This window comes from Nelumbo lutea, chromosome 6 (assembly GCF_056320005.1).
Source record: "Nelumbo lutea isolate HS-2025 chromosome 6, American lotus-T2T, whole genome shotgun sequence".
Taxonomy (NCBI): Eukaryota; Viridiplantae; Streptophyta; class Magnoliopsida; order Proteales; family Nelumbonaceae; genus Nelumbo; species Nelumbo lutea.
In genome coordinates, this window is record NC_142689.1 from 2,260,840 (window position 1) to 2,322,713 (window position 61,874).

The following is a 61,874-nucleotide window of genomic DNA, read 5'->3' on the forward strand; positions in this document are numbered from 1 at the left end:
TCCTCGTGAAAATGTATGGGAGTGCAAATAGGCTGAGTGTAAATTATGGTTTACTTTTGCTTTAGATTTGGCTTTCTATTGTTTGTTTATGAGAAATAAAATGAAGTGGCCCCCACTTTATGACAGAAAACGGAGGTAGTAAGAGGGTTATTTGTTTGGAGGTGAGGTAGGAAGCAAAATGCTATGGTCCCCACTTCATTTGAGAGATAATTGGGTAGAAAGAAGATGCTGCAAATTTTGCATCAGTTTTGAGATAAAAAACTAATGCAAATGAAACTATGAAAGTAGAAATTTTGCATCAGGTAGGAGTGCAAATCATAGTTACAAGCAGATGCATAACCAAACCAGGTGCAAAATTTGTATCTGGTTTAGATTTGCATTGCAAACAAACAGAGTGGAAGGAACGAATAATGTTCCATTTTCAGAAGAGATCCAAAAGCTTTCCTTTGGTCTCATTAGAAGTCGATCTATCCATTTTCAGAGAGAATCCACACAACATATTCAAGAGGTCCAACTTTGGAGTTAGATCTCAATGGATACCAAAAATTCAGCAAGCCAGCTGAAGAAGTTTTAATTTCTAAAAACATTCTATATATAACAAGTGAAACTCCCTTCGTTTTTCCCAGCCTCAAAATAGAAAAACAAACATGTAGGTTATTAACAAGTGAAATTCTCCTTGTACGCCGCCTCACAATGTAGGCTTCTCTAATCATGTAAATACTTGCATCTGTCTCCATAACGACACCTCCCTTGAGGATAGAACCAGCATGGCTGCAGTTGCACACAACCTTGCCTCTGCAATGTCCTCTGGGGAAAATAAGAATTCAAGCTTGCCAATGGCTGCCTGTGATGGAACCTCTCTGATGGTTGCTCATTTGCATGTGGGTGCTGCCTGCTGGCAATAGGAAATCCTTTACTCTGCTGATTCTGGATGTCAGGAATGTTGGTAGTCCGCTGGTCTCTAATATGTCTGTTCTGGAGGCCCATTGGTTCAGTAGGAGTGGCTTGAGGTTGACGTTGGAAGATCCCAGTGAAACTTTGGGGGATGGCACACTGATGTTGGATGACCTCAATGAAGTCAGATTTTGGAGGTTGCTCTTGGGGACTAATTTTTCCCATGTGGGGCTGCTGCTGCTGTTCTCGAGACTGTATACTCTGGATGGTGCCGGTCTCCTTTCTTGCAATGCTGTGGATTTAAAATAGACAACTTTAGCAGCTAATAATCAATTAACCATAATGTAAAATAGCTTGGACTGGATGAAGTAGGGAAATTTTGATAGAAACAATAAATTTCTGGCAATCTAAATTAAATCCATTAATTGAAACAATTGACACCTTTTAAAATTAAATAACAGGTAGAAACATTTTGGGGCAAAAGCCAACGACAAACAATTGGGGTTAATGCTTTATAGAGTTGAGTTGAGCTGCATACAGTGGGTTTTATAGCTGTTTCATTTTCCACAGAGAAAAGAGTAACTTGAACAGAGGCCATCCAAGGATGTATCTTTACTAAACTAGGTACATATTTTCAATCTAGCAAGCTAATGGCTTAGATTCTCAAGAAACGGAAAAAGTATAAAAAACAAAGCTCACAAAAATCACCTTTGACCCTCTCGAATTTTCTTCCTTGTTTCCTTCTCTTGAATCCTAGCCTCTCTCTTGGATCTAGCAATAGAACCTCTTGAATGCTTTTCAAGCAAAACTTTCCTTCTTTCCTCTTCATTGCTCCATACCTAAATTTTTGCAGGATGATCAGCATTATTAACATAGAAGAGTTATGCAACTGGGAAAAAAAGTTGAAAGAGAGGGATGCAAGTAAACACGTATTTTTGTTTTGGATCCAACCAACCTGCCTCATTGTCTTGAGCTTATAGAGATTCCTTCCCTTGATGAGAAGGGGATGAAGTAGTGGGAGTGGTTTGACCCCTTTGCTCCATAGCACTTCAATCTGATCGTAGAAATCAAACACAGCAATTTATACACAGTAAAATGAAATTTTAAAATTTCTATACATGATATAATAACATAAGGTAACCCTCCATAACAGAAGTTCAACTTCAACCTATTTTTCATCTAACCAATGTTTTAAAACATGGAGGCGTGATGCGAGGCGTTCCACTACCTAGAGGCGTGAGGCATAATTCAGAACGCAAGAGGCGTAAGCCTTTTTAAGAGGAGGGGGGTTAGGAGGAGGATGAAGAGGAAAGGGGGATCTCATTTTTTCTTTATCTTTAATATAAATCTTTTATATTAAGAAGAATAAAGATGCATAATAGTAGTTCAAAGGGGGGGTCTTGTCGAAGCAAAGGCGAGCGAGCGAAGTGGGGGGCGAAGCCCCCCAGCCGAAGGGGCAGGGGGCAAACCATTTTCTTTCCCCTTGTCTTTTCTTCCCTTCCCTTTCCTTTTCTTTTCTTTCCTTTTCTCTTTTTTTTCTTCTCTTTCCTTTCCTTTTCTTTCCCTTTCTTTTCTTTTTCCTTTCCTTTCCTTTCCTTTTTTTATTTTTCTTTTTTTTAAGTATTTTCATATCAGGTGTGCATGAGGTGCAAGAGGCATACGCCTCTGGCATGCCTCATGAAAAAAATGCAAGAGGTGTACGCCTCAGGGCGTTTTGGGCGCACCTCCAGGCGTACGCCTTTTAAAACACTGTATCTAACTGGAGTATTATTTATCTAATTGATTGAGATACTTCAATCTTCAATAAACATGAAAAAGGAACTCTTAAAATCTTCATTTGAAACATGAATGGGAAAACATCAATCTAACCGTGAAGGTGTGTTGTTGCTTGGCAGCACCATAGCTTTCTTTCACGATACGGCCGACAACAGTCCTAGTACCAATAGAAGGACCTGTGGCACTCCTAGATGCTATATTATACCTGGACAAACCAAAATACAGAAAGAGAAGGGGAACTTTAAGAAAACCAGACAAAGAAGAAATTAGGCAACAATGTGAAGTCATATTTTTCAGACATGAATTCTTTACTGAAACGCACATCTCTTTTCTACAGGACCAATCTACTGAATCCAAACCACATATACTGAAAATTACTTAATCAGATTATATAAATCTGTCAAATATGGTTTTATGGACCACTGCCCAAAAACAAAAACATATCCGATCAAATTCAATTAGTTAAAGACATTAAGGTGAAGAGAGCATTATACTTGTGACAATTGAGTTTTTAGCTGCATACAATCATCCTGAACAATACCAAAATCTGTTGAAAAGAAGAATGCCATGGTAGGTTTAAAAAATACGGATGGAGAAAGCATTTAGTTTGTGATCACTGATATGAACTTGAAGCTTGATCTCTAGTTTAAGCATTCAGGACCAAACTCAATGGTGATATGCAAGAACCTATCAATTTAGGGGATCAAACTCAATAGAGATATCAAATTTGTGTTTGGTAGAGACACAAAGAACCATTACCTGATGTTCACCCCTGTAATTTAGAGTCTTGGGAGGGGCGGACTTGAACCCATGTTCTCATACTTGTGAGCCCGGGACTTTAACATTACACCAAGCAATGTCCCCCTTGTTTAGTAGAGACTCAAGAATATTAAAACATCATTCATAATGTGGACAATGCAACATTGGTACGGGTCATTGCTATTTGCTGTGGGAAAAACTCAGGAGGCTGACAAGAGTGAGAAGAGTATGAACAGCTTTGAGCTTGAGATTGGCCATTTTGTGTAAAAAATGCAAAAAGGTTAGGTTCAAATCCAATTAAACCCTCCCAAGGCCCTGATAGACAGGGCTAAAATTGGGAAATGACACTCTAGTGGTGAAATATTTGTAATGTCGAGAAAGGTAATGTGTTTTAAATTCCATTTTAGCTAATGGTACAGCATTAATTAAGGGCACTGAATTTCAAGTTTCATCAGCTAATGGTGCAAAAGCTTACATTTCATAAACATTTTGCTCAAACATTACCACATCTCCAGTGCATGCGTCTCCTGTATAAAAGCACAACATTATTAAAAGAAAGACAAAAGCAAGAAAAAGATAAAGTAAAAGAAATTTAGAGCTATAACAGATCATGTACTTGTAACTTTTTTTTTTTTTTTTGAGGATGAAATAACATGATGCAGAAATAACAAATAGAGCTAACATTTCCCCCATTGATCATTTTGACTTCTTCCCCCAGTCAGGTCTGTACCTCATGGATGAGACATAACTTAAAATTAGAGTATAACTAATTTTAATTTAATAATTGAATACGAAAAAGGAATCATAAGACATGCTCCTTTAATTTAATAATTGAAGGATAAAAATTATGTACCAGATGGTCCAGATTAATACCTTTACAGTTCAACACAAAGCTAGATAATGGGTACTTCTTCTCACCACCCCCATCCATTATCCTGAAATTCATTATTGGAGAAAGCAAATGGAAAATCAGTGGAAAATAAAAATTGTCAAGGTGATCTCTGATGGGCAGGATAATTATAACTGGTCATAATTAAAACAATGAAGAAAAAAATATTACTCAAGGTGCTCTCTGATGCGCTGGATAAGAAGATCCTTTTTGCCGGTTAATCTGAGCCCATTCTTCCTCAAATACACCTTACAATCTTCAACTTTTAATTTCTCCAGTTTACCAGCTGCTAGCATCAATTAAAAGGAAATAAACAAAAAATGTGAACAAAATAAAAATTGTTTATTTGAGAATTCCAGTGGAAACTGGAAACCTCCTTATATGAACTCAGTTTTTTTTTTTTCCTTTTCTAATCCAATGATCATTACGTTGAACAAATTCCAATGAAATTGATCAAAACATTATAATTGAACTTTTCTTCATCCTTTGCTGCATAAGCACAAACTGCTAAAAGAAAAACGTTCAAATATCATTTCCCATCAATTGATAGGCATCTAAACCCTAATTTAACAACGGATATGGCATTAAACATAACAGAATGACTAAAGAGGGTTCATGTAGCCGACCCCCATATGGTTGCATTAAGGCTTGGATGATGATGAGGCATGTAATCTCATAGACACGTTTCTCTACTTCCACCCAATCAAACAGTAAACTCTCTGAAATCCCAAGAACCCTAGTAAATCCCAACAGAAACATCAAATGGGCTTAACAACTTCCATAGTGCCACCTTTGGTGTACTTGTCATGATAAGCACATAAAAGTGACAAGGAATACAGAGTTGATTGTATCTAAATACTGGTGAAATAAATGAAAAAGAAGGAAATGAGAACTTCTGTTTTTTCGCTATGACAGAAGAAATAATTTGACTAACCTTGGATGAGTTTTTGGACCTTTTCAAAGCTTTTCTCGTCTTTCTCTTCAAGTTCGGGCACCTTTATTTCAGCATCATCCAGTTCATCCTCACTGCCCAAATCCATCTTCTTCTGGACAGTACTGCACACATTATTAAAAAAATAAAAATCAATTTGGTTTCAGCTCATGATAAGACTTTTATAACGATGTAGTATAGTCAATACTAACCGAGACTTTGTCTTGTTGATCGAAAACCTTGAGAAACTTGAGCGAGTTTCTTCGATAATGTCGTAAGTTGGATCTTCTTCCGAGTCATCTGAATCATAATTCTCAGTTTCAGATCCTCCATTTTTACTGTGATCTTCTTCAACTGCTTGCAGCTCTCGGTCAGAAACTTCCATTGATCAGCTTCTTCTGATAGGGTATCAATGAATTAGATAGATAAAATCGATCTAACGCTGGTCGACGTTGGGGTTTCGTCTTGTCGTCGATAGGGTTTCGTAAGAGTTATGACTTGAACGCTAAAATCTTGGGTTCTTGTTGGGGGTGGGGGGTGGGGGGTGGGGGGTCGGGGGGAGGGGGAATGAATGGAGTAACGTTCAAGATTTTCAAATTTGAAAAGTAATTGCGAGCTAGGGCTATCAACGAGTCGGGTATATCCACCCGAAAGAAGGGAACTGACCGATCGGTTTTATCCCAACTCCAGTTGGAGTCCGAATCTCCTGCCCACACAAACTCTCCCTATGTCTACCCACACAATGTAGCAGCGACACATGGCTCCTATTTATCATATAACAGGGGAGATGTTCCTAATTCACGGGGTAATGTGTTGTGGGTAGATATGGGCAGAATTCTCGTAGGCAAGAGATGGAGTCTAATAATTGAGTCGGAACGGGTTCTAGTTCTTCTCAAGACTCAAGCCCCTGAATCTTAATTCTCTACTGGAAGTCTGAAATTAGGGCGTGTGGCTTCTAGTTTCAATGGTGAGCTTATTTCGTCTGGCGATCTGTTCTTATTATGAAATCTGCTCCAGTGAACTTCTATAGAGTTTTATTATCAATAAAAATAATTTTTTTTAAATAATTTTTAGAATTGGATAATTTTTTTAAAATATAGAAAAAAATGGATAAAAACACTGTTGATCTTCTTTATCCTTCAGACTATCGAACAATTTCTATCTTTCTCTTTTCTCCTCTTCCTCCTTCCTCTTCTTTCTTTCTTTCTTTCTTTCTTCTTCTTCTCTACATCTGAGTTTGGAGCAGACTGTTATGAGTTCTTTTGAAATAATCCAGACAATTTTCTCTGCTTGTAGAACCAGCTTGCGATTAAAGCTTCGACGGAATCCGAAGCCTTTTGCTTCCGGTATAGACTATGCGCTCAATACGTGAAAAGATACCACTTTGAAAAAAAAACGAATATCACTCTGACGAATTCCCCCACGGCAGCGTACTCCCCCAGCACCCCAACGTCGGCACCGCACCTCAGGAATTGCTGAAAGAAGAGCCTGAAGCTGGTGCCCATAACGAATGCAATTGTCAATGGGCCCGAAACAGCCCGATGTAACCGCCACTAGCTCACCAAAGCGTTTTTCGCCGGGATCTCCAATGTTAAGTAGAACCCATGGAGGATGAAGAACCACGTGATCTCACATGTGGGCTCTAAACGCCCCAAATAAAAGACGATGAGTTCGTGTATCAGCCCCGACACCACGAACGTTGCCAGTATGGCAGGTAGTGAGGCCCACTTCCTTCCCGTTATTCGAGTGGCGAGGCTTCACGTAGGCTCGTATACGGTGGAGCGCAAGATATTGGAGGCCATGATGTTCCCGTCTTCGTCCCCAGAAATCCTGTAGTGAGTTGGAGAGGTAGGGATCTTTGAACTGTGCTTCCAGCTCCATACCAAGCAGGGCACGAGCCAGGTATGCGACAATGGCGAGAATGATTTCCAGGAGAAAGTAAATGTGGAGGCAGCAAAGTGCCAAGATGACCTTGGGATGCAGATACGGATGTAGGGAGATTTTGTTCGGTGGTGCAAGGAGGAAAGAGATGAACAGTTTTTACCCTTTTTTTATATATTTAAAAAAAGGTTACTCCATTTTAGAAATTATTTAAAAAAAAATTATTTTTACTGATATTAAAACCTAAAAGTTGCTGCTCTTATCAGCTATGATCCCTTATTTAAACAACGATTCAATCTCCAACCATGCTTTGAAAAGGGGTTTACATAAATAATAACTCATAAATATTTAGCAATAAAGGCAAAATATAAAAACCTCCCCTAAATTTTTTGATAGTCATAAAAACCTCCCCTGTGTTTTAGCTGTATCAAAAACCTCTCCAGTAGTTCATACCTCCCTTTCATTATTTTTCAAACAAAAAAACGCTCACGTAATGTATTACTTTTTCTAAAATGCCAGTTTTACCCTTAGGTATATTTACTAAAATACCCTAATCCGCATATAGCTTGGGACCCTAAAGAACATTTATCCTCTTCTCTTTGTTTCACTTTTCCAACCTTCCGATTAGGGCTGTTCATAAGAAGACCCAACCCGACCAAATCGACCAACCTGAATCGGTCGGGTTTTCTTTAGCACTGATCGGTTTCGGGTTGTAAAAAATCATAAACCGATGGTTCGGGTCGGTTTTGGTTTTCATATGTGAAAATCGAAACTGACTCGAACCGAACCAATTTAGTAGTTAGTAGTTAGTTCCTAGTTAGTATTTACAACCTACTTAGTTCCTACTTAACTAAGTTGACTCTATCATAGTTACAATCTAACTTAATTTCTAATCTTCTAGTTAGGAATGACATTAATGGCAAGTATTGTAAGAGAACTAGACAATTAATTTTTTTGGAAAAATTTAAAGAAAAGAATCTAAGGATCTTAGTTTTTATGGTCTTTTACACCAAATAGGCAACCAATTACAATTAGAATTAGGTGTCATTTTTTACTTAGATTATTAGGTTTCTTGAAATATACAAATTTCAATCTTCTTTCTCTAATACAGTTTGATTTTCTATTTTCTTGATAACTTATATTCTAACTTGGTCCGCCCCCTGCCAATTTCAGTCTTCTTTCTCTAATAGAATTAGGTGTCATTTTTTACATCAAATTTCAGTCTTCTTTCTCCAATATATCAATTTATTACCATGGTTGAACTTAGAGCCGAAACCAACCCAAACCAACCCAACCTGACTCAAACCGACCAGGTCGGTTTTGCTTAACATAAGATTGGTTTCGGTTTCAATTTCAGGTAACCCGACCAGGTCGGGTCGGTTGAAAAAATCTCAATAAACCGACCCAACCCGACCCGTGAACAGCCCTACTTCCAATTAGGGATGGCAATTTTTCCCATCCCCAATGGGTACTTGATTTCCCTAACCCAAGTGAGTCAAGGATGGGGAATGAGGTCGCCACTCCACCCCGACCCCGATTATATATTAAATATATATTATGATACTATTTTATATTATTTTATATATATATATATATATATATATATATATATATATATCAAAATATATTTAAAATATTATTTATATTTTAAATAGATTTATTTTTCAAAAAATATTGCTAACTAAAAAATTTTGGGGATTTGGGTCCCCCATCGAGGATGGGGTGAAAAACAATTTTTATTCCCAATAGGGATTGGGGTCGGGGTGAGAAAGAAAAAGTTTGCCACCGAATAAAACTATTAAAAATAATAAAACAGACAATTTGAATTTGAACTTCGAAGCAATCCAGTGTTGAATAAACCCACCCTGAAACTTCCAAAAACAAAAATTTATTGGAGTCAAAAACACGAGGGAAGAAAGATGGTTCCGATTTGAAGCAAGTTATTAATGCAGTTTTGTTTCAACCAAAATGACATTTCTCATATTCAATGATAGAGAAAAGAATGGGAAGAATTCATGAATCACCAACCAAGTGTAACAAGGATCCCATAGACCTCAAAAAGAAAGAAATTAATTCCTATTTGCAAGAGAGATTAAAAATTCACGTACAAACTAAAGACTAAGGACCCCATAGATCACAGACTATGATGCCCATATAGAATGCATACGAATAAACCAATGGAATGTGCGTTGTGCCATCTCTAAGAAAGTTGTAGAATGTTATGGACTCCATCTCCCTAACACAACTTGTTTATTTATTTTAGGTCCTGTTTGGTTTGTGGGAATAGAGGTCTGGAATCGAAATCAGAATGGGCTATTTCGGTTCTAACTGTTTGACTGGGCAAAATCGAAATTCCATTCCCATTCCTACTGGAATGGCATTCTCCCATTTGAGGGAATTGCCATTCACTGCCTCTCCCTTGGAAATGAAATCCCATTCCTACTGATTTTAATTCCCATTCCCATTTCTATCTGAACCAAACAGATTATGGGAATGGATCATTCTGATTCTGATTCCGATTTCGATTCTGACTATGAACCAAACGGACCCCTAATTTGGATTGGAAACCTTTAGAGACCTGCTTAACAAGAGGTTTGGAATAGGATTACAATTTTTTCCTACAATTTTTTCTCATCAATATGTTGCATTTTCATGGATGGGATTACAATTTTTTTTCTAATTTCCTACCATTTACCACCCTTACAAACCATAAAAAAAAAGGAATAGGGAAATATATATAGTAGTCAGATTATCTATTTTGTGGACAATAGACTCAACCAAAGATCTCAATCAACTTCACATTGTGTTTCTTCACCTCATCCTTTGGCATGATTATACAGTCAACATTCCATCTTCCATCGCCTCTCTCGCTTGATCAACCTTTGCAATTTCTGATAACAAGAGGTTTGGAATCTCCTTAGGAACTTGCCACTACTCCATTAGATGCAATCCTAATGTTGTTCTTCACCTCATTCTCACAGCTCCTCACATTGTTGATCTAGGCGATCCTTCCATCCTCAACCAACACTTAACCTCTTTCGTCTTCATCTTAGGCAAGTTTGCCTTGAACATGTGAGTTGCCAAGATAGTGCGATAAAAATTTGTTGGGAAAGGGATCAAAGATGTTGGATTCATGTTGAAGATGCTCAAAATGATTGACAATTTTAAAAGGAAACAAAGGCAAATTTGAGACTAGGAAGGTAAAGGAACAGATATGGAGAAATGAAATGGGGAAGATTTGGAGAAAAAAAAAGGGAAAATTCTCGATTAGTACCTATACTTTGGGCCTACTACCACTTTGGTCCCCAAATTTTAAAGCGCGACAATTCAGTATCCAAACTTTCAAAACTTGCCAATTTAGTATCTACTGTTAATCCGTTAAGTGGCATTTGAAAAAATGCAAATGCCCTTTGAGTGTCATTTAATTCTCTTTATCAATCATCCAAATGTTGACAAAAAATGAATAGTCCCAAATCCTTGCATCTTCTATTCAAAAAAGTTTAGGTCATGTCTTAGTATGCATTCTGGTGACTCCAACTTTCTTAAGTAGAAGAGGTGCGTTCATAGTGAGCAGAGGGCGGTTAGGGTTCTACACAACAGGGATGCTTGGTAAGGTCAAGGGCACAATGAACTGCCCAATAGTGATAGAGGGGACCTCAATGTGCATGGCATGTTAGTCTTGTCCCTTGTGGCTGCTCCATCAACATGTGTGTTGTTATTGACGTTGTTGACATGGGCCTTGTTGGAAGATGCCATCGAAGGTGTAGTTAAAAGGAGAGTGTGGCAACAGGGCTTTTGTGTAGCGTATCCCATAAATGGCGCTAATTGATGATGCACGATCTAATAACTCCCAATTGGAGGACAGCTCAGATGTCGAGCTGGTGAGTTCATTGGGTCGAGCTGCAAGAAGAGCAAATCAGGGTGTTTAGATTGCTTGATTCGGGGTGGGCACTTTGATGCTTAAGTCAACGAAGAGTTTTGAGAGATCTAAAAAGTGAGAGAACTAGAGAGCTAGTGAACTGTGAGAGCTAAATCGCATGTACCTTTTATTTGAATGGAGATACCTTTATATAAGCAAGCTACCATAGGGCTTACAAAACACATTTGAGATCTTTGACCCATCTGGTTTGGAGGCAGTTTCACGCCCGGAGATGGGCTCTGCATAAGCGGGTAGCGTTTATCTAGTTGTGCCCTAAGCAGGTGGGGTGATAATCGACTCTTCCGACATGGCGTCGTGATCCTAGGACATTCAAAGACAACAACTTGCTCATGGGGGAGGCCACCCAGCATGTCGGGCAGGTCGCTAGGTGAACTCGGTTTAGGTCGACAGAAACAAGTCGCCTCTTGCGCCGACCTGATGTCTTGCCGGGTCGTTCGCAGTCCAGCCTGCCGAGGTTGTCAAGGCAAGAACAAAGTGTCTGAGGTGATCTTGAGGTTTACTTACGTGGTGCTAAGATGTTGTCTGACTACTTTGAGGTGCCAACACCATCATGTCATTGGAGGGCCAAATCACCTCTCATCACTTTTATGGTTGGAGTTGCCTAGTAAGGGGGTAATGCACGGCATGTAAGCATTCCATGTATTGTGGTCACGTAAGGGGATATGAAGGGGCTTTGGCCGATGACGACTCCATGTCACTAATCAAAGACTAAATGCACCTAGCATGTGCGTCCACATTAAGTGCTCGATGAACCATTAAGGGCAGGAATTACTCAAGTGCCCTTAATAAAAACTTGCTAATCGATAATACCCCTGATCGATACCACGTATCAGGATCCAACGAACCGACCATATATATCCACATCAACATACATGAATACATGTAAATAAGATTAAAGATAAAAAGGATAGAAACATACAACCTTATATCAATGCCAATACTTTGATTAACTTTTATAGTCTAGACGTCAATTGGCACCAAAGAGCTAATGTTCCATCCATTCCCAATCAACAATCATTAATATAGTGGTCCAAATACTAATAAAAGATTAGTTCCCACGTCACCCAAGCAGTGTCTGTTCATTAATTACACTGCCCCAGGCCTCAAACCACATCTTACTATGCATTGAGAATATTTCCCGTACTTATGTGTTATTATTTATGGAAAATGCTTCCAATGCATGATGGGTTGTGCTTGTGAGGTCGATGTGTGGCTCCTGTGTGAGAAATAGATCACACCTCTACTGGGTGCTGATTATAGAAGAAAAAAAGAAGATTTGATATTGTTTTTGCATGTGGGAACACAACAGTACTTGTAAATCTGCGATGGGGTTTGAGGCCCCATGGTCCATAACTTGCCATTTGGTAATCGGGACTCTGGTTAAAAGTTGTCATGCCCAAAATCAGCATAATCATTAGACGATATTTAACTAGAACATTTGTTAGACTTGTATTGCTAAGTTCATTATTTATGAGTTATGTCGATGAATGAATATTGGCATTAACGGCCTTTCCAACTCAAAAAGATGATATTTATCCTTCTCATTTAGGATTTATTGTTCAATTAAATTCAACAAACTTAAAAAAATGATATATGAGATAGGGCACATCTAGGGGTGATCATTTCAGCCCGGCCTGGCCCCTGGTCCACATTAGACCCGCAAATTTTAGGGCCGGGCTTGGGCTTAAGACTTCAATCCCGGCCCGGGCTACTTGCATATATTTAAACTTACACATTTTGTGTATAATGTATACATATGTAAACATGTTATTTTACATTATATTATATATTTTATATATAAATATTATTACATGACATATATAATTTATATTATATGTAATATTTTATATTATGCAGTGTATAAAATAAGTTTATATGCATATTATGTCATTTAATATATAAATATGTAATGTTTTATATATGAGTGACATTGGCTTGGAATCAGGCCCAACCCGACCCGAGCTCGTATAGACTTGGGCTAGGGCTTATGTTTCAGGCCCGACCCATGATCACCCCTAGGCACATCCCAGTATCCCACATTCATCTAGGGTGTGATCATTTCGGGCTTAAGCCTATGTTTTATGTTCAGTCTTGGCCCGGGCCCAGGCCCACAAATTTTAGGGCTGGGACTTGGCCTAATACTTTAAGCTGCCGGCCTGCATATATATATATATATATATATATATATATATATATATATATATATATATATATACACACACACACACACACACACACATTTAAGTTAAATTCTATTAAATTAAAATTACAATGATGAGGGTAAAATTATAAAAATACTCATGGTTTGATTCTCTATTTTTTATCATTGTTTGTTTTTTTACATTTAAAGTTTTGGCCCAGTTTGAAAAAAAAAAAGTATAAATACAAATATGTACAATATAAATATATATGAAATAATATAAATATATGCAAAATAATATAAAATACAAGATTTTGTATTCTACATATTTACATTTGCATTTGTACTCCTTCCAAACGGAGCCATAGATGCAAACCATCCATGAAAAAGTAAGCATGGGAAAGTGAGAGCCCCAATGAACAATGAACATACTAGATGAGATTACTTTGATGTTCCAGGTTTGTAACTTTGTATCCGAAGTCAAAGGTAGAGAGTAGAGCTGAAAGTTGGGCTGGGTTAGGTTAGGTTGAGGCCAACCCTATCCCAACCCTAAGTTCTAAACCCCTAACCCTAATCCAACTTGACCAACCCAAATCTAACCCTAACCCTAACTAAATTCCTTCAACCATAATCCAACCTAAGGTCAATTTCGGGTTTGGTTGGGCCCAACCTTCTTCCCATCCCTTAAAACTTCATAGAATTTATTGATTTTTAGATCTTAACTCAACTTTCACTACACATGTTAATCCTATGTTTCATTAGTATTTGTTTGTTGACATTTTTCTTGTTCATTTGGTACAAATTTTAGAAAAACAAGTGTTATAGTTTATTATGAGTTATGATAGATCTTTTATGGGTGGCAAACAACAAAGAGGCGATGAAAAATAAAATTTTCAAAAAATATAAAATAATGATATCAAGGTTTTAGTCTTTCTTATTAGGATTAAGTGAAGTGATTATTTTAAAAGAAATACATAATACTATGTGGTGGGGGCTATACAAATATCATGCATCTAAACAGATGAGTGTATGTTATATATTACATATAACATATATTTATATATGACATATACTATAGAGTTGTGTTCGAGTAGGGTCGAATTGCCTAAGGGGTCAACTTTAACCCAACCCAAAGTAAAATTGGGTTCATAAATTTCAACCTTAACCTTACCCATAACCCGAGCATCAACCCAATCCAATCAAACTCATTTTTTTCGGGTCGGATTGGGGCCAACCCAGCCCAAGTTGCAGTCTTAATTGAGGGAGATGAATAATAGTAGTGAAAAAAAAGATAATGAAAAGAGGGTTTTTTACTAATTTTACCACTCAGTCTTTTTTCATAATATTTGGTACCAAGTATATGCGTAGAAGTTCAGGAATTTACCCTAAAATAATCTACATTGATTTCATTTTTTTTTTCTGGTCATAGGTCCCTCTCAGTCCTTTTTACTTGGATCATCACTTGCTCACTGAGCACTTGTAGTTCTTCTTCTAGCACGGCTCAGATTCACCAATGCCGGGCATTTGAGATGGCTTCAAATCGATGAGAACTTCTATTTCTCTTCTACTTCTGGTTTTCCGTCAGAGTGAACATTACTAGCTTATTCGTCTCGAGAAGCCCAGAAAAACGCATCCCTTCTCATCAATGGAGGCGGCGTTTTTCTTAGCCTAGATTGGATTTCCTCGAGTACTGGGTTCCGAGTTTCTTCTTTGATCAATCTGGGTTTTGGTTTGATCTTCTGGGTTGGTATCTGCTTCTCCAATGGCAGCCTCCTCTGTTGCTTCTCCTCTTTGTACGTGGCTCGTCGCTGCTTGCATGTCGGTTGCTTACGAGAAAGAATACTCTCTGAAGCCTTCTTCCTTTCAGTCTTCGAAGAGATTGAGCAGGTGGGCTATGAGAAGGAAACTTGTCTCGAAATGTAGTGCTGGTGGCTATGATTTTCCAGGAAACTTGATTTCGGCCTTCTGTGGATCGAGTATTCAAGGTCTAATGAGTTCTTGTTTGGCGTTCGAGCCGTGCGAGGAGTATTATAGTTCCAAAGGTCTGTCTTCTTTGTCATTCTTTGGTGACAATGGGTTCTCGCTGTTTGGGTCTAGGAACGGGTCACTGACTCGTAGGCAAAGGCGAATGAACCGAAGCGCTCACTCTGGTAATCGGTTGTTTATTTTATTCTCTGTGCCGCTGTACTTTAATTAATTTTCATTTGTTTTGGACCGTTTGGTTGAATTAGAGGTCATGTTTGAGCTTTTAATAATTGATCTATTCCGTTACCAGACCCTAATCCAATATATATGAAGCTTGTTTTATGTAATTCAGTCTTTATATATTTTGCCTATTTTTATATAAATGGAGTAGTCTAATATGCCTTTTCAACTCCTTTCGGTGGTATTTGGTTTAATGGTTTATCAAGTCTTAACATCTGCTGTTCAGTGAAATTTGGCATTGTTTTCAGAGAGATGTCTGGATGCAATTATTGAGATGTAACTCCTGAGGACGTTTTCATCCGATTTACTAGTGTTTCCATATCTTAAAGGTTCCTGGATTATTCATTAAAGTAAGGTTATCAAAAGAGGTTTGGAATGGTGACCTTAGTGCTGAGATTTTTTTTCATCGCCCTTAGTTTTTATTCCCGCTCCCCTTGTTTCCCATCAATTGGGCAAGGTTGTATTACTGAAGGAGAACGGGGAATTCATGACACTATTACTAGTTCCTCGAATAGGCTCCCTACATGGAGCAAACTCCCACAAGAGAAATAACTAATAAAGCATTATCTTTATTCATCAACTCAACATGCTTTCTCTAATACAAAAGAGGCCTTATTCATAAACTCAGTTCACTTTGGCTCCTTTTAGAAAGGAGGAAATCCTTCTTTTCATGGTGAACACCAGAACCACAAGAAAGTACATAAAGCAAGCAAGAATGAAAATAGAATAAACTTGAATCTCATCACCAATTGAATCAAGCCCAGTAGATATGTTATCCCTTGGATAGATAACTGAAACCCTTTCTATTAAATCAAGCCCAGTAGATATGTTATTAATTTTGACTCCTATTAGGATTGACATACAACTCCAGTGCTCTGTAATAGGATTCTAAAACCAACTAAAACTAAATTCTAACTGACAAATCTATTGTGTAATTATGAAGAACAATATTGGGTTCCTATGAGATCCATATAACCGAATATAGCTATCTTGTAGTTTGATATCAACAATACCAAGAACCAACCATGTTAAGAAATCAAAGTTATATTTTTTTTGAGAAAAGTTAACAATTTTAGTGAAGAAAGGAGAGGTACACAAGAGTGTGTACAAATACAAGAGAGGGGCGAGTCCCCTGAGAATTACACAGGAGGGCAGGAATCACAGTACAGAGACTCTAGAATAACTCCTAATATTGCTAGACGATCTGCCATTACATTTAGTTCCCTTGGGATCCAGGTTAGAGAAACATTCAAAGGAGCCAGGAGGTCCCTTGCCTCTGATAGGAAGTGACTAAGTTTCCAAGGTCCAGTTTCCTGTTGTTCCAACCATCTTATAGTATTGGCTGAGTCACATTCAATCGAGAAGCTTTGGATACCCAGTTTGCTGACTAGGCGAATCCCTGTTAGAGCTGCTAACACTTCTGCCTTTGTTGAGTCAGCTATCCCAACCGGACCACTATAAACCCAGCATGTGTGGCCATTCTCATCTCTTAGAATTCCTCCAATGCCGGCAGCTCCGGGGTTACCATAAGCACTTCCATCAAAGTTGAGAGTCCAGATTGCTTCCCTTCTAACTAAAGGAGCTCTGGTAGAGAGTGGGGTAGGAGGGGAAGAAACCAGGAAGTTATATGTGTTTCTGCTGAGATCATTGAGACTAACTCCTATAAACTCCTCTGAACTAGAGGCCCACAAGTTGCAGTAGTGGTTGATGTGGCTGATCAGTTCACCTTTAGATTTGGACCTATTTTCAAACAGACGATTGTTTCTTTCCTCCCAAATTCCCCAAAGAACAGTGTGCAGTATTATCAACCAATAGGTCTTACCTCTCTTGCTCAGACCTATTCCTTGCCACTGAGAAATCAGATCCTGCAGATGCTTAGGAGCCACCCAACTGAAGCCGACTAACTGGAGAAAGAAGTTCTAGATGCTGCTAGCTACCTGGCAGTGTATGAAGAGGTGGTCTGTTGTCTTTCCTTCACATAAGCATAGTGTACAGACGTGAGGGGAGAAATGAAAGTTATCTGGAGTTCATAGGATTTGTCATGACTTTTTATTTTTGCCCAAGGAATATTGGAACTGTGTGGATGCTCCATCATCAGAAATTACAAGACAACAGATTAACATTTGAGGGGTTACAATTCTTTTTTCAGCTAACGAGATGATGAACCAACCAAATATTGACAAGGACGCCTATATGCACTAAGAAAATGGAGTGCCCCTTGAAAGGAGAATTTGATCCTTATTGGCTCAGACCAACTTTGCCTAAAAGGGTGGGATTTGCATGAGCTCTTTTAGCACACCTCTTGACCTCCCAAGTACGCATCAGAATCACATTCTCACATCCTAGTTGTTAAAATGAAAATTCTCAGGCATTTAAGTATCTTCTAAATAAGACCATATCTTCTTAGTTTTACTGACATTGAAATTTCTTACTGATGCATCTCTTTTTGTGTGTTGAAATAAATGTCCTTAGAGAATTCAAAGCCTCACATACTACCTCTCCTAACACTATCTATATAGTTAGTTGAGAGAATATATCTAAAAATTCCCAAACTTTGTAACCATATGCTTGTTGTCTCAACAAGCTTTCTGCCTCTTCCCAATTCTCACAACCACTTGCAAGTGAGTGTGTTTATTAATTGTTTTCATTGTTTGAAGGCCTGGACTTCGTGATTCCTTGAGGCTAATCACCTTGCTCCACTCCAAGTTCTTTCTATCCTGCTTTCACATGTCCAAAGAAGCAGGACCTGGAGTTGAATTGAATTGTTGTTGGAGTGTCAAAGTTGAAAAGCTCCAAAATTTGGTCAACTAACATCCTTGGGGACTCTCTTGCAAGGTGAATGGATCAGGCTCAGTTGTACACGGGTTCTGTCCTGGTCAATGTTTTAAAAGGTGTGGGAGGCGTGCTTCTAGGCAAGGTGCTCTCAAAACGTCTCAAGGCCCATGCTGGAAGTGTTTATGCTTTTGAGGTGTACACCTCAGGTGCATGAGGCTTGCCAGAGGTGCATGCCTCATGTGACTCATGCACACTTCATACATACAGAAAAGAAAGGAGGGATAAAAGAAAGAAAAAACAAGAAAAGGAAAAACATCTTTCAAGAAAGATGTTTTGTGTATTTTCCTCCAGGTAGTGGAATGCTTGCGTCATGCCTCCCTACTTTGAATTGGTCCCGGTGGGTACTGGGTAGATATTTTGTGTATTTTCCTCTTGTTTTTTGTTATGTTTGGGATAGCCTTCTTCTTTGAAGTTGTCTGATTGGATGCCTCTTTCTAGGGGAAGTCTTTTCTTATCCACCTTCTATCAAATCTGCTTCAGATTTAGTTTCTGAACTAATATTACATCTGATTCTTTAGGAAGCATATATAATTATGTTGCTAATGATGGTGGATTAGATTGTGATATCCCAGCTTGAAATAGCTAAGTTGTCCACATGAAGGAATGGAACAGAAAAATAAACTGGCTATCTCTTTAACATTTGATACTATACGTTGCCAATCGTGGCCTTTCCTACTGGTCAGGTTTGGTGGTTAACTACTTGTTGTTGCAGGAAAAACCATGGCTGTAGCTGTACAACCTGCAAAGGAAGTCACAACAAAGAAGAAGCTTCCTACCAATAAAAGGAAAGTTGTTGTAACAGGGATGGGTGTGGTGACTCCAGTTGGTCATAATCCAGATGTCTTCTACAATAATCTGCTTGAAGGAATTAGTGGCATAAGTGAGATAGAGGCATTTGACTGTGCCCATTTTCCAACGGTATATTGTCATAACTAATCTTTCTTCTACTGAAATAAGTGGCTCATTTTGATCTTGATGCTAGTTCTTGTTATAGAGAATTGCTGGGGAAATCAAGTTTTTCTCAACAGATGGATGGGTTGCACCTAAACTTTCTAAAAGGGCCGATAAATTCATGCTGTACATGCTCACAGCTGGCAAGAAAGCCTTGGCAGATGGTGGAATTACAGAAGATGTCATGGCTGAATTAGATAAATCTAGATGTGGGGTTTTAATTGGCTCTGCAATGGGTGGCATGAAGGTAAACAGCCTTTCTTTCTTTCTTTTTTTTGATAAAAAACAGCTTTTCTGAAGATAGGTGAATTGTAATACTTGAAAATGAATAATAAAAAAAAAAGATTCTTGCAGGCCGAAGATGCATCTAAGCATATCAGTTCTGATTTTCTCTCTCTCTCTCTCAATTCTACATGACTTCATAAGGGCCTCAGTTATGTTTCATGTTTGAAGTGATGCAACAAGGAACAACATGAAACTGAGGCTTCCTTTCCAAATCATGTGGCTATTTGATCATTTTGATGGCATACCTCTATTTTTTTTTTTGAAAAAGATGGTAACTTTATTAATGAAATAGAGGGTACATAAGAAGATGTACACAGAAATTACAACTCAAGAGTTAAGTAGGAAGAGAACTATCACTAAACAAGACACCCCTGTGAGCACCAGCTTTTTCTAGACCATCCACATCAGTGTTTAGCTCCCTAGGGATCCAACCCAGCTGTGCATTTAGGTTGAGAAGGATATCCCTTGCTTCAGCCAAGAAATGAGCTAAAGCCCATGGACCACTGCCAGAGTCAGCTAGCCATTTGATGGTATTTGCTGAATCTCCTTTTATGGTGATGTTCTGAAAACCCAGATCTCTTGCAATCCTGATTCCAGTTAGTGCTGCCATAATTTCAGCCTTTGTTGAAGAGGCTATCCCAGATCTCTTGCAATCCTGAATCTCCTCTATGTTAAGGCACTTCTGACAGTAAGCTGCATCTTATTTTAAATTGCATCATGTGCAGTGTTGCATGGACATGGGCATTGCCCAAGAGTCTGACTTGGCAAGATGAGAAAACATGGACTCATGCCTCATGGACATGTCCATTGAAAAGTATATAATATTAAAATAACTAATTCCTTTTTGAATTCTAACATTAGATACCTACAAAAAAATGTTGCCTTTGTCACTAAGTGATAGTTAATACGAAAAATAGATTCATATTGTAGATTAGCTGTTCGTTTTTGTAAAATTAGCTAGGAGATAAAAAGGAAATGCCATGTAGAAGTGAATCCAAGAAATGCCGGACTCAGATGCATGTCTGACACTGACACATCCATTTAGGAGAGTCCATGAAACACTGTTCATGTGGTAATTATATTGTTCCTTTGACTTGTAAAAAATAACATGGGCTAATTACTAATCTACCACAGAAATCTTCTAGAAAAGAAATGATCCAGAGCTCCCTAAATGTGTCCCATATTAGCCACTGATATGTAGATTTTGAAATTCATTTTCTATGTTTGTCTGGAAATGCTACCACATCAAAACTTTCGCTGAGCAAGAAAATATTTCTTCAAAATTTGCCAATACTTATCCTTTTTGGGCCACTGGTTTTTCTTTGTCCAGGTCTTTAATGATGCAATAGAAGCTCTAAGAGTTTCATATAAGAAGATGAATCCCTTTTGCGTACCTTTTGCTACTACAAATATGGGCTCTGCAATGCTTGCTATGGATTTGGTAATCTTGAAGTTAATACTGCAGGAACACGTCCATGATGGATATTTAAATTATGGATGCAATCCTTTTAGTTGTTTATTTAACTACACAACTGCAGGGATGGATGGGCCCAAATTATTCAATCTCAACTGCTTGTGCAACAAGCAATTTTTGTATACTAAATGCGGCAAACCACATTATCAGAGGTGAAGCTGTAAGTACCCATTGTAATTTATCTCATTTAGTAGAGGCCATGTGCTAGCTTTCTCTGTTCCGAGTTCTGACTATACTGTTAGACCTGTTTATCATCATCATCATCATCCAAACCTTATCCCATTGGCTACATGAATCCTGTTTTGCCATTTAGTTCTGTTTAATGCCATACCCATCGTTAAATTATGAGTGCTTAAATCATTTCTTGTTACTAAAATCTATGTCCTTTTTGGTCTACCCTAGCTCTTTTAGCCCCTTAAACTTGCAACAGATCACTTCTTACTGCTTAGACCTGTTATTTCTTCATTTTCCTTATTCAAATAAAAAATAATTATAAGCTAGAGTGAAAAAAATAATTTTATCATTTGTTGATAGACTAGCCAGATGGGGTGTTTGTGGTATGTTTACACTGGGGCAATTAATTGATGAAGGTGTCAGTCTTGTAAATTTTCCCTTCCTGTCTGAGGGTATCCTTCCTTTTTGTGCTCATCTCTCATTATGATCACTTTTCTTTTGTTGATAAAAATTTACATTTTCTCTAATCTCTATCTCTGCCTAAATTTGTTTGGAGCCTGCAGGACATGATGCTTTGTGGTGGTTCTGATGCAGCAATTATACCTATTGGTATTTATTTCTTCTTTCTCTTTGTTGATGTGTGTAAGACGTATTCAATTTTAGTAACCATAGTGTCATTGTTTTCATTATGTTTTTTTTTTTTTTTTTTTTTTTTTCTGCAGGCTTGGGAGGTTTTGTTGCATGCAGAGCACTCTCACAGAGAAACAATGATCCAACTAAAGCTTCGTGCCCTTGGGATATTGTAACAATAAGTCAACTTTATTCTTTTTCCTTTTCAAGACATATACAAATAAATTCATGAAGTTCTGATTCTATATATATATTTGAAAAGAGTTCTGATTCAAAATATGGATCAGTCAATATGCAAAATATGAAGTTCTGATGGGCATATATCGTAAATTATCTAGTAAACATAGTAGTGGGTTTCTAATAAATTATCCAATGATTTTTTGGTTGAGAGACAAAAAAGACTTCATAGAAATGGGTGAATTTTGAAACTATTCTGTAGTTAAACTTTTGCTTGTTGGATCTATCAATTCCCAGCACAGTTGGTGTACTAATTATAACTCAGAAAAGAGTCTTGGGCGGAGGGGCATGAAGCCTCAATAGTTGCCGCATGGGCTTCTTGTGGGGAAGCAGTGTCTTGGGTGGAGAAAGGGTTCATGGAAAAGTCGTGGGCTGGTTTGAACTCTGAGGAGACCTTTAAAGAGTGCGAGAACAGGAGAACCCGTTTGCTTATTGGGGAGGTAAGTATTGATCTTCATGCTTTGCTTGTGAGGGGGAGGTTGTTGAGATAGGGTCTTTGCTGGTCTTGAATTATAAGAAAACGGTAATGCATTGACAGAAGATTTCATTCTGTTAGGCACTGAAGGAGTGGGTATTGTTGGTCAAAATGGTGATGGTTTGGTGGAGGTCTGAGAGGAGAAATGTGAAGTGAGTTTGTTGGCAAGAAATGCATGTTCTGTTTCCTCTTTGAATGGTTCTTTGAAGGCTGAAGCGCGGATTGGGGATGAGACAGAGAGGATGTTGAGGCTGCAATCAGATGGTGTTGCTAGAGACTTGGAAGATGTTGGTCCAGTTAATGTTGCAGAAGTTGTTTTTGGTAGACTGGGTAAAGATCTGGGTAGGAAAAGAAAAGAGGATGGGAAGTGCTTGCTTTTAAAAAGGGGATAAAGAGGGTTGCAAGATTTTGATAAACCCAAAAAAGATGAAGAGTTCAAAAAATAGTCAGTTGGTGCATGTGAATGTGATGAAGGTGTTTTCTCAGTTGAAGGAAGGTGTTTGTGGCGCTGGCCTGTCTAATAAATTTAAAAGGGGGTATAAGAGAAAGAAATGTAAATGAAAGGGTAAAATGGGGGTGCCAAAGGAGTCTCGGTTTAATCAAACTCGTGATTTAGGTTTGGAGGAGTCTGAAGCTGTTCTTGAATGCCAAGTCAACAATAGTGATCAATCTTTGGATCAAGAGGCAGGGGAAGATGGTTCTAAAGCTAGAGTGGGGATCGAGGATATCACCGTTCAGGCATTTGGGGTAAGAAAATATAAAAGTCAACTTTTTGAAGATGATAAAGAAGAAGATATGGGTTCAGCTGATTCACCACAAGAGAGGGAAGTGGAATTTGACAAAACTTATGCTGTTCAGAGAAGGATAGAGTTGGAAGAAGTTGTTAATAAGGAGGTGGAGGTGTGCAAAATCTTGGGTTTACGTTTTATAGGAGGTGATGATTTTGCAAGGAAAGTTTTTATAGAAATGGAAGAAAATGGAGGACAAGGTTGGGGAAAGAAGAAATCAGATAAAGAAGGGGAAGGGAGTGACATTTGAAGAATGATCCTTTTTGTGTTTTGTCTGGGAATGGGAGGAGTTGTTGTTGGGTGGGTGGAGTCTTTTTTCATTGTGTAGGGGAGCTTGTGGAATTTGTTTTTGTATGAGTGTCTTTAGGGGTGCTCTTTTCTTTTTCCTTGGGGTGATTTCTTATCACCAATTGTTTTTTTGGATAATTAACATAATTTTATTAATGATAGCATAAAGTACAATAGAAAGGAGGGAGGGGTAAAATCTTTTAACCCTCCCTGAGAATGATATTCATGTTACAACAGTGCCCAAAAAAGACTCTCTCTTCCCACCCCTTGTTTGGCAAGTGGGTCAGCAAAGGAGTTTGCACTTCTCTTAATCCATTGAAACTTAATTTCCATGCCTTGAGTCAGCTGTTTAAATTTCTTTTATTTTCATTTAAAAATTTCCAGAATCCCATCTCTTCATTCTGCAACCATTCTATTGTTGTATCTCTTTCTTTTTCCTTAATGAATTTTCTTTTTTATTTATCTTGTAAAAAACTCAGAAAAGAGTCATAACCAACAAGCATCACATTTATTTCTCTGGACTGGATCTATCACACTACTGGTGCAGCTTGAACTCATCAAGGGAAGCAGTCTGTTAGTCTGATAGAGGCTTGTGAGGTCACAAGTCACAACCTAAAATTGAATGCTTGTAGTCCACCCTTTTATAAAGTACTAGTGTCTAGTGATAGTATTTTATAGTTTGCTTGTTCTTATATGTTTACTAAAACACGGGAAGGGGTTTGTGATTGACAGAATCGTGATGGATTTGTCATGGGAGAGGGAGCTGGTGTCCTGCTTTTGGAAGAGTTAGAACATGCCAAGGTTCAGTTCCACTTAGTGTTTTCATAAAAGACTACATTAGAGATGATCACTTGAATATCTTATTTTGTCATGAATATTTTTCCATTTTAAGTTCTTTTTCTCTGGTTCTACAGAAAAGAGGTGCAAGTGTATATGCAGAATTTCTTGGTGGAAGTTTCACATGCGATGCTTATCACATGACTGAACCTCATCCTGATGGTATTTAATCAAATATTTTTTACCATGATAAGCTATCTTTATAGAAAGTTGCAGTATTCTGAAAATGCAGGGACAGCTATATTTTCATCTTTCTTTTTTATTGCCTTGTTTTTACCTATTATTTGTATTTTACTTGTTTCATATAATGTAATTCTATTTATTTATGTATGCTCTTTTTTATACAATATCTTTATATGAAATTGTGAACTAAGAATTATGTAACTATGTATAAGACTAGTCCATTGGGTTTCGTGGGGGGGGGGAGGCGGGTACTTTGTTTTGTATTTGTACTTGATATCTAGAGGAAGGCATATTCAATGATGGTTATTACCTTCTTCCATTTGTAAAAACAGGGGCAGGTGTTGTTCTGTGTATAGAAAAAGCCTTAGCTCAATCTGGGGTGGCCAGGGAAGACATCAATTATGTAAATGCACATGCTACATCAACACAATCTGGTGACCTAAAAGAGTACCAAGCACTTATTCGCTGTTTTGGTCAGAATCCTGAGGTAATAAGCTTGTTTTTGTTTTCTAGTTTTTTATTCCATAATGCAATTATATTCAGAGTCACTGTATTCTATGTTTGAGCATACTTTGCAGTTGAGAGTGAACTCCACAAAATCCATGACTGGTCACCTACTAGGAGCAGCAGGTGCTGTTGAAGCCGTTGCAACGGTGCAGGTAAAGAAGTTTTAAAATTGGTGAATACTTGTACTTCCAATTTGTACGTGTCATGGAATGCTGCAATTTTGTATATTTAATTCATGAGATGGCTAAATAATATGTGGTTATCAGATGCTTGTGAGTAATTACCACTAAACCATAATGTTAAATTTCCTAGGCTACAAGGAGCAATAATATTTTATCATCAGATGCTTGTTGTGGAATACTTCCAAATTTGTACATCTCATGGAATGCTACAATTTTGTGTATTCAATTCATGAGATGGCTAAATAATATTTGATTATTAGATCTTTGTTGTGAGTAATTACCACTAAACTATAATGTTAAATTTCCTGGGCCACAAGGGGCAATAATTCTTGATCATGAGATGCTTGTCATGGAATACTTCTACTTTCTGAAGTTGTACAAGTTATGGAATGCTACAAATTTGTGTATTTAACTTTAAGATGGCTAAATAATATTTAATCTGTTATCAGTGTAGTGATGGAAGAGAAAAGAAAAGGAGAAGAGAGAAGAGAGAGAGCAGAAGAGAGGAGAAAAGATTGAGAGTCAAAAAGCTTGTTGGCGGCGCCAACTATTTTGTTATATATACTAGGGCGGCAACAACTAAAATAATAAAAGGGTAAAAGTACAATAGTACCCCTACGATACTATACTTGGGAAAATAAAAGCTTTCAACACTCCCCCTCAAGTTGGGACATAGATGTCAATCATGCCCAACTTGTCACATAAATCATGATGCCGTGAGTGGTGTAGCCCTTTTTTAAAGATGCTTGCAAGTTGATCCTCAGAGCTGACATAAGGAGTACACACTTCCCCTGTGACAACTTTCTCTCTAATGAAGTGTTTTTCGACTTCGATATGTTTAGTTCTATCATGCAGCACGGGATTAGCAGCAATGTTTATGGTTACTTTGTTATCACAAAATAGGGTCATAGGTATGTTCATTGGAAAACCCAACTCACTCAACAAATTCTTTAGCCACATAATTTCAGCCACTTCATGAGCCATTGCCTGATATTCAGCTTCAACACTAGATCTAGGTACCACATTCTACTTTGTGCTTCTCCAGGTAACTAGATTTCTTCCTATGAAGGTACAATAGCCACTAGTTGACTTTCTGTCATTTAGGGATCCTACCCCATCTGCATCAGTGTACATTTCAACTTTCAAATGTCTGTGCTTTTGAAACAACAAACCAACACCTAGGAACTTCTTAAGATATCTGAGAACCCTTTCTGCTGCTTCAAGGTAAGTGGTCTTGGGAGAATGCATGAATTGGCTAAGAACACCAACTACATAAGCAATGTTGGGGCGGGTCATAGAAAGATATAACAATCTTCCTGTAAGTCTCTGAAACTGTTTCACATCCTTGATAGGTTCACCTTGACAGTCACCTAATTTGTGGTTAGGATCAATAGGGGAATCAACTGGCTTCACTCCCAATTTTCCTGTATCATGGAGTAGATCTAGGACATATTTCTTTTAGGAAATGAAGATACCCTTTTGTGAGCGGGCAACTTCAATTCCAAGGAAGTATCTTAGAGGACCTAGATCCTTTACTTCAAACTGTGTAGCAAGAAAAATCTTCAACTTTTGGATTTTATCATTCCAATCGTCAGTGATAATTATATCATCAAGATATACTATAAGAGCAGCAATTTTTCCTTCCCCTCTTTTCACAAACAATGTGTGATCAGATTGACATTGCCTGTATCCTTTATGCTTAACCGCTGCATGGAACTTGCTGAACTAGGCTCTCGGTGATTGTTTCAGCCCGTATAATGACTTCTTCAACCTGCACACTTTCTGTTCATTGCCTTGAGCCCGAAAACCAGGGGGTTGTACCATGTAAACTTCCTCTTCAAGGTCACCATTTAGGAATGCATTCTTGATATCAAGTTGATGTAGATCTCAATCAAGATTAGCAGCAAGGGAGAACAGGACTCTAATGAAGTTCATCTTGGCAACGGGTGCAAAAGTCTTTGCATAATCAACTCCATACACTTGTGTAAACCCCTTTGCCACTAAATGAGCTTTATACCTCTCTACCGTGCCATCAACCCTATGTTTGACTGTGAACATCCATTTACATCCAACTTGATCCTTTCCCTTAGGAAGATCTACTAGTTCCCATGTGCCATTTTTATGTAGAGCATTAATTTCTTCCTTCATAGCATCTGTCCATTCAGGTGCTAAAAGAGCTTTTGCCACATTCTTGGGGATAGGAACACTGTCAATGGAAGTGAGAAAGGCCCGAAAAGAGGGTGAAATGTTTTCATAGGAAACAAAGTGGGAAATGAGTGTTTCATAGGAAACAAAGTGGGAAATGTTTTCATAGGAAACAGAGGTATCAATAGCAATAGGGTCAGGGACATCGATAGGAACCAAGATACCTGAGTGAGTATGATTCGCCCCCGGAGAGTTTGATGGCATTGGAGGTACAACTTCTAGGTTCTCCACAACTTTTGCACTTGCTTGGCCTTTGTGACGACGAAAGAAGGCATGAAAAGGAGGAGGGAGTTGAACCAGTTTCTTCTCATTCCTACACTCCCCCTGAGGAGAAACAGGGAAAAAAGGCTCACTCTCAAAGAAAGAGGCGTCCATGGAAACATAAAACTTCCGAGAAACAAGATAAAAACAACGGTATCCCTTCTGAGTGAAAGAATACCCCAGGAAGATGCAAGGAATAGCGTGAGGGTCTAATTTTCCATGAGTGGGTGACAGATTTTGGACAAAACAACGACAACCAAACACACGAGGAGGAACGGAAAGAAGGGGAGCCTTAGGAAAAAGAAGCTGATATGGGGCTTTGCACTCTAACCAATGAGAGGGCATACGGTTGATGAGATAGGTAGCACAAAGGACAACCTTAGGCCAAAATTGTTTTGGGACATTCATATGGATTAGTGAACCCCGGGCCACTTCAAGGAGGTGTCGGTTCATTCTTTCGGCAACACCATTTTGTTGTGGTGTTTGGGCACAAGAGCTATGGTGAAGTGAACCACGTGAAACAAAAAATTCTGTGAGATCACTATGAAAATACTCTTTGGCATTATCTGATTGAAAAAATTGGATTTCAGTTTGAAATTGGGTGAAGATCCGCTGAAAATCTTGGATAATTTTTGGTACTTCATTCCTTGTCCGCGTGGGATATACCCATGTATATCTAGAATAATCATCAATAATGGTAATAAAATACTTGTAGCCACTCTCAAATGGTAAAGTAGCAGGACCCCACACATCAGAATGAACAATGTGAAAAGGAAATTAAGATTTATTATTCTTTGAAGAAAAATGAGTTCTACACTGCTAACTCAATTGACAAGTTTGACAAGAAAAATCTGAAATTGACACCGACTTAAACAATTCTGGAAACACCACTTTTAAAGATTCAAAAGATAAATGACCAAGACGACAATGCCATAAATAAACTTGACTCTTATAGGACTAACTCTTAGACTCTATGACTTGAAGACCAGTCTTATTCTCCAGCATGTAAAGTCCATCCACCATACATCCTCTACCAATCGTCTTCCTTGAGGCAAGATCCTGGATCACACAATAATAAGGGAAAAAAGTAATTGAGAAGTTTAAGAAATTACTAATACTACTAAAAAACAAGAAATTAATGGAAAATTTCAGGGCATGTAAAACATCCGAGAGTGTAAGGCCAAAAGGAAGAGAAATGGTTTCTTGACCAGCTATGGTAGTGTATGATCCATCAGCTAGTCTCACCTTGTCTCTTCTAGAAAGGAGGTGATAGGTTTGAAAGTAAGAGGACATACTAGTCATGTGTTTAGACGCTCCAGAATCAATGATCCAGGGAATGTCAGGGGGATGAGATGCAAGATGGAAGGTTGTGGCAGAGTTACCTGATGTAGATGCAAATGAAGTTGAAGGAGGAGCATCCATTTGACGAATTGCTCTACCATAGATCTCTAAATGATCATGGAAGGAATTAATAATATCGTCCCTTGGGTCAAATCTAGAGACGTGAGTTGGTGTCACAGTAGTAGTGGGGGGCTGATTTTCTTGAAAGGCCATGTTTGCCATGGTGTTCTTTCTTGTACTTTGCTGTCCTGACTTTTTATTCAAATCTGAACCTTGCTTCTTATTCAAATCTTGAGCCCATTTTGGTTTCCCATGGAATCCCAACATGTATCTTGGGTGTGTTGGGGTTTTTGGCAATGAGTACACCACAGTTTGTCTTTGTCATCCGCCATTTCTTGAGAGTAAAGGTGTTCCCACCACCTGTAATCACACTTCCTTTTGCTGCCAATCGAACTGCATACCCTCCAGAACTGTTCATCAAATTCCTTCTACTTTCTTCTGATTGTACAAGAGCATAAACTTCCTAGATGGAGGGAAGATCCTTGCTACCTAGGATTTGAGCTTTGATGGATTCATATGCCGGATTCAAGCCATGTATAAAAGCAAACACTCTCTGCTGAGATGCAAGTTTCTTGTATAATTTTGCATCTTCATCACGCTTCTAGTCCACACTCTGATAATGATCTAACTCCTTACAGACAGAGGTCAGGTCTGAGTAGTACACAAAAAGACACCTCTCCCCCTGTTTATAAGTGGATGATTCTGCCTGTAACTGATAAATCTTTGCATAGTAACGCAGCTCAAAATATGTTGATTTTTCCTATTCCCAGATTTCATTTGTCGTTTCAGCCCACATAAAGTTCCTTCTTATTTGGGGTTGCATAGACACTAAAAGTTAGGACATAACCATGCTGTTCTCCTGGTTCCATCTGTCATATTCAGCACTCCCAGAATTGGGTTCTTTGATTCTCCCATTTATATAACCTATCTTTTCCCTTGCGGTAATGTACAGCTTGATTCCTCTTAACCATTCCAAATAATTTAAACTGTCAAGAGGAATAACAGTCACGGGAAAGGATAGATCCGCATCCCCACTCATTCTATTCGACATTGAGGAAACACTGGATGTAGCAGAATCTTCACCACTCATGATTTCAGATTCAATAAAACACTCTTAAAGGGGGTACACAGCCTTAAAAAAATCCTAACACTAAGGGATAAAGGAAAACCCCTCTTTTCTTTGGAAACACCTCATTTCTGTAAAACACAGGTGTTGTTACAGCACTAACAGGTCATCCTTTGACCTACAGAATTAACACGTGTCGCCACAGTGCATACAGGTCATCTCTTGACCAATGCATCAACAGGAAGGCTGTTACAGCAAGTACAGATCACTTTCTGACCTTCAGTTCACCATAGAAGCTGCTGTTGCAGCACACAAAATCTGTTACAGCAAAAGTCACTTTCTGACCTCCAGTTCACCACAAAAGCTTCTGTTGCAGTACACAAAAGGTCCTCACAACCTATAGTTTTACAGGGATCAGCCGACCCCACAAAAAAGGAAAGAAAAAGGTGCGGATCACCTCACATTTAATCAGCAGATCTAGTACACACTACCAGAAAAAAGGAGAGGGGGAAAAGTTACTTCAGTTCATGAGATCTTCAATCAGCCAAACAATAGTTGAGGGCGGCAGATCTGGAAATCTGGTGCAAAGAAAACTGTTCACTCGATTTCTCCTTTCAGATCTGATAGCCCTGCTCTGATACTATGTTATCAGTGCAGTGATGGAAGAGAAAAGAAGAGGAGAAGAGAGAAGAGAGAGAGCAGAAGAGAGGAGAAAAGATTGAGTCAAAAAGCTTGCTGGCAGCGCCAGCTATTTTGTTATATATACTAGGGCAACAGCAACTAAAATAAAAAAGGGTAAAAGTACAATAGCACCCCTGCGGTACTATACTTAGGAAAATAAAAGCTTTCAACATGATCATTAGATGCTTGTTATGAGTAATTACATTAAACCATAATGTTAAACTTCCTTTGCTACAACGGTCAATAATACCATTGCTTGTGATTTGAATGTATTACTTCTAACACAAGACTGCTTATGGGCCATTGGTTGTAATCCATTACCCACATGTACGTGAGTCCAACATGTGTGGTCTTCCTTCCATACATTTTCTTATTTGTATTGTCTGATCAAATAAAGTTGGCTGTAATGATTGCTAGACTGTATCAGGTTGCAAAGAGGCTTTTTGTAGATGACAGCTCTAGGCATGCTATTATCTTGGGCTTATTAGAGTGCTTTTTATTCTTCTCTTTTTTCTTATGCAATGTTTTCTCACTTCTTTTAATTAATATATACACATCTAGTCATCTTCTCAGAAAAAATGTTAGATGCCGCCAGTGTTAATCAAATCCTGGTAGAATTCTGGCCTCTTATATCCTAAAAGTTCTGTAATGAGCTGAATATTTTAACTTGTCAACAAGTGCTTGTAGGAGTCTGAGCTAGACTGTTGTACCACAATACATAAATAGGGGTGCAAACTTAGGTTGGGATTTTGTCAAATTTTTACTGGGCCTGAACCCTAACCTGAGCCCGATGTAGTTGCAGTTCAAGTCAGGAATCTGATTTGCAGTCCTATATGTAAACATGCTCAGCATGTCCAAGGGAGCAGTGGAGCCACCCCCTCCACCCCTAAAAAAATGAAGGAAAAACTTATGGGTTTCCTTTTGCATATGCAATGAAACCAATTCCAAATGAAGGAAAAATTTCTTTTTAACATTAAATAATGGGTAAATTACAAAGATCCCCCTGTACTGTGGGGTCTGTGACAAAGATCCCCCTGTACTATGACTGTGAGACAAAGACCCCCTTCTGTTAACTTTCCCTTGAAATCCACCGTTATAATATTTTTTAATCCTTATACTATCCTTGTAACTATTCATCTTCCCCAACCTCACGACACGAACAACAGCGGCCGTAATCCCTTCTACCTCATATTCCTTCACATTTCTCTCTCCATTTCTCTCCTCTGGTTTCTCTTCTTCTCCCTTCCCCTTTTTCTCCTCCCCTTTTTTCTTGCTTTCCTCTGTTTCCGTTCCTCTCAGCCATAACCACCACAACTCCTTGCAGCGGCTAATGGAAAGAAAAAAAGAAACCAATTACAGTCACCATGTAACCATGTTTCTAACATCTACCATAGGTTCGATAAGGAAATTTTAGTTTTTCCTCATGATGCTTGTTTTAAATTCTTCATCCTATTGGAGGCCAGCAAAGAGGAGAGGAGGAGGGGAGAGAGAGAGGAAAATCTACTAATTATTCAAGAACCCAGATAGTTAAATCAGAGAATGAACAACTATAGAAAAACAGAAGATAATAAAGCAAGCCAAGTATCACCGGAACTCGATGACGAGTTAACAAGAGCATGAAATTACACCTGCGCTGCCTAGTCAGAGGGGTTGCAGTCCCAGGGAATATTATCTTCGATGAGACGATTGTTGTTCTCTCTTAGATCTATCCGAGTAGACAATGAGTGGTATCTGTAGCTCCATCACTTCCATCAAGCAACTCCAGATTTTCCATATTGCTCTGTTGGGCAGGTGTCCCAGGAACCAGTCCATCACCGCCTCCCCCTCCGTCAGTGCGTACCGGATCCCGCTTAAGCAGCTCCACAAACTGCTTAAATATCACCTGGGTCTGTTTGCCGCAACTAGAACTCAACCTCTTTGACAAATAGCCGAATCCCGGCACTAGGAACACTCGGATACATGGAAGTACTGCTGTTACCATTCTCACTGGGCAACATCAGACCCTGAAGAGTCATTTCAGCAGATTTGAACACCCAAGAATCATCCGAAACAACTGAATTCAAGGGACCCCAGTTCGGGAACATCATGAAATTGTCACTACCCATCTGCGGAACCTGCGATTGCGGCAGTTGCATGGCATACTTCTTGTTGGCAAGATCAAACCCCCAAATAGAACCGAGTTCAAGCGCCGAAGGGCAGCTGGAGAACCCTTCAACTGGGCAACGCTCGTGTGTGGCGGACAGCGTGCAGTTGCCATGGGCGTCCCAATCGCAATCTTGGCAAAGAACGAGATGATCGGTGGAGCAGCGGACAGAGACGGGTTGGGAAGAGCAATTATCGCAAATCTGAGAACGGAGGTGCTTACGGGATAAGGCGTTAGCAGAGTGGACATGTTGGTCACAGAACAAGCACAGCTTAGCAGAGTCAGCTCTGCAGTATAGAACAGTGATCTCTTCATTGCAGAAATCACAAAGGATGATGCTCTGCGTGGCTCTTGACTTGTTAGGGTTTTGATCCATTATTAACAAATGGAAAGGAAATGAAAAAAGGGAAAAATAAGGAAAAATAAGAAATCGTATAGAGTTAAACCATAAACAAGGAAACGAAAAATCCTAACAGTCTCAGTGGAGCAAGGAATCTAATCTTGGCCGTGGGAGGAAAGTGTTTGTTAATGGAGTACGAAGAGAAGCGAGCCGAAATCCCTAAACAGAACAGAGCATGGAGACATTTATTTGGAGACTTCAAATAAAGATCCCCCTGTTACCATTAGCCGCTGCAATGAGTTGTGGCGGCTATGGCCGAGAGGAACGGAAAACAGAGGGATCACTGCCACTGCTGTTCGTGTCGTGAGGTCGGGGAAGATGAACAGTTACAAGGATAGCATGGAGATTAAAAAATATTATAAGGGCGGATTTCAACGGAAAGCTAACGGAAGGGGGTCTTTGTCTCACAGTTATAGTACCGGGGGGGTCTTTGTTACAAAACAAAGTACGGGGTTCTTTGTCACAGACCCCATAGTACAGGGGGTCTTTGTAATTTACCCTTAAATAATTATAAAAAAACTAAAGAGAATAATCAGTTTGCAGATTTAGATATAAGGCTAAAAGGATCCACTCTAATTTTCACTAGCTTCTTAGCCTTCTTTAAATTATTTCTTTTTCAAAATGTATATGCTTTATTCATTTAACAAATCTTACCATAAGTAACTTTGTAAAGATAACAAAGCTAAGTAAAATCATGGTATCAGCATGAATGATGCTTCTAACCATATGTGTATATGGCATCTCATATCAGTGTTTGTACCTATGATATCTGGATACCTGTACAAGGGTTCTATATTTTATGAGATAACTTCAATTTTTTTTTTGTGTGTAAATTTCATATTGGGTGCCATTCCCAGCTGTCTCCTTGCTGTATCCAGGTAAAATTGGTTTGTACTGGTTTTATAGTTGGACATATTGGGAGCTAGTAACTTATATCTATGTACGTGGGTAATATTTAGTTACTACCATTTTTGGGCATGAGAATTCCCTAAAAGTCAAAACATCAGTTTTAATGGAAATGTTATTTGATAAGGACAGACCTGGGTTGGGTATTTGCTAAAATTTAAAGGGGCCTATTTTATAAAAAAAGGGGTCTAGTCTGAGGGTCTGGTTCTGATACAGTGGAAATTCTTAAAGTAGGGTAGCTATTTTACATCCCTAGTCAAAATGAGGTAAAATTGTGGAAAGATTGGAAACATTGTCACGTGAACAAAATGAAAATTTAGAAGGGTAGTATTTTGGTTGCACCAAATTGTTGGTCTAATGCACTCCGGTAAAGATGAAGTAACTCTTTGTATAAATGGGGTTGTCCTCTCTCTCTCTCTCTCTGTAGGGGTGGCTCTGTTTATTAGTAGGATGCGCATGAATTAACACCTTCAGAAAAAGATAAAAAAGTTTTGATAAATGCATAAATCTAAAAGGCAAAGTGTAAGATGGCATATCGACTGATGGTTGGAGCACCATGCTTAACATTATGGTGGGTGTAGGTCCTAGTCCTATATGAATTATATTGTTGTTTATGACGGAAAACAGTATAATCATATTTGCTGTTCCAATAGTAACTATATGTACAAATATCAATGAAGGAACAAAGAGATCCAAATATGCATAAGGGCCTGTCAATTCACCATTCCAACACTCCTTTCAAAAATAGATAAAGATTCTTATCATCTGGTCTGAATGCTATAGGTTAATAAAATCAATTCTTTTCTGCATGATGCCTTTCTGAACACAGAAAGCATATAGACATTAACAGGTTGCGACTCTAATCCATTTCTGTGTCACTATATTTTCTGCAAAAGAACTAGCACCACAGTCTATGTTACCTGGATATAGCAAGTACATGGCTGGATATGGCATCAAATATGAAATTTACACTAAAAATTTTAGTATCTGACATGATACAACACTCTTGTACGGCATTCAGGTATCGGATACTACAGTTTGTCTTCCACCACAAACCTCCAGAGCCATTTCTTCGACAAGGCTTTGTTTATGAGGGAAATAGGTCGTAGTCTTAACCCTCTTTCCTTGGCAGTAGGCACTTTTCAGACCACCGAATGATACTTATTATGTCATTTGGGTCATCTCATAAAAAGTTCATGGTTATTTAATATTGATAAAGAGGAGATATTTTGAAGTGAATATAATCTGTCCTATTCTCTAAGAGAGAGATTGAGGGAAAATACAAAGCGATAATGTCAGTGGATCATTTCTTAGCGTGATTAAACATATGGTAGATTCTTTAAGGGTGATTACTTCTGTAGCATATGAATTGATGCCGATATTATTTCCTCCATGACCATATTAAGCTATGATCATCAATCAAATCGACATGATACCTTAGCAGGAGACTATCGGATCTTACACACTTGTTTTCTGTGTCTTTCCTTTTTCCTTTTTCTATTTAACTTTTTATTGGTGCAGCTGCAGTTTTATGAACCCCCTCTCTTTTTCTGAGCCCATTCTGAATTGTGCTACCTCTCATATTTAGGCTATACGGACCGGGTGGATCCATCCAAACATCAATCTTGAAAACCCTGACAAAGGCATCGTATGCTCTCTCCTTATACCTTGTTGCTTTATGTAACAGCTATAATTATGTGCTAAAGAGACTGTTTCTTGCCAAATGCCATATGCCTATTATTTCGGTTCATATTTTCATTTATTTATTTTACTTGCGTATACCAGCCTCTGCAGTTATAAGTGAATAAAACATAAGCCACTATAAACAGAAGATGAATTTCAAACGAAATTGTCATGAAACTTAGTCAGTTTGAATCTTCATGTTGGTCTTAACTGCCAGTAATTTATCATTCTAACCTTAGATTTCATTATTCCATTTCTTTTGGGTTCATGTGATCCAGAGGAAAATGTCACTGGCTCAGGTCAGCTAAGTACATGGTCAGCGTTTCTTTTGGGTTCATGTGATCCAAAGGAAAATGTCATTGGCCCAGTTCAGCAAAGTATTAGATCAGTGTCTAGTTCAAGTTGCATGTCTAGTTCAGAACGATGTAAAACACACTGCTGGTGGCTAGAAGTATTGTTGTCTTAGACCATATCACATTGGAAGAAATCTAACGTTGGAGACTTGTGCAATCAGGACACTAATGTGCTAGTTGGCCCGAAGAAGGAAAGGCTGGACATAAAGGTGGCTCTGTCTAATTCCTTTGGATTCGGAGGCCACAACTCATCAATTTTATTTGCTCGTTACAGGTAATCTGGTGAGAAAATCCAACCTTTTGGGGGTAAAGGTATTTGTTGTTGGATTGTTTCGATGTGTTAATTTTTTTTTTTTTTTTTTTGAGGACGGAAGCATGTCAAAGTGTCTGTGTTGTAGTGGGAGGCCCCAGAGGTCTCTTGAGCTCTTGCCTTTTATCTCAACTCAAGGGTAAAAGTATGCCCCTTGGTTTGATAAATTTCTGTACTACAAGGATAGAAGCTACTTATTAATCATAATTTCTTTGGGTTCTTAAAGGACAAACGGGGAAGAAAAATTCTTTGTAAAAAATATTTTTGAGAAATCTGTCGTAGTTTCAGATTTAGGTTACTTGGGATGTAAATTTAGAGGCTGTATGCCACTGGAAACGTGTAGTTCTCACCTGTCTAGGCCCCCTGGACCAACAGATTGGTGAGCCGTCTTCAACGAGATCGGCTTGGTGTTGGTGTTCACAAGATCGTGATCATACCGTTGGCACAACCTTACTGTGAGCACTGAAACTGATTTTGTCTTATACTGAGGTAGCACAGTGATTTGATTGATCAGATGACCCTACCTACTTGTCTCATTGATCGTTGGAACACTTCAGTTTGTTGTGCAAAGTAAGAGCGCTGTCTCGGTGAATGACGGTAAATGCAATGCGAGTGTTTTGCTTGTTACCGACTACTGACTGATTGATTTGGTTTGATAAATTTCTACACGCAGAAACCTTGCATCCTGAACAGGAGAAATTGTTTTGGTTTTTTTGGTTCTCTTTTCCGTTGAGTAATAATAATTTGTGAAAATGAAATATCAAATAATATCCTTTGTAAATACATCTCATCTCATTGGACTGTTACTTTCCGCCTGCCTTCTCCTTGAACCCTTGGACACATCGAAGGCACGTCACTCTTATTTCTTTCTCTACACCATCAAAATAGGCTGTTGGTTGTTGGTACCCCCCACTGGGTGTTCCTTTCTCTTTCGGCTCAATGTTCCCCTCAACAAGGATTCCATAAGAATGTGAAAGATACTACATCTCTTGTTATTTTAAGAGCTTTGTCTGAGGTTGATCGTGTAGGGGGGTGTGTGTGCTCACCATTTTATTTTTTTGGCTCCATCCATGGGGTTTCACAACGGGGAGTTGCCCATCCCCCAAACCAACCAGTTGGCATTGGCATCTTGCAAATGTGGTCACCACGATTTGATGAAAAAAAGAAAAAACCATTATTTGGGAGGTGGGGTTTTAAGATACTGATTAATTGATAAAGCGAAATTCTCACAACATTATGACTTGAGTAACCGTTCCATGATATTGATAATTGATAATTGATGATTAGGATTAGATAGGCACAATGCATGTTCAATGAGCATTTAAAAATTTTTTTGACACTTATCCCATAAAATATCCCTAACCTATTCACTTTTGACAGTTTTTATAATATTTATCAAAGTGCTCATTCAACGTGATTATCATTGTGTGCCTATTAGATTTGGTCCGACTAGTTGCTGGAGTGGGGCCAAACTTGGCTCGGTAGACAGCCACGGCATGCTCACCTTGCTAAAGGCAAGCAAGTGATCCCGGAGTTGAATTGGGGTTGTAGTTATCAAACTCTAATCACTGCAACCTCAAATCAAGTGGTCCAATAATTCAGACCCAAAGACATCATCATGATTCATACGAGGAAAATCCTTGCTTATTCCACTATTCAGCAGCTTCTTTTTAAAATTTGCTATTCTCAAATGAAAATTGATGCAAATCCTAAAGCAGTGGTACGTTTTTTTTTTTTTTTTGTTTTTTTGTTTTCTTTCTTTCTTTCTTTTAATTTGTTTTGTAAGTTCATTTGCATGGGTCACATTGATTTTTAAGATAGCTGAGGCTGGTGTATAAAGAGAATTTTTTCAACGGTGGGCCCGAAACTTGTGCCCATGGGACCCATTAATTGCAATGGGTAGAAAACACTTTTACACTTCTGTTGCTGTTTAAATACTAGATATGGTCCATATGGAAGGAGATTTCTGAAATTTCTTTATATTTTAAATTTCAAAATATAGTTATGTATAATGCCACTACATATATTGAACAAATTCATTTTCTATATTATATTGGTTATTAAAGATGTTAATCAAGTGTCGAATCAATTTAGATCAGTGACTTTATCGAATCAATTTCAAAATATAGTTCTGTCCACGTTTATCACAGACACATGGAGAACATCTCATCTTCTACATATTATGCAGGGGAGATGTTCCCAATTCATGTGGAATAGTGTATTATGGATAGGCGTGGATAGAAGATCTGGAGTCCTTTTAAATAAACATTTTTTTTTAGAATTGAAGTCGGGAATAAGGAGTTACTTACAAATCCGAATAGGGAGGGATGAGGAGTATCGGTAGTATCCAGTATGGTCCCCACCTCGAACCTACATATGGGGGGTGGCGGTGCTGTTTTTCAAAATAAAAGCAACTGTCACATCCGCTTTGGGCATTAGGCTTCAAAATATGCCAGAAAAAGAGGCCCGGTTCAAGAAATCATAAAGAAGACTTGGAACCGCGGTCTTTCCTCGAATTTGGTTATGGTTAAAATTTTTGCCGGGAAAACCCGAATGATATGCTTATTGCCCTAATACATAAATAATACATATAAAATCTCAAGTTGCCAGTGAGTGTGATTAATAATATACTATATACCTCAATTGTAATCTGTTTGTTTAACTAACCTTCAACCCTCATGAGTCATGAGGCTTGGAGAATGCCTGGACATATACATAATTGGGCCAAGAGCCCACCCGAAGCTTGGGTGGGGTCGTATGTAAGAGGTAAGAGGTAAGAAACCCACCATCGATCTACAGCTATATATTAGTCTATTAGATCTTACATACAGTGAGGACTGAGGACGGGGTCCACATCTGACAACCATCCAACTAGATTATTATATGGCTGTCGGCTGCAAAGGGTCCCCCGTCCCCCTCCTTTCTTCGCCTACGGTGTCCTTGCTTCATCATGTCGGATTGTCGGTGCAGCATTGCATTTCATGATTTCGTATAATGAATGTCGCTACACTTGATCATCCAAAATCTTACCCAATTTGAAGTGGAACAACATTAACCAACTCATTGTCATTACATTACATTGTCTAATGCCTATCTATTGTTTCTATATAACCCAATTTCTATATAATATTTATATAAACACAATCGAAAAACACACTCACAGACTCACAGCTATTTTATCTGTCATATACTTATGATTGAAATCTCAACCGTGCTTTTCAGGGATCAAAGGCAGCCTGAGCCCGTCCATGAGACTCATCAAGACGATTGATAAAGTAGAGCGCGTTACTCGTAACCCTAGCTACGTTGTTAATCTTCCGCCTCACAGCCAACTTCACCTTCCCATCAACCTTCTCAAACCCATCAAGACAGGTATCCTCGTTGGTCAAGGCAGCACTAACCCACGTCTCCGCATTGCTCATCTGCCACCTGAACGACCCACGTCTGAGATGCCGGAGCTCCGCAAGCGTCTCGCGCAATTCGTCCACTGAGTCCGACAGCTGCTCCACACAATCGCGCAGTGCGCCTTGCTGCCTCTTGCTCCCGCCGTGGAGCTTGGCGAGGCGGGCGATGCAGCCGGAGACGGCCCGAGCGCGGGAGAGACTAACGGTTACGGCCGCTCGTGCGAGGTCGTTGGCAGTCCTGGTGGAGCCGGTGTAGGAGGAGAGCGTGCGGAGGCAGAGGTTTGGATAGCTGGCGTGGATGCATGACGAACGAACTAGATCTCCCGGTGTGCCGGATCTTGATGCGGCGGTAGTGCAGCGTGCTGAGTGGGAGAGAGAAAGGAAGAGAATGAAAAAGGCGAAGAGGGACGGAAGGAGCGCCATTCCTAGCTGAAGCCTGAGCCCTGAGGATTGATTGGCTGAACGCTTGAAAAGAGCAGCAGGGAGAGAAAAGAGGACTAGACGAGTACAGGTGTGGGAGCTGCAATGTGACTTGAGGAGGGTTTAGGGTTGGTATTTTATTGTAAATTTTTAAGTGGAGGGTGCGTAGGATAAGTGGAGTTGCATTTGCCCCAAATTATGCATGCAATTACGCCTGTGCCATTTCTTTTGTTGTCTTGCACACGAGTCTTGTTCTGCTACGGTCTACGAAAAAGGTATGGCACCAATAGCCAATCAACGAGTATTTATCTTTGAATTTCACGTGCTCTCTCTCTCTCTGTACCACAAAAATTGCCCTCTTGCCGGCACATTGCTTTTGTCAAATGACGGATACGCCCACTATAATAGAGATTGGTAGGATAGATTTTGTTTTATTCTTTGTTATCTAGAAGGGTAAAATTATTTGCAATTTTGCAGACCAAAAAGGCAAAAGTATGATCTGGTTAGGGTTACAAATGGGTTTGATTTAATATAATATAATCAGAATTGGAATTCGATTTGCTTGGATTTGAATATTTGTTTAGTCATGAACTCATGATCAAATCAATCCGTTGTGGAATATGATCCAATCTGCTAGGATCTAATTCGATCCATATATATATATATATATGCATAAAATATTCTTTTTAGTATTAAAATTAATTAAAATTATATTGAATTTGGTATTTAGGTGAATTATACATTTTTTGTTTTGTATTAAATTTTATAAAATTATATTATTTTGCATAAATTTATTAATATATTAATTGAATTAAATTTGGATTATATATTTAGATATTTGAATCTATGTTTTACACATCCATAGCACATCAAATCAAATTAAATCCATTATTGGATCCAATTCGGATATTACCCCTATTCCTAATTCAATCCATTCAATATGAAAATCTAACTCTTATTAGCAAACCAACTTGCATGTTTTTTTTGGCCAAGTATATGTCACAATAGTAATGTAAATTTGGGCAATTATAAAGAAGATCTTCACTTTAATTATATTCGGAGAAGGGCTACCCTGTAGTATGTACAAATAAAGAATTTGCTAATAAACAAACAAAGTTAGGCACATCACAATTTTGTATCATATGTCACGTATGCAAATTAAAACAAATAAATAAAAAATGTAATGTTTATATGTGAAATATTCTCATTGTTGAGGACAAAGGTGGCGCAATTGGTGATGCATCTAGCGTTGTTTTGTTACTATCAGAACCTGACTTATCGTGCAACCCCGTTTTTCCTTTTACGTATCAAGTAAAAACCAACTGAAGCTATTATTTCCTTTTTATAAAAAAAAAAAAAAAACTTTTTGGTTACTTTGAGTAAGAAAAAATGGCTACATTGATCCGGGTTTAGCCTTGTTCAGAAAACCAGCTGAAGAAGCTATTAGTTTCCTTCCCTTTGTAACAAGCTGAAGCTATTAATTGTATGAAACTGGAAGCTATAGTAATTTAGTAAAAATGTAGATTATTAAGAGCGTATATATTTAAATAGAATTGAATTGGATTATATAGGAGCAGATCCATATTTCAGATCCAATTATAAATAGATAGGATTCAGAGCACCCTTAATAGGATCGGACTCGAATTCAAATTTGGATCATTATATACCATTTGCAGCTAGCAGCCCTATTAGACCTCAACCCTTCTAAGAACACTTACCCACAAAGCATTTCAGTTGTATATTAAGAACATCTTCTCATGAAAAATAATATGTAAATACATATAAATAGAAAGATAAAGAGATCCGAACTCCCTGATAAAAGGCATGATTTGATTCCAGATTGCCAGGACCAATTAGAGACTTTTACCGGCGGCAGAAATGCGTTTAATTGGACGAATGTTACAAAGCATTTTGTCTTTGCCCGCCGCGTTTATTTTAATGAATGCCGTAAGGGTGGTTTACCAAAAAAACAAAAGAACGCCCTAAGGAGGTTAGCAAACTGCAGTTAATGCTTTTTTGAACCTCAGTAGTGGGAATAACAAACCACTTGGTTAGCCCAACTCCTGTTTAACCTGAGCTGTTATTATTATTTATATTAGGTGGAGTGGGGAATGGATACTTATCTAACCTTCCGGATCTTCTACATACAACTAACCAGCTGTCAAACTCAACCGGAGTTAAAACGAAGATAGGTCATAGTCTTATCTAACGTTAATTAATGTGGATAAGGTTCATTGGGCATTATTAGCTCCACCCTAGAGGTGGACTGAACTATAAAAACCCCTATTAAAAAAAAGATAATGGGCCCTATATGTCTGGAAGATATGACTCGCGTACAGAAAAAGTAACCGTGCATGAGATATTAGATATATTTTCCTGTGCGTGTCTGTATAAATTTGTTAAAATAATTTTATGGTCTAGTTAATTGATTATGACTATAGTATATATTTGGTTTTGTTTATATTTATTAAATAAATGTTTATTAACAGTGTCATATAGGCGTTATATCAGCAAATGCCTCATAAATTATATTTGTGTGTATACCGAAGTTTCATTTTGGAGTTATTGACAGTGCCTCTCCCATTTCAGGAAGTTTCATTTTGAAGCTTCCTGAAACGGTTTATTAGCATTTTGCCGATGTGGTGGGCACCTATATATCATAAATGTCATCATTAAATGTGTTTTTTAGTTTTACGGTCATATAAATATAAAATGTTTATTAAATAAACGTAAACGGAATCAAATACCCTCTTGCTAATATTGTTAAACAGTGGTAAGACTGTTAAACATGGACGGAAAATTTAAATTACTGTTTCTGACAATTGTTTAAGTCTTACCAGTGTGGTTAAACATGGATGGAAAATTTAAAATGCTTGTTTTACCCTTTAAATGTCCATTTTCATCAGTGTTCACCAACTCATCTTTGGTCTCCCCCATCCAAAATCTGCCTCATATATCCCCAGCCATGGTGACTCTAGTCCAAATCTTCCCCTTAACTCCACATGGACTGGAAATCCCTCCTGTAGACATGGATGTTGGCTCCCGAACTCCTCTCCCCTGAACTGAAGAAGCAAGGAGAGAAATAGAGATCAACATTGAGAGAGTTAGTATTGTCCTTATTAGATTTGACCAACCAATAAACTAAATTAGAAGAAAATTAGATTTGAGAAGACTGTTTAGAGGAATCAGGTTCCATTGCTGAGAAGAAAAGGTGATTGTGGATCAGGTGAAGGCTTCGGAGAAAATTTTGGGAGTTGAAAATGTTAGCGTATTATCTCCTTACTTCTAGGAGAAACTTGTACATATCTTCTCTTCTTTCCTTATTGTATCCACTTTAGCTCACCGACCTTGTATTCCTATTATATTCCTATTATAATTAGCTCTATTATAAATAGAGTTGTAGCCTATTGAATAAACACATTAAAGAGAAAGATCTTCATTCATCCTTCTTGGTTCCTATCATGGTATCAGAGCCTGTGATACTTTATCGGATTCGTCCCTCCACTTGAGATTCGCTGGTGCCCTCTCATAAGTCCACATTGTCGTTGCACCTCGGGTTGAAGGCTAGCTATCTCGCATAACTGCCCGTCGTGCGCATCGTCCTGTATACGACTCCTGGTGCACGTAGAAGACTGAGATTCTTCTCTGTTTCTTCTTCTTCAAGCCCAAAAGCAGAAGCAGGGTAATCTGGAGGTTGCCATCTGGTGCACGGAAGCTTGTCGATCCAGCTGTGACTTCGCAAGGGTCTTCCTGCTCCGCCGCCCGGTACAGAGGTAAACAGAGAATTCGACGGAACCGACGACTGAAGCTTGGATCCTCCGTCTTCCAAGTCTGCGACCAGACCAACGATTCTTCTGCTCTGCTCCGTTCGGAACCGACGACTTCTCTGCTCCGGTTGGCTGCGGATCCTCTGTCCTCCGTCTTCCAAGTCTGCGACCATACCAATGATTCCTCTGCTCTGCTCCGTTTGGAACCGACGACTTCGCTGCTCCGGTTGGCTGCGGATCCTCTGTCCTCCGTCTTCCAAGTCTGCGACCAGACCAACTACTCTGCTCCGATTGGCTGCAAGCTTGGATCCTCTGCGACCAGACCAACGACTGGCGAACGAGATCTTACCGAAAGCAGGGTCATCGAGGTAGATATCGCAGAGGGTGACCCAACCCGAGTCAAGAGCTCCTTACTCTTGACGCCGACCAGCTTCTTCATCTGGTGGTTCTCCACGAAGGCGATAATGTGTTGCGTTCTTCCTCCTTAAGCCAGACGAACCCGACTTCTCTGTTGCAGCCCACCTTCTCCGTGCCGCCAGCGGCAACAGACTCGGGGCAATAACAACCCCAGGTTGGCTGCAACACAAGCCCGACCCGAACAAGAAGTCACTCATCAGTGGGTCTCGTAGTAAGCCTTTGTTTCAGAAAACAGTCGGATCTGAACCGACCCAGGCATTAAGCGTAAGACCCCAGGCAGCGACATCCATCAATTTCTTCCTGCAGAGAGCATCTCTGTCTTCTCTCTGTAATTCTCAATCGCTTTTACTGTTGCCTTGTTCCTTTTTTTTTTCCGTGATTTGCGTTGCTCCAGAGTTTTGTGTTTTTCCTCATGGATTCTTCTGAAGCTGCTCAACATATCTCTCATCCCATCACTGTTACCTTCGATGGCTCAAATTATGATTTATGGTCCCAGGAGATGTGCAGTTTTCTCAAGGGACGTCTTCTATGGCGATATGTGACAGGTGAGATTCCCAAACCTACTAAAATTGATGATGAAACAGAGTATAAATTTGCTGAACGAGTAGAAAAATGGGATGGGAAAAAATCATCAAATATTGACATGGTTTTGCAATACTTGTATTGCAAGCATCAAGTTGGAATTTCGCAGATATGACTCTCCTAAAGAGGTATGGGATTTCTTACAAGTTCATTATTCTATTTCTGATGATGTGCATCAGTTTTAGCTCTATAGACGTCTTCATCGTATGAAGCAGCAACCTGAACAGCCATTCATAGCTATGTCTTTGAATTACAAGTTCTTTGGGATCAGTTAGCATAGTGTGAACCTGAATGGGATAGTACCTCTGCAGCTACTACCTATTCCAAGCTTCGCGATTGCCAACGTGTTTGGCATCTTCTGATGACTCTCAGGGATGAGTATGACCTATTAGCAGTACTCTACTTCATCGTAGCCCATTGCCTTCTCTTGAAATTGTGATCAAAGATTTGCTCTCTGAAGAAACTCGTCTAAAAACACTATGAGATGAGCGATCCTTATTATCTACTGATGTTGTTCTTGCTACTCCGGGTACGCCTGCTACTTCTTCAACTAAATCAAAAGTCCTCATCCATGGGTTCTCAGGCTTCGAGTTCTACTGCAGCTGCTGCCACAGAGAATTCTTCTGATAACACTTCTCCAAAATTTTCTCTTAGAGAACTCTAAGCTCTTCTTCACTAGCTCCAACCTGATTCTGGTATGCCTTCTAATTCAGTCTTGTCCGTCACTCTAGGTACTACCTCATCATGGTATTTTGATTCCACCTGTTGCAATCATATGACATCCAATTCATCACGGTTTACTTCCAAGTCACATCCTTCTATTGCACCAATTGTTCATACTGCCGATAGTTCCACCTTAACTGTCAAAAGTGTAGGCATTGTTTTAACATCTCGTTTGTCACTTCCTAACACTTTTTTGGTACCTAAATTATTTATAAATCTTATATCTGTTGGACAATTATGTGAACTTGGTTTTGAACTACATTTCTCAAGTCGTGGTTGTACTGTGCAGGATCCACGGACAGGGAACATTATTGGGACAGGCCGTAAGGTTGGGAGACTGTTTGAGCTATCATCCCTTCAATTACCATCTCTTGCTGCTGTTGTTACCTCTAGTGTCTGGCATTCTCGTCTTGGTCACATTTCTACCTCTAAATTAGGATCCTTAATTTCTAATGGATGTTTGGGTCCTGTTAAAACAACAGACTTTGATTGTGTTTCATGTCCTCTTTCAAAGCATCATGCTTTACCTTTTATAAGTGATTCTGTTTCTTCTGCACCTTTTGATCTTATCCATTCTGATATTTGGGACCCTTCGCCTCATAATACTATGGGTGGTTCGTGATATTTTGTGATATTCGTTGATGATTTCTCTCGATATACATGGATTTATCTCATGCGTAATAAATCTGAATTACCTGCAATTTATATTCAATTTGCCACCATGATCACTACTCCAGTTCTTCCTCTCTTCATTTGATCGCATATTCTGATGCTGATTGGGCCGGTGATCCTACTGATAGACGCTCCACTACTGGTTATTGCTTCTTTTTTGGAGATTCCCTTATCTCTTGGCGTAGTAAGAAGCAAACGGTTGTCTCTCGTTCCAGTACTGAAGCTGAATATCGAGCTCTTGCTGACACTACCTCCGAGCTACTATGGTTACGATGGTTACTCCATGACATGGGAATTACTCATTCATCTGCAACCTCTCTTCACTGTGACAATCGTAACGCCATACAGATTGCCCACAATGACGTCTTTCATGAGCGCACTAAGCATATTGAGACTGATTGTCACTTTATTCGTCATCATGTGCTCGAGGATACTGTTCGCCTTATTCCTATCCCTTCCCAGGATCAGTCTGTAGATATATTTACCAAAGCTCACTCTCTTCTTTGCTTTCGTGCTCTCGTTGGTAAACTCCAGATGACTGATACATTACCATCTTGTGTTTGAGGGGGGATGTTAGCGTATTATCTCCTTCCTTCTAGGAGATAGCTGTACATATCTTTATCTTCTCTTCTTTCCTTATTGTATCTTCTTTAGGTCATCGACCTTGTCTCCCTTTTGTATCCCTATTATAATTAGCTCTATTATAAATAGAGTTGTAGCCTATTGAATAAACACATTAAAGAGAAAGATCTTCTTCATTCATCCTTCTTGGTTCCTATCAGAAAACAAGCTCGAACCAGAGTGAATGGTGAAACTAGCGCAAGAGCTAGGCCTATAACCACGACAAGTCTCCATTTGGTTTTAATATCGGTGAGACCGGTGGAAGACCAAGCAATCGGAGAGAGACTACAACCTTCTCAAATTTAAAGCTGCTTCCCCTTCGGATAGAAGTCAACACTGGGAAGGTAACGAGGGTGACCTATGGTTGAAGCCAACGATTCCGGAGGGTTGGTGAGAGGAGAAAATTGAGCATCCAACGACAAATGCATCTAGTGGGGATTAGAGGGGGGAAAGAGATGGAGAAGGAAATAGACTAATGCAATTTCTCGGATCAGTTCCCAACTGGGTTTGAGAGTTTGCACAAGCAGACTTTGTGCTGGATCAGTTCTCTGTGCGACCACGATGAACCAGGCCTCCTTTGAGAGTTGGATTGTTAGCAAAGTTGCTCCGCTGATTTGGTGTTGACAGAGACGGTCAGAGGAAGATAGAAGGAAGAGAGAGAGAGAGGTCGAAGGAGGAAGGGGGTGTCTGGTCGAGAGGAAGGACGAGGGTAATATTGAGTTTTAAAAAATTTTAAACGCCACCTGGTTTCACATATATACGAATTTTGACAAAATATTAATGATAAAGGTACACTTAATCAATTAGCTAAATCATAACGATAGTTTAAGAAATTTATCCTAAAATTAATTGATTATTCAGTCATACCTGGGAGTGGGATCCACCTAATCTTGATGTTTGTATTGGCTTCACATGAAAACGACCATTAAGATCGCCAAACAAGATGGCCTTTTTCTTTTTATCTATGTAAAATAAAATTAATCTATTTTTTGGCATGTGCCACTTAACTATTGTGATTTGAGTACAAATCCTAATTCTTAGGCTGCATTTGGATGTGATTTACATCAATTCAGTTTTGTAGGCGTTTGAAAAGAAGGTATAATTATTATTAATATAAAACTCTACTCCAATTCAGTTTTACGTGTATTTAGATAAAGTGAAATTTTGCGTTGATATTTTACACCACAACCTAAAAATATAAACAATGGGTAAAGAGAACATATAATGTGGTGGTGCAAGATGCATATATGGATATTTGATAAATAGGGTACGGATAGGTAGCTGGGATTGGATTGGAAAGGGACAAATACCCCAAAAGAGGGATTGGAAAGTGATAATACCCAAAGCTAAGACGGAAAATTTGGTAAATACAAATAATTTCTACTTTGTAGCTGTCCTGGAGTGAGTATGTAGTAGATGTGGATAAAAAGAAAGGTTGTTACGGGGTCTGTAATATGTGTGGTCACACCTTACCATTTAACCAGTGTAAATTAATTAAATTGAAGAGGGATGGGTAGGTAAGTAGTACTGGGATGCATTTAATATGCATATCCGTCAATTATGGATTGTCTGTTATATAGTAAGAATGAAGAATAAAGGCAACAATGTACAGTTTAATTATGGGCGTGAATTCATATGGGACCCAAATGTTTTAACCCCGGCCACAAAGCAGTTGGAATAATTCTGAAACAGTTTCTGACAACAAAATCAAAACTAGGTCGTTGGAGTTGGACTAAATAAATTCCTCTGCTTACGGATTTCCCTGGCTTCCGAATGAGTTCACACCCACTCCGACTTTCATCGCATGCAATTACCTCCAATGAAGCAGGAAATGTTTGGCACCATGGTTTTTTTTCAAGCCTGACCTGAAATTTGCCTCTGAAATCACAATATAAGTGGCATCAGCCATGAACGTCTATAGATTTTTCTCCTTCTCAATGGATCGGATATTGGTTCAACTCAATCTAATACAAAATGGACCAGGCCCAATCCGATCCCAATAAGAACTTTGGAGTTTGAACTTTTAAATCTGGACTGATCCAATCAATGTCTTTGGACTGTCCAACGGTTCCAACGTTCAACCCAACTATTAAATCCCAATAAGCACTTTGGAGTTTGAATTTAATTTCGACGGTTCCAACCCAAACCAGGTCCATTATCACCTCTACATGACCTAACCATCTAATATCTACCTGGAGAGTGCAAAGGAGTAAGGATACAGCGCAAGCTGTCAAATGTGGAAGGTAAAAGCTTTTGGGTTAAAGTAAACACCCAATACGGAATTCTGAATTGCAGCTCCCAAGAGTCTACTAGTAGCTCCCCTTGTAAACCACATCTTGCCCATGAATTTAGCATCAATTCAGTCAGGATTCATCTCCTATACAGTGGGGCTAGAAAATTCTGACCTAGACTGATCAGTCATTCTCCCAAAGTTTTTTGATTTTTTTCGAATGCAGTGAACGGTGAACCATAGAAAAATAAATTGGGACGTGCTCCTCACACCAACATTACACACACATTTTATCATTTATTGCGAATATCTCCCATCTCCCATGAATAATAAAATGCAAATATGGGAGATGTTCCTAATGTACAGTTGAGAACATGCTATGAGATTTGTATTAGAAGCATTCTATGTGGAGCAGATCCAGACTCGGGAAATGGAAAACTCAGCTTCAGCTAGTGCAAAGTCCGTTCAAACAGCCTTTTATCACATTGTCATGAAGTAAAGTACATAAATACTTAGATATTCCTAGTGTAAGGCTATAAATACTGTTCTAACGGACTGAAGCCAATCTCGGAAATGGAATGGACTAGGGTAATAATTACACTGATCAAGATCAACCCATGTATTTTAATCATGTGCTCTTGAAGCAAAGGCGAATACTATAAAAGTCTCTCATCAGTAGCGGTACCTATTTGAGTTCGACTCGCCAAGGTAGTACAAAAAAATAAATTTTATTTGAGAAAAAATGTTTTATAAAAATAAAAAAAAATTATATATAAAAATATTTTTTATTTGATATTTGAAAAATTAAGAATTATAATAATTAGTTATTATTATTATTATTATTATTATTATTATTATTATTATTATTATTATTATTATGTATTCGAGCTGGCTCGTGAGCCTCACAAGCTGAGTTTTATTAGGCTCGAGCTTGGCTTGATTAATAAATGAGCCTATAAATTGAGCTCGAAGCTTGGTTGAAACCGACCCGAGCTTTATTAGGCTCGAGCTCGACTTGATTAATAAACGAGACCGTAAATTAAGCTCGAAGCTTGGTTGAAACCGAGCCGAGCTTTATTAGGCTCGAGCTTGGCTTGATTAATAAATGAGCCTGTAAATTGAGCTTGAAGCTTGGTTGAAACCGAACTAAGCTGAGTTTTTCATGAACCGAACTCGAATAATTTGTGAAGAACTCGACTTGTGGCTACCCCTGTCATCAACTACCCTTGGCTTTTTTTCCATTCATAAATCATAATCACTTCATAGAGGAATGAGAGTACTGAAGAGAAATTAATTCAGCATGAGCAAGAGTAAATACATAGAACTCAAGAACCTGAGGTAGCCAAGCCAAGCAACTTGGATCTGACAAAAGAATTTTATCATCTTGTAGACAATTTATTCAAAAGAAAGGAAATTAAAACTTAAAAGAGATTGTAACATTAATGCATAATTCAGCTCAGGATCAGAATTTTTAAGCCCAAAATACAATTGAGATGGGTGCTAATTGGGAATTGATGCCAATTCACGGGCAGGCATTGATATATAAAATAAGATTTTTTAATATTTTAAGTATTTATAGCTGTGCAGTAGAAATCATAAATCTACATTGGGCCTATCCGTTCCGTTTTTCTGAAGCGGATTTAATTTATTACCCATCATTCAACAACAGTGATAGAAAAGGCTAGCAAGCTGCTTTAATATGAGGATTTCCCAATTAAGATTTCAAAAGATGGATCGATTGTTGCTCTGTACCTGCACGACTGCCTTCCCTTTTCGTATAAGATTTACCTGAACGAGGGGGCCATTACTATGGCTATAGCTCTCCACTCCGCACCCAAAGATCCATGATCTGTAACTTGGGTTTCGACTGTTCTGACATAAACTTACAGTTAGAGAATACATTGTCGAATTGGTGGGGCAGAGCGATTTTTATGCCATAAATCCATACGCGATAACTGATCAGTGATTACTTCATATTTGATGATCAGTACCCTCATCTATCATGCATGAATGCAAGATCGATGAGGCAAACATGCATGGTTATGGTATTGATTCTTCAATGTTCGATCTCTGTGTTCTATTTTCCTTTTGCCTTTATTACTCTTCGCCATCAACGAACGAAGAGAAGAAAGCTGAGCAACCAATTTCTTTTTTTTTTAAGGTCTGAGCAACCAAGGTTATACTTGTATATGCTGGAAACAAGACGTTTAACAGATTTACAGTTAGCATGTGACAAAGACCACCCTCCGTACTATGGGGTTTGTGACAAAGACTCACTTACTATGACCGTGAGACAAAGACCCCCTTCCGTTAGTTTTTTGTGCAAAAAGTCGTTACAATATTTTTTAATCCCCATATTACTCTTAAAGATGGGAATTGAAAATACTACTGATGCTGCTTAATTCGAGGTGGTGTACGAACTGAGGAGAGCGACTAGATAGTCTTTTTTGGTAGGGTGAGGCCGAGCTACAAGGACGAGATCGTGCTTTAAGACCTGTGATCAAGGAACCAAAAGTCAGAGGCCCGAGGAGTTATCCCTAGGTAAGAACTCCGACGCTCAAGTCAGTAGGAGGCGGTAGGATGGTCGGGCCGAGCTAAAAGGATGCCGGTCCGAGCTAAGTAGCGGTGTAGGTCTCAAAAGTTGGATCCCTTACCTCGAGCATGAGTACATTTTTATAACCGAAGATCCGTGTCCGGGTCGGATTGGGCTTCCGGGGTTGTCGGGATGAAGTTAGCCATTGAGGTATTCGGGATAGAGTCCCATTCCCCCGCGGAGTCATCTTCCTGCTTCCTCTTTATCCATATGACGTGTAGTTGACGTGGCTGGAAGGATAAGATGAGCTAGCCCGTCATGGCCGGGCTAGGCCGACGTGGTCGAGCTATGCTGACGTAGCCGAGTTAGGATGACATGGCAGGGTGATAGTTGGGCGGCCACGTATCTCGCAGGGCCAACTCAGCCATGACCCGAACAACTACAGCATCTGGATTGAACCCATTTAATCCCGTCTACAGCCAAACGGTGATTGGCTGCTGGTACAATCCTGTTGGTACAAGCAGGCAAACACTAAGGCAAATACTATAGCCAAACAGTGATTCGATCCTAAACTGACTACATCATTAGGATTGTACCACAGGAAAATACTATGGCGTCATGAGGAGAGAGGCAGAGAGTTGAAAATACTAAGTTACTAAAGGCGATTGCTTGCTTTAGACTTCAGAGTTTAGAGTTCAGACATCGATGCCATAGGATTGTACCAGCTAGTACTTGAAGGCCATTCCGACGGGAATCCCTATGTTCTGACTACCAAAGGTGATATAAGCCGGACAATTGATGTAGATATGATAGCTCCCGAAGATCCAAGTACCCACCACCCACCTGAGCTTTCCATTAATCTTGATTTTGATCACGAAATTATGCTCCTGAGAAAATGAGACAGCGAGGTAATGTGCAATCGGCACAAACATGCCGTAGATGAATGGAGACCAGACGCTGATGTTTTTGTGACCCTGGTAGGTGGGCGGCAATCTAATCGGGAGGGTGATTTGTTGATTATTGTACGTCGCGTACACATGCTTTTGGGGCTCTTTCAGAATCATACTGGATATCCACTTTATAAGTTTTGGTTTTTCAGAACCTTTTCAGAAGATGAAATCCAATTTCTTTGATTCTTGTTGGACTTTATTTTGTTCTAATTCAATGGGAGTTTCAGAACCTTTGATTGTATCAAGAGTTTGATTTGATCTTAACCGAGACTTTTTTGTTCGTTTTTTTTTAATTGATACAAAAGGTGGTGTTGAAGTTGGATTTACATGATGACAAGGCCAAGCAGAAGGCCATGAAGGCAGTCTCTAGCCTTTCAGGTATCAAGATGATCTTTACCCTATTTTCTTATTGAACTGAAGTAAGAATCTCAGTTTTGAGAAAGAAAAAATAGCCTGAAGCTATTGAAATACCTTTTGCGTTTTTCATCTTTATGAATTTGTAGGAATTGATTCCATCGCCATGGACATGAAAGAGAAGAAACTGACAGTCGTCGGACTGAAGTAAGAATTTCAGTTTTGAGAAAGAAAAAATAGCCTGAAGCTATCGAAATACCTTTTGCGTTTTTCATCTTTATGAATTTGTAGGAATTGATTCCATAACCATGGACATGAAAGAGAAGAAACTGACAGTCGTCGGAGACGTGGATCCCATAGATGTGGTGAGCAAGCTATGCAAACTCTGGCACACGGATATAGTTTCTGTAGGGCCTACAAAAGAGCCTGAGAAGAAGGAGGAACCCAAGAAAGAGGAGCCCAAGAATAAGGAACCCAAGAAGGAAGAAAAGAAGGAAGAACCCAAGAAAGATCAAGTGGAGCAGCAGATCCAGAACTTGGTCAAGGCCTACCAAGCTTATAATCCCCACATAACCACTCACTACTATGTCCAGAGTGTGGAAGAGAATCCAAATGCTTGTGTTATTTGTTAATTCTTAGATTTTTAAGGAGGGGAAAGGAACAATCCGGGACGTTAATGGATTCGAAATTCTGAGTGTATTGTTGACAATGATATCTAAGGCGAGATACCCAGAACAAGGAAGCTAATATGTACAATTTTAGGTGAGGAAGTTCCCATCGGAGATGTTAAACTGGTACACCGTAGCATCTTGCAGTGTGAACTGGGGCTTGGAGGGTTGGAGGATCGCCCATACAAGGAAGATGGTGAATAGAATTACAATGACGAATATGAAAATCACGACGAATAGAATTACTCGCCGGGAAAATAGCTTCTTCCACAATCATAATATAGGGGGGCAAACTGAATTACAATAGGTTAAATAGGTTTTAAGAGAAAAAGGGTAAAAAAAAAAAAGAAAATAGAAAAGGTTTAGTGGGGTATTTTGGTAATTTAATGCATTTTGTCATCTGACTTAATGGTCAAGGGGGGTCTTTGTCGCAAAACAAAGTACAGAGGTGTCTTTGTGATAGACCCCATAGTATAGGGGGTCTTTGTAATTTACCCTTTTTTCTTATAAATAAAATGGCAAATTTCTTAAATTACCCCTACTGTTAGCTAATTGATAAACTATACCTACAGTTTTTGACAATTAACTAATTCTACTCCTGCCGTTAGTGCGTTAATATTCCGTCAAAATTAGTACACATGTGACATCGCGTGATGTGTAAATTTTTTTAAAATCCAATATTACCCTTCACCTGAAACCAAAGCTTGCTTGAAAATTGGTTCCAAAGTTCGCCTGAAACTTGCCCAAAATAGGGTTTCAAAGCTCACCTAAAACTTGTTTGAAACCAAAGCTCGCCTGAAGCCACACGTTCTCTTCACAAATCCATCTTAGTCCGGACACAGGTAGGGCTTCTTTGGAAATCTCGAATAGAAGTAGAGATGGGTTTGGCTTTACAGTCGACCTTCTCAAGGGAGAATCTTGTAGATTAGCGGTGCCAGACGCCTGAAACCACACATTCTCTTCACAAACCCATCTTGTTCCGGACACGAGTAGGGCTTATTTGGGGAATCTTGAACGGAAGAAGTAGAGACGGGTTTGGCTCCAAATCCAACCTTCTTAAGGGAGAATCATGCAAACTAGTGGTGCCGGATGTAGCTACCGTGAAAAGCCCTAGTTATGATGTTGTAGATGCAGCAATGATGGTAGGGGAGGAAAAACAGGGGAGCTGAGCTACGGGTTGAAGAAGAAAACAAAGAAGGGAGAGAGAGAGAGAGAGAGAGAGCAAAGGTGGAGGGGGTTGTTGTTGCCACCGCTTGGGATTGAGAATTCAAAGAAGATGAATAATGATTTTGTTTGAATTCAGGTTTCCATTTTTTTCTCTTTATTTGTTTGTTCACTATTGCCCTCACTGGTTAGAAGTTGCAACGGTAAGTGGAGGGCAAATTTGACATTTTGTTTCTTTCTGTTAGCATTTAACGACAATGTCAATTTGAGAAACAATAAAGGTACTTTAAGACAATATGTAAAAAGTAAAGGTAGAAATAGTCAATTAGCTAAACCATAAGGATAATTTAAGAAATTGCCCTAAACAAAATGATGTTTAACAGTTGGTAGTATCTACTTAAATACTTAAGGCATTTGGGCGGTGTACAGTGACCCCCTGTGCTCATCACGTGTACAGGTTCAAAGTATCGACATGTATTGACCTGTATCGAACAATATGTATCGTTCTAGGGCCTCTTCAATACGCCCCTATAGTGGGTGTATCGGGGGTTTGATTGATTCAGGGGGTGGAGGAGCCCTAAACCGGCCCCCTAAAATGATTTTGAAAAAAAAATAAAAACAGTAAAAAAGGGGTATCGATTCGCCCAATACGCCCCTATCGACGTATCGGGCATATCGATATTTTGAACCTTGCGAGTACCATTTGGCTTAGTCCCTTGTGCTCCACGCGTGTAATAAGCCTCCAACAGATCCAAAGGAAATAATCTTGTTTTCTCGTCATGGGTAGGGCCAAATCACAAGCCTTTTTACAGCTTGACACATATGTCTGGCAAACACAGAGACTTTCTCCCAGTCTCAGCTCTCCCCCTTCTCTTGAGTCCTTTTCTCTTGCAAACCTCTTACGTTTCTTACAAGTTACGACAACCACAACTTCTTACAACTCGACACGTTTGTCTGACAGACAGTCTTTGACAGTCTCTCCCAATCTCGGCTCTCCCCCTCTCTCTTGCATAGTCTCTCAGTCTCTCCCTGTCTCGGCTCTCCCCCCTCTCTCTTGCAAACCTCATAGGGTACACAGTCTTTGACAGTCTCTCCCATTCTTCAGCCTTATTTCACTTCGAAAGCTCTTAGACGTTAAAAGCATAGATGGCAAGACTACGCTCCTCCACTTTGTTGTGCAAGAAGTAGTCCGGAGTGAAGGGAAATGCTATGTGATCAATAGGAATCACAGCCTTGGTAAAAGTTATAGCCGGAGCAGCAGTAGTAGCAGCAATGGTAGTGAGAGCTCTAAGGCTTCAACTACAAAAGAAGAAAGGCAGAGGGAATATATAATGCTTGGGTTAACGGTGGTTAGAGGACTAAGCATTGAGTTTTCTAATGTAAAGAAGGCAGTGATAATAGACTACGATGCTTGCGTCAAAACATGCTCTGTTCTAGCTACCCGCATTGCCGAAATTCGGGAGATTTTTGAGAGATGCAGTATCAACGAGGGAGGTGGGTTTATGAGGGAGATGAAAGGATTCTTGGGTAGAGCTGAAGAAGAGGTTAAGGCGTTGAGGGATGAACAAACCAGGGTGATGGAGCTTGTGAAGAGAACAACGAAGCATTACCAAGCAGGGTCTTTGAAGGACAAAGGGGCTCACCCACTTCAATCATTCGTTATAATTAAAGATTTTCTAGCCATGGTTGATCAGGCATGTGTAGGCATAACTTAGGAGTTGCAGAGGAAGAAGATAGAGAGCACCAGTACATCAACACAGATGTCACAGGTTTCCAGAATTGTCGCCTTATTTCATTTTTGATAAATCTAGGACCTTTTCCGACGGTAGTGACAGTGATGGTGAAACCCCCCTTTCGACGGTAGTGGCAGTGATTAGGGGTGTCCACAGTTCGGTTAACCGAACCATGGCCCTTTTTTGTAAACCATATCGGTGGTACCGGTTTTTCCATTTCGCCAAACCGAAACTGAACCGGTACACCAGTTTTGGTTTTTTATTGGTTTGGTTCTTTGGTTCTTCGGTTTTTTGATTTTCCCTTTTTTGTAAACCATATCGGTGGTACCGGTTTTTCCATTTCGCCAAACCGAAACTGAACCGGTACACCAGTTTTGGTTTTTTATTGGTTTGGTTCTTTGGTTCTTCGGTTTTTTGATTTTTATATTTATAATATATATTATATAAATATATGTATAATTTTATATTATACATAATAAATGATATATATATATATATATATATAATATTTTAAATATTTTAAAAATATATAATATATTTATAAATATAATATAAGTATATATTTGTATATATATAATGAATATATATTTATATATAATCCATAGAAAATATGTGACACATATTAAAAATATATATAAAATATACATATAAATATATATAGCGGTCAGTTCAGTTAACCGTTGATTTTTTTGTAGGTTAACCGAAAACCGAAACGATCCTTTAGTTTTTCAAAAATTCTGAACCGAAACCGAATCGATCGATTCAGTTAACCGCATTTTGCGGTTCGGTTCGATTTTTCGATTTTTCATGGACACCCCTAACAGTGATGGTGAAACCTCCTTTGCACTCTCTCATGATTTTCTCTCTCCTCCCTCCCTCTCCCTCTCTTGTTTATTCCGGCGGTAGTAGTGCGTTGTGTATCCTACACTACTTTGACGGCATTTGGCTACGGTTGCAATGATAGTAACCGTTTTGTATCCTACACTACTCGTAGATAACATCTTGGCTAATAAATGCTCCGAGGTAACATCTCTCCATTTTTTTCACCTTCTTCCTTAATTTGTTTCTATTTTAGGATTTCTTTCAACTTTTTGTTACTAACATTTAATCAGCTTATATTTTAGGATAACCAATGTCTGCGTTTTGGGGCTGTTTAATGTTTAAAGTGGAATTATAATAATATCTTTCTTGACATTGCACTACATTCATTTAATGATTGTTTGTCTTTACATGCCATTTATCTCCTATTTATATCCCCTTCGGTTATTTTGAATGCATGCTCTTCTTTAACTCTCTTCTCTATTCCTTCTCCTTGTACTTCTTCAACTCTCCTCTTTGTTGCAAGTATTTTCTGATTTCCTAATGCTATTTGTAGTGCTAACACTTTGTAGAATTATTGGTTTTTGGTATATACAAGTTTTCTCTTGGTGTTGTTATTACTTTTACAATAGCCTTTACTTCCTTGTGGTTAATGTCTTTTCTTTAATTCTGGTAGTTGTTAATGCATTTATTTCCTAATGCTATTTGTAGTGCTAATACTTTGTAGAATTATTGGTTTTTGGTATACACAGGTTTTATTTTATTTCCTAATGCCTTTACTTTCATGTGTTTAATGTCTTTTCTTTAATGTTGGTAGTTGTTAATGCATTTATTTCTTTTAGTTGTTCTTGTTTTTTTTTTGTTGTCTTTTATTTTATTTTATTTTTGGTTGTGTTTTATTTTATTTTAATTTTTATTACATGGGAGGAATGATGCAAAACTTTTTTTCTTTTGAATTCTAAGTGTTTATTGTCTTTTCTAACTTGTATTACATGCTGCAAAATGTTTTTTTTTTACTTGAACCACCTTTTACTAATTCTTGTTTCATAATCTTTTTGCACTTTTCATGTTCTCTTTTCCTTCATGTAATTATATTTGCATTTCTTTGTTTCGGTTCACTTTTTTCATTTTTTCCTAAGATTTTTTTGCATATTTTCTCATGCTTTGGGAACATTGATGTATTTTTTATTTTATTTTAGGGAGAACATTTAAAATATGATTTCCTTCTTAATCTTTTTATGAGTTTTTTGGGTCATACTTTCCCTACTTTACATGTGTTTGCATTTGTTTATTTTCCCCTCTACTCTGCAATTATTTTCATTTTTTGGATATTTGTTGAATATTGTCCTTTTGTATTCGACCTGAGCTCCCATACTTTTATTTACTAGGACTATAAGTTAGAACTTAGGTGGTGTTTGATTGCACTTTTCAGAGGTCTGAATCTGAAAATGTTGCTTTTCAAATCCGCACACTTGCTCGGTTTTACCTCTTAAATTTGATCTGAATGTTGTTTTCAAATCTGAAAACCTTAGACCTTGGGCTGGCTCTTAACGCATTCAGACGCGTTTCAAAGTCAGTGCATAGTCAAAGCTACCCTTCCAATATTTTGTAAATGATGTGCACTACCCCTCACTAACCCCAAACCCAAATATCCTAGTTATTTTCATGTTTTCTCAGGGAGGAAGCGCAACTCCAAGAAGAATGCCTCTCTCTCTCTCTCTCTCTCTCTCTCTCCCTACCTTCCCACTTCTCGCCTCCGCTGTTGCAACTTTTAGCGACAGTTCTCTCTCTCTCTCTCTCTCTCTGTGTGGTGTCTTCCCGTTGCAACCGTCGTGGCAACTCTAGTTTGTGTTCGAATCGATGAGACGATGAATAGTAGATTAGGGTAAATGAAGAAGATGATAGGTTAGGTTGTATTAATTTTATTAATTTTATTCATTTTTAATCATATTAATATTTTTTATTAGTGATTAATTATTTTTATTGTGTTATTTATAATGATTAATTATTTTTAGCAATTATTATCAATTATGATTTATTTTACTATTTTTATTTGTGTTATTTTAATATTAATAATAATTAAATAATTAATTATTTTAACTTTATTAAATTTTAATCATATTAATATTTAATATTTATTTTTAGTTTTATTTAATATTTATTATTAAATAATTAAATAATTAAATAGTTAATTATTTATTAATTTTATTAAATTTTATTAAATTTTAAATTTTTAATAGATTGTAATTAATTATTTATATTAATTTTTTTGTATAATTTTGATATTATTCTGAATTTGAAAAATTATTTTATATGAAATAGTGCTAACTGCATTCAAAATTACAAAATAGCTTGTTCTAGGGGTAAAATAGTAAAACAAAGCAATTTCAGATGTTACACAATTGATCCAACACAAATAGCATTATCTGTTCAGATCCTTTAAAAAGTAGAAAAAGCATTTATGCCTTTGTTCAGATTTCAGACACTTTTAATATCTTTTTAACTTTTTAGATCTGAAATTTCAGATTTATCAAACGCCACCTTAGACTTTTATATCCTCTTTATTTATTTTTAATCCGCCTGCTATTTCAGTTTCTTTGGACTTCTGTAAATTCAGCCATTGGTTGAATGGTGTATTCTTCCAATTATTTAAGATTTAAAAGCATGTCTGAGCTTGATTTGAACAATGTATTCTAAATGATTATTTATCTTGTAAAAAGAGAGAATAGAAATCTCAAAAGAAGTCTAGAATTAAGAAAAAAAAAGATATGATTGTAGATCTGGTTTCAAGAAAATCCAAAGTGAACCAATCTATTTGATTACTGAAAATCACTGATACCTAGAATTAGACAAATCCACTATAAATCTATAATTCATGATATCTCTTATTCATATCAAATTATGGTTATACCACCCAAAACACCCACAAAAGAAAGAAAAGTTCATTTTCTATTTCTGATCTCCCAAATAGCTTTAATTAATCAATTATCAACCCTCTACTTAAATAAAAACTAAAATTTGTATTTTCTGTAGCATATCCACACAAACCAATATTTCTTCTTCAGCATTACGAGAGCTGTAATAAGTCCTATATATTCCTGACAAGTAATCATTTGATAAAACTTTAATCATTTAGAACATAGATGAAGCCAATAAAGTCATAGTCTAACCTTGATACAATTATACAATATGTTGATACCATACAATCACCTCAACTACATAATAAACACTTAAAATCATAGAAGAAAAATGGTAAATAAAAACAATCAACCAAGAACAGATTAATCATTTTGGATAACACTTAGAAAAGGAAAATAATCTTTCTAGAAAATCAAACAATACACTAAAATAACATATCCAAGCGCTTGGTGGCTTAAGGTTTCTTATTATAGAATAAGAGATGTTTATTCTGCCTTTTTCGGGAGGGGGTGCATTCATTCTGGAACCAAATGACTTCTTGTGGGGAACAGGGGGAATCCCATGAGAAAACGGGACAATATTGTAACTCATCTGAATTTATTATGCTGAACCTGAATGAGATATGTCAGAGGAGATTGTATCAACCACATTGCTGGAGATTCAGGCAAAATCCTCAGACCTCCCATCATGTGCATTACCTATGTGGCTGCAGGAGTTTTGGTCACTTTCTCATTTGTTAGACCAATATTTGGTCAGTTATTTTTCCTTGCTAAAGAATGCAAAATCAGCTATAAACTGATTCTAGGATAGTTACCAGGCAAAATAAGATTCTAGGGAGCATGTCACACAGCAAGACAATCTAAAGATGCAATGCCAATTGGCAAAAAGAGAGCTACTCACTAAAATTCAGTTCGGTATCTGAATAAGGTTCTAGGGTAGTACAGGATTTTTAATTGAAAATTCAATTGCTGTCTTGTTTTACAATAAATTTAAAGGATTTAGCTTGAAACCCAAGAAAATAAATAGTTTTTTAAATCCCAAAAACTTTATAATTTGATCGGTTTTTATATAATCATATTTTAAATAAACAATCACTCCTTTGTTTCTCCTATGCCCGTGCTCACTTTCTGCTAGTATCAAATTATTAGAGATCCGCCAGCAACCGACGGTTTTTTTTATTTTTTTATTTTTTTTCTTTTTGATTTTGATTGGGTGTGGTTGCAACTAT

General features: G+C 38.3%; 3 protein-coding genes, 2 long non-coding RNA genes and 4 pseudogenes across 13 annotated transcripts; 4 read left to right on the forward strand and 5 right to left on the reverse strand.

Annotated features, from left to right (window-relative positions):
• Positions 1-535: 535 nt before the first annotated feature.
• LOC148846789 (uncharacterized) lies at positions 536-6,458 on the reverse strand. Its single transcript, XM_088952107.1, has 9 exons — positions 5,462-6,458; positions 5,253-5,374; positions 4,490-4,604; positions 4,303-4,364; positions 3,905-3,956; positions 2,764-2,875; positions 1,850-1,948; positions 1,603-1,733; positions 536-1,186 (listed from the first exon to the last, which is right to left on the reverse strand). Exons 1-9 carry the CDS (start codon positions 5,632-5,634, stop codon positions 706-708), a joined length of 1,347 nt encoding a protein of 448 aa, XP_088808233.1. The 5' UTR covers positions 5,635-6,458; the 3' UTR covers positions 536-705.
• LOC148846790 (acyl-CoA--sterol O-acyltransferase 1 pseudogene) lies at positions 6,425-7,289 on the reverse strand (annotated as a pseudogene).
• A 7,269-nt stretch (positions 7,290-14,558) lies between these two features.
• Positions 14,559-37,366, forward strand: LOC148846791 (3-oxoacyl-[acyl-carrier-protein] synthase II, chloroplastic-like). Of its 7 annotated transcripts, none has more exons than XM_088950643.1 (14): positions 14,559-15,360; positions 18,963-19,168; positions 19,245-19,448; positions 20,817-20,927; positions 21,025-21,120; positions 21,698-21,743; positions 21,857-21,936; positions 24,285-24,353; positions 24,467-24,551; positions 24,905-25,059; positions 25,151-25,231; positions 35,913-35,972; positions 36,522-36,634; positions 37,046-37,366. In XM_088950643.1, exons 1-14 carry the CDS (start codon positions 14,973-14,975, stop codon positions 37,134-37,136), a joined length of 1,785 nt encoding a protein of 594 aa, XP_088806769.1. In that variant the 5' UTR covers positions 14,559-14,972; the 3' UTR covers positions 37,137-37,366. The 7 variants fall into 7 exon arrangements, with proteins under 7 accessions (XP_088806769.1, XP_088806773.1, XP_088806774.1 ...); XM_088950647.1 differs by lacking the exon at positions 37,046-37,366 and adding an exon at positions 36,727-36,902 and having other exon boundaries at positions 36,522-36,642; XM_088950648.1 differs by lacking the exon at positions 37,046-37,366 and adding an exon at positions 36,735-36,902 and having other exon boundaries at positions 36,522-36,642.
• On the reverse strand, positions 28,496-30,928 carry LOC148846792 (uncharacterized). Its single transcript, XR_016100953.1, has 2 exons — positions 29,110-30,928; positions 28,496-28,786 (listed from the first exon to the last, which is right to left on the reverse strand). It is a non-coding gene; the product is annotated as an uncharacterized LOC148846792 (long non-coding RNA).
• LOC148846793 (zinc finger protein CONSTANS-LIKE 14 pseudogene) lies at positions 32,367-33,732 on the reverse strand (annotated as a pseudogene). The gene has a single exon (XR_016100952.1). The product of XR_016100952.1 is annotated as a zinc finger protein CONSTANS-LIKE 14 pseudogene (transcript).
• Positions 37,367-39,696: 2,330 nt separating the features above from the next.
• LOC148846794 (pectinesterase inhibitor 3 pseudogene) lies at positions 39,697-41,052 on the reverse strand (annotated as a pseudogene). Its single transcript, XR_016100851.1, has one exon. The product of XR_016100851.1 is annotated as a pectinesterase inhibitor 3 pseudogene (transcript).
• Positions 41,053-43,766: 2,714 nt separating this feature from the next.
• LOC148846795 (uncharacterized) lies at positions 43,767-47,389 on the forward strand. The gene is made up of 2 exons (XR_016101133.1): positions 43,767-45,955; positions 46,273-47,389. It is a non-coding gene; the product is annotated as an uncharacterized LOC148846795 (long non-coding RNA).
• A 5,899-nt stretch (positions 47,390-53,288) lies between these two features.
• LOC148846796 (heavy metal-associated isoprenylated plant protein 39 pseudogene) lies at positions 53,289-53,975 on the forward strand (annotated as a pseudogene).
• Positions 53,976-55,954: 1,979 nt separating this feature from the next.
• Positions 55,955-56,890, forward strand: LOC148846797 (formin-like protein 8). Its single transcript, XM_088949442.1, has 2 exons — positions 55,955-56,139; positions 56,281-56,890. The coding sequence occupies exons 1-2, from the start codon at positions 55,955-55,957 to the stop codon at positions 56,888-56,890; spliced, it is 795 nt and encodes a 264-aa protein (XP_088805568.1).
• The last annotated feature ends 4,984 nt before the right edge of the window (positions 56,891-61,874 follow it).

Bases quoted from the DNA above. Each gene is read 5' to 3' on its own strand.
- LOC148846791 (XM_088950642.1), top strand. From the start codon at position 14,973: ATGGCAGCCTCCTCTGTTGCTTCTCCTCTTTGTACGTGGCTCGTCGCT. The intron at 21,744-21,856 runs GTATTTATTTCT...TTTTTTCTGCAG, and splicing joins TGCAGCAATTATACCTATTG to GCTTGGGAGGTTTTGTTGCA. The intron at 35,973-36,521 runs GTATGCTCTCTC...TTGTGCAATCAG, and splicing joins AAAACCCTGACAAAGGCATC to GACACTAATGTGCTAGTTGG.
- LOC148846789 (XM_088952107.1), bottom strand. From the start codon at position 5,634: ATGGAAGTTTCTGACCGAGAGCTGCAAGCAGTTGAAGAAGATCACAGT. The intron at 4,365-4,489 runs GTAATATTTTTT...AATGAATTTCAG, and splicing joins CGCATCAGAGAGCACCTTGA to GATAATGGATGGGGGTGGTG. The intron at 2,876-3,904 runs GTAAGCTTTTGC...TGGTTTGTCCAG, and splicing joins GAGCAAAATGTTTATGAAAT to GTATAATATAGCATCTAGGA.
- LOC148846797 (XM_088949442.1), top strand. From the start codon at position 55,955: ATGGGTAGGGCCAAATCACAAGCCTTTTTACAGCTTGACACATATGTC. The intron at 56,140-56,280 runs GTCTTTGACAGT...CCCATTCTTCAG, and splicing joins ACACGTTTGTCTGACAGACA to CCTTATTTCACTTCGAAAGC.